The 72,089-nt window shown below is 41.1% G+C and overlaps 3 protein-coding genes and 1 long non-coding RNA gene across 5 annotated transcripts in view; 1 reads left to right on the top strand and 3 right to left on the bottom strand.

The window, feature by feature from the left end:
• LOC115129026 (splicing factor 3B subunit 4-like) overlaps positions 1–5,063 on the bottom strand; it is a 10,391-nt gene extending 5,328 nt beyond the window's left edge. Inside the window, exons 1-2 of one of the 2 annotated variants that reach the window (XM_029659170.2) lie at positions 4,955–5,063; positions 2,494–2,622 (exon numbers count right to left, since the gene is read on the bottom strand). In XM_029659170.2, the coding sequence (XP_029515030.1) occupies positions 2,494–2,622; positions 4,955–4,988 (163 nt within the window). In that variant the 5' untranslated portion in view covers positions 4,989–5,063. Of the gene's footprint in view, positions 1–568; positions 1,495–2,493; positions 2,623–4,954 lie in introns of those variants that run through there. The other variant, XM_065017777.1, reaches the window with a different exon arrangement.
• A 6,308-nt stretch (positions 5,064–11,371) lies between these two features.
• LOC115128507 (LIX1-like protein) lies at positions 11,372–28,240 on the bottom strand. Its single transcript, XM_029658400.2, has 7 exons — positions 27,717–28,240; positions 26,520–26,683; positions 21,719–21,859; positions 21,428–21,523; positions 20,451–20,528; positions 14,931–15,185; positions 11,372–14,369 (listed from the first exon to the last, which is right to left on the bottom strand). Exons 1-6 carry the CDS (start codon positions 28,036–28,038, stop codon positions 14,931–14,933), a joined length of 1,056 nt encoding a protein of 351 aa, XP_029514260.1. The 5' UTR covers positions 28,039–28,240; the 3' UTR covers positions 11,372–14,369.
• A 13,813-nt stretch (positions 28,241–42,053) lies between these two features.
• LOC115128506 (type-4 ice-structuring protein-like) lies at positions 42,054–45,498 on the top strand. The gene is made up of 4 exons (XM_029658399.2): positions 42,054–42,141; positions 43,599–43,665; positions 44,563–44,674; positions 44,938–45,498. Exons 2-4 carry the CDS (start codon positions 43,617–43,619, stop codon positions 45,137–45,139), a joined length of 363 nt encoding a protein of 120 aa, XP_029514259.1. The 5' UTR covers positions 42,054–42,141; positions 43,599–43,616; the 3' UTR covers positions 45,140–45,498.
• Positions 45,499–65,273: 19,775 nt separating this feature from the next.
• Positions 65,274–65,953, bottom strand: LOC135571308 (uncharacterized). Its single transcript, XR_010463718.1, has 2 exons — positions 65,734–65,953; positions 65,274–65,314 (listed from the first exon to the last, which is right to left on the bottom strand). It is a non-coding gene; the product is annotated as an uncharacterized LOC135571308 (long non-coding RNA).
• Between the last annotated feature and the right edge of the window lie 6,136 nt (positions 65,954–72,089).

The raw sequence follows: 72,089 nt of genomic DNA, 5'->3' as shown, positions 1-72,089 counted from the left end.
AGAAGGCCAACAAACCTGACTCAGTTACACCAGCTCTGTCAGGAGGAATGGGCCAAAATTCACCCAACTTATTGTGGGAAGCGAAACATTTGACCCAAGTTAAACAATTTAAAAAGGCAATGCTACCAAATACTAATTGAGTGTACGTAAACTTCTGACCCACTGGCAATGTGATGAAAGAAATAAAAGCTGAAATAAATACTATTATTCTGAAATTTCATATTCTTAAAATAATGTTGTGATCCTAACTGACCTAAGACAGCAAATTTTTACTAGGATTAAATGTTAGGAATTGTAAAAAACTGAGTTTAAATGTATTTGGCTAAGGTGTATGTACATATGAGATGAGTAATGTAGGATATGTAAACATTATTAAAGTGGCGTTATTTAAAGTGACTAGTGACACCTTTCTTAAATCCATTTAATAAAGTGGCCAGAGATTTGAGTCTGTATGTTGGCAGCAGCCTCTCTATGTTAGTGATGGCTGTTTTACAGTCTGATGGCCTTGAGATAAAAGCTGTTTTTCAGTCTCCTAGTCCCAGCTTTAATGCACCTGTACTGACCTCACCTTATGGATGATAGTGGGGTGAACAGGCAGTGGTTCGGGTGGTTGTTGTCCTTGATGATCTTTTTGGCCTTCCTGTGACATCGGGTTCTGTAGGTGTCCTGGAGAGTAGGTAATTTGCTCCCGGTGATGTGTTGTGCAGACCGCAGTACCCTCTGGAGAGCCTTGTGGTTGAGGGCAGTGCAGTTGTCGTACCAGGTGGCGATACAGCCTGACAGGATGCTCTCGATTGAGCATCTGTAAAAGTTTGCGAGTGTTTTAAGTGAAGTCAAATTTCTTCAGCCTCCTGAGGTTGAAGAGGCGCTGTTGCGCCTTCTTCACCACGCTGTCTGTGTGAGTGGACCATTTCAGTTTGTCCGTGATGTGTAGGAACTAAAAACTTTCCACCTTCTCCACTGCTGTCCCATCGATGTGGATGGGGTGCTCCCTCTGCTGTTTCCTGAAGTCCACGATCATCTCCTTTGTTTTGTTGACAATGAGTGAGAGATTATTCTACTGACATCACACTCCGAGGGACCTCACCTCCTCCCTGTAGGCCATCTCATCATTGTTGGTAATCAAGCCTACCACTGTAGTGTTGTCTGCAAACTTGATTGAGTTGGAGACGTGCATGGCCACACAGTCAGGGTGAACAGGGAGTACAGGAGAGGGCTGAGAACGCACCCTTGTGGGGCCCCAGTATTGAGGATCAGCGTGGTGGAGATGTTTCCTACTTTAACCATCTGGGGGGACCCGTCAGAAAGTTCAGGACCCAGTTGAACAAAGCGGAGTCGAGACCTAGGGTCTCGAGCTTACTGACGGGTTTGGAGGGAACTATGGTGTTAAATGCTAAGCTGTAATCAATGAACAGCATTCCTACATAGGTATTCCTCTTGTCCAGATGGGATAGGGCAGTGTGCAGTGTGATGGCGATTGCGTCGTCTGTGGACCTATTGGGGCAGTAAGCAAATTGGAGTGGGTCTGGGGTATCAGGTAGGGTGGAGGTGAAATGATCCTTGACTAGTCTCTCAAAGCACTTCATGATGACAGAAGTGAGTGCTACGGGGTGATAGTCACTTAGTTCAGTTACCTTAGCTTCTGCATATGTGTGTTCCCAGTCATGAAATCCATTGATTAGGGCCTAATGAATTTATTTAAAATAGTCTGATTTCCTTATATGAACTGTAACTCAGTAAAATCTTTGAAATGGTTGCATGTTGTGTTTATATTTTTGTTCAGTGTAATTAAGCAGAATTCTGCGTTTTTCACAAAAGATAAAACATAACAAATATTGTGCTGTGTATTGTAAACGCAGACCACAAAATGTTCCTATTGTCATTTCTGCTCGGCATCAGACATATTTTGTGCTTCAGTTGCACTTCTCTAATTGGATGAGAATTCACCAAAGGGCATCTCTGATAAAATGCAAGATTAACTTCAAGCAAAACATTAGGAAATGTAGCTGGGATGCAATCTTTTGATGATTAACATAAATAGGACGGCCATGCATCGTTTAAGCAAAAAAATACCTTGCTTTTTCATTGTAAACTCATTTACTTGTGTGGCTGCTAGCCAAACAGTGTTGCACTTCTGTTGTCATATGATGAACATTAAGCCATTTTCTACCAAATGTGTTGCACTAATGTGTTATCTGAAATACAACTTTTAATATAAAACGCAGGTGAAAAGGTTTAATATGCAGATTTTTGTATGGTCTGCGTATTGAAAATGTAGATCTCTGAATTCTAACACAAGCCCTGAATACTACCAGGAGCAATTTCTGTCAGTGTTTATAATCTACAATGATCTGTCTTTTTTGTATAGGCTATTTCAACACAGTTCCTATTTGCAAACATGAGTGTGCCACCTCACCACATTTTATTGGTCTTACCGATGGTAGAATGTGTCAGTTTTGTTTCAAATGTGTGGTTCATGAGTGTGTTACTTACCTTGGTGTTGTCCTGTGACTCTGTCTTTGGGCATGTGTGTGTTGACCACAGGCCCAGCCTGTAGGAAGAGCTCCCACAGCAGTGGCTCTGCCACTTTCTCATCCAGACCCCCCACATAAACGGTGGCATCTAAAGTGATCGAGAGCAAAACCACAGTTTTATTTATTTAACTAGGTAAGTTAGTTAAGAACAAATTATTATTTACAATGATGGCCTACCAAAAGGCCTCCTGCGGGGACAGGGGCCTGGGATTAAACATTCAAAAAAAATACAATATAAATATAGAACAAAACACACATCACAACACTACATAAAGACAGACCTAAAGACAACAACATTGCAAGGCAACAACACATGACAACACAGCATGGTAGCAATAACATAACAACATGGTTGTTAAGTGGATGTGTATAAACCCAAACAGAAGACCTTGCCATACGAGATATTTCAAGTTGCTTTGAAATGACTAATGTTACCTGTTATTAGCAACACCTTCCCCATGTACATAATCGGTTCCTATTACATTACCGAGCAATGCACAAGAAAGCTGTAAATCTACTATTTTTACATTCCGTCTGTGGTGGTTCACTAGCACAAACCTGCAAAATGGGCAGTATTGCCAAAGACAGGGAATAGAAGTGGCAGTGTTAAGAGTGTTGGGCCAGTACCCGAAAGTTCGCTGATTCTAATCCCAAAGCCGACTAGGTGAAAAATCTGTCAATATGCCCTTGAACAAGGCACTTGACCCTAATTGCTCCAGGGGCACTTTACTGCTATGGCTTACTCTGTAAATCAACACCGTTTTACATATAATTTCCTGAAATTCTACAGATTTTGCCATAGGGTGGAGAGAAATGTTTTTTAATATGATATCTGAGTGAGACTGACTAACAAAGTCAATGGGGGCCCCCCAGGCTCTGATTCGACCTTGATTACTAACGTAAACTCGTACATCGCCTCGGTCCGTAGAATCCAGATCAACTGTAATGTCAATACCATTGTAAAGCACAATTTCTCCCCTTCCCAACAGAATCAATTACATGACCTAAACGCTGCCCGTTTCTGCATAATTCAAGCAGGCATTGAGTCTTGAATTAGTCGGGAGTCGGGTCTTTAAAAAATAGGTGGGTGGGGAAGCGAAACTAATGCATGATAGCGAGAAGGAGAGATGTTGTGTGGGAAAATTGCTTTTTTTTCACTCGATCTGTCCAACTTATCGCCTCTAAAATGTAAATAAAACACTATAGAGTTTATATAATGTGTCATTGCATACCTATCTGAAGGTTTGTGTCGAATTTGAGTTGGGTTTTTAGGGCGGTGCTAAAGTGATCTTAGAAGTAAACAGCGGCTTTGAGAATGATGATCGCATGCAATGATGACGAAAAAATGACTAGTTACCCCCCCCTTACCCCCCGTCACTGTCCATTTCTTGTTTTTAAAGAATGATAGAAGTGCTACACCTGGTGGAGAGAGATTGTAAAGACAGAAATAGTTGCTTTATGCGTGCTGTACGTTACGACATGCCACATCAAGATGTGACGGAGGGTCCGTTTTTTCAACTTTTCTCCAATACTATAGAGCCATTACCATGTCGATCAACGCATGAATAGAAACCTAGTTCACACCCCCGATTTTGAAGTCAACACAGTCCCATTAGTTTTCTTTGTAGCCTCGTTTGAATGTTGTGGTTGCGCACATTTGTTACGGAATGGGGTGAGTTTATGTTACAGCTTTAGATAGGTAACTTCGTTTAGCATCCAGCTATCTAAAAGAAAATCTATACTGACATAGTCACTCAATTAGCCTATCAGTGATTTACATAAGAGAAACTGTTGATGCACAACCACATTTCAAATTTTCTTCTTGCGTATTCGACTTATATTTCTTGTGGAAGTTGATAAATGACACCTTTGGACATGGCAAAATAAATGTCCTACAGCCACAGACAAAGCGTTTAAAATGCATAGAATTCTCTTTCAGGATCCATATTTTTTTGTATTTTTAAGGTAAAGGACACCTGGACTTATAGTTAATGCCTTTCGGAATACACATTTAACACTAAATATGAACCAAAAATTCATGGGGACCTAAAATGAACCGTATACTAGGAATGGCCCAGATAGCTACCCATTCATAGCCCGGCAGACACCTAGACAAATCTGACGAGTCCGACATAAAAATACATGGCTAGCGATATTTCCATGTAATGTCCTGTATCTGTATTTTCATGTCATGTCTATGTATCTAAATAGCTAGCTTGTTAGATATGGCAAACGTTGGCTAGTAAACGAGAATGAAGCTAGCTAGCTTCGTTTGGCAATGGAATGCAGTCACACACGCAAAGGGATATGGTTAACTACTTAATTTAGCTAGTGTTCAAGCCATGCGTTCAAATGTGATTGAAACTACCCGTATGGCTACATTTGATGAAATTCATTGTATGTTATAAAGATTTATCTACCTTGGTTTCGTTCCGAAATTGGTCCCGCCGCCATGTTAAATCCGGCGTGAGGGCAGCGTTATTGTTCATCTGCTGGGCAAGGTACTTAGCCGACAAAACCAAAGAACGCGATTAGATAAAGTCGCCCTCTGGTGGCGGGCTGTCTGTAACGGTGAGCTCTCGTTCAAGATGCAGCTGATATCATGGATATCATCGATTTGCAAACCTGGATTGTGCAATATTTGCCCATTATTCTTTACAAAAATTATTTCAAGTTGGTTGTTGATCATTGCTAAACAGCCATTTTCAAGTCTTGCCATAGACTTTCAAGATGATTTTAGTCAAATCTGTCACTAGTCCACTCAGGAACATTCAATGTCGTCTTGGCAAGTAACTCGTGTACATTTGGCCTTGTGTTTTAGGTTATTGTCCTGCTGAAAGGTGGATTTTCTCCCAGTGTCTGTTGGAAAGCAGACTGAACCAGGTTTTCCTCTAGGATTTTGCCTATGCTTAGCTCCATTACTTTTCTTCTTATCATAAAAGAACTCCATAGGCCTTACCAATTACAAGTATACCCATAACATGATGCAGCTGGTACTCAGTGACGTGTTGTGTTGGATTTTCCCCAAACATAATGCTTTGTATTCAGGACAAAAAGTTTATTTAATTTCTTTGCCACTTTTGTTTTGCAGCATTACTTAAGTAGATTATTGCAAACAGGATGCATGTTTTGGAACATTTGTATTCTGTACAGGCTTTCTTCTTCTTTGGTAAGTATTGTGGAGTGACTACAATGATGATCCATCCTCAGTTTTCTTAACCATTTAACATTTCATTCAAAAATCATGTTAAGAACCATTATTGCACACAGAGTTAGTCCATGCAACGTATCTGACAAGTTAAGCAAATCTTTGATCATGAAGTTATTTAGGCTTGCTATAATAAAGGGGTTGAATACTTATTGACTCAAGACATTCCAGCTATTCATTTTTTAATTTATAAACATTTCTAAAACATAATTCAGCTTTGACATGAGATATTTTATATTCAGGCTGTAAAACAGAATGTGTAAAAGGTCAAGGGGTGTGAATATTTTCTGAAGGCCCTGCATCTACAGTCTAGGAATCTAGGATTTAGGCCTATATTTATTTTTGACAAATTGAGCTCAACTGTTTTACCCTATCATAATTCCAAATAATGTTTTATTATATTACTATATTGTTTACAAATAATAATAACGTGCCTAAACAGATAAAAGGGTCAAAACTGTTGTAATGAATACTCATTGAGAAAAAAGTGTAGATTCACACGCAGAGCGCGGCAGGTGTTTATTTCACCTTTGCAGAAGGCAAGAAACGTGGTCACAGGCAGACAATGGTCATACACAGGTAGGTAAACAGGCAGGCAATGGTCATACACAGGTAGGAAAACAGGCAGGCAATGGTCATACACAGGTAGGTAAACAGGCAGGCAATGGTCATACACAGGTAGGTAAACAGGCAGGCAATGGTCATACACAGGTAGGTAAACAGGCAGGCAATGGTCATACACAGATGGGTAAACAGGCAGGCAATGGTCATACACAGGTAGGTAAACAGGCAGGCAATGGTCACACACAGGTAGGTAAACAGGCAGTCTATGGTCATACACTGGTAGGTAAACAGGCAGGCAATGGTCATACACTGGTAGGTAAACAGGCAGGTGAATAGGACTGAAGGCTATAAATGGTTCTCACAAACAAGCTAAGAAAAGGATTAGTAGAGTCAAAATGAACAATACCTCACAAAGGCACAAACAAAATGAACTGAACTAAATAAGGAGCTGATGAGACCAGGTGAGTAACTAACACAGGTGAAAACAATGAACAAAAATGAAAGACAGGGCTACGTTCAAGAACACAAAGAAACAGGGATACGTTCAAGAATACAACGAAACAGAACACAAGGTTGACTAAGAACATAAATACAGAGCCTTACAACTGTCATGTGGATGAGGATGTTCTTGAATCTATAGCACAGTGTATGAATTTGAGAGGGGTCACATGTATATGCAAATCTTGGCTTTAAATATAACATTCAATAAATACCAAATGGTCCGGATAAAAAAAGGAAACTACATTGGAACATTTTTCATAGGCCTATACTTTTGTCTCTGCCTATTTTGACAAAATGTATTATAATTGTATCTCTTATTATGTCTGACTTTTCTGGGTTCACGCTATGCACTTCTGTGTAACTGTTGTTCAATAGCGGTCGAGCAGTGACTGCATTTTAATGGAAACACCTGCAACAGTAAAACTTGCTCCTCAAGTTTACCTCTTACTTGAACGTGACATCCTGGATAAGATAAAGTGGCCACATATCTTGCTGTTCTGGTTTCAGAACAAGATTGTTCACTTAACTGGAACCTTAACTAGTTGTTTCAAGTCAATGTTACAGGAATAATTAACAACTTGAGTTAAATGTACATTGGATGTAAGCACATGTGGCTTGGTGTCGTCCTATTGCCCTGCTTATTGGTTCAGTGAAAAACATGGACAACAAACAAGACAATGACTTTACCTCCAGAAAAAAGAGAGTTTAACATTTCTTCTGAGAAATTAATGTTAACACATTGGACATCAATTTGCCTCTACTTTGGGCAAAAACAACTGCTCAAGGGTGAGTGGTTGCCACTTTGCGAAATACACAGTTGAAGTTGGAAGTTTACATACACCTTAACCAAATACATTTAAACTCAGTTTTTCACAATTCCTCACATTTAATCACGAGTAAAACTTCCCTGTCTTAGATCAGATAGTCACTACTTTATTTTAAGAATGTGAAATATCAGAATAATAGTAGAGAGAATTATTCATTTCAGCGTTTATTTCTTTCATCACATTCCCAGTGGATCAGAAGTTTACATACAATCAATTAGTATTTGGTAGCATTGGCTTTAAAATGTTTAACTTGGGTAAAACGTTTCGAGTAGCCTTCCACAAGCTTCCCACAATAAGTTAGGTGAATTTTGGCCCATTCCTCCTGACAGAGCTGGTGTAACTGAGTCAGGTTTGTAGGCCTCCTTGCTCGTAAATGCTTTTTCAGTTCTGCCCACAAATTATTTACAGAATTGAGGTCAGGGCTTTGTGATGGCCACTCCAATACCTTGACTTTGTTGTCCTTAACCCATTTTGCCACAACTTTGGAAGTATGTTTGAGGTCATTGTCCATTTGGAAGACCCATTTGCAACCAAACTCCAAAATATACACATAATTGTCCTTCCTCGTTTTTTAAAAATTTTTTATTTAACCTTTATTTTACTAGGCAAGTCAGTTAAGAACAAATTCTTATTTTCAATGACGGCCTAGGAACAGTGGGTTAACTGCCTGTTCAGGGGCAGAACGACAGATTTGTACCTTGTCAGCTCGGGGATTTGAACTTGCAACCTTTCGGTTACTAGTCCAACGCTCTAACCACTAGGCTACTCTGCCGCCCCTCGTGATGCCATCTATTTTGTGAATTGCACCAGTCCCTCCTGCAGCAAAGCACCCCCACAACATGATGCTGCCACCCCAGTGCTTCACGGTTGTGATGGTGTTCTTCGGCTGGCAAGCGTCCCTCTTTGTACTCCAAACATAACGATTGTCATTATGGCCAAACAGTTCTATTTTTGTTTCATCAGACCAGAGGACATTTCTCCAAAAAGTATGATCTTTGACCCCATGAGTAGCTGCAAACCGTAGTCTGGCTATTTTATGGCAGTTTTGGAGCAGTGGCTTCTTCCTTGCTGAGCGGCCTTTCAGGTTATGTTGATATAGGACTCGTTTTACTGTGGATATAGATACCTTTGTGTCCATTCCCTCCAGCATCTTCACAAGGTCCTTTGCTGTTGTTTTGGGATTGATTTGCACTTTTCACACCAAAGTACGTTCATCTCCAGGAGACAAAAGGTGTCTCCTTTCTGAGCGGTATGACAGCTGCGTGGTCCCATGGTGTTTATACTTGCGTACTATTGTTTGTACAGATGAACGTGGTACCTTCAGGCATTTGGAAATTGCTCCTTGAAATACATCCACAGGTACACCAACACTTGATTCAAATTATGTTAATTAGCCTATCAGAAGCTTCTAAACCCTTGACATCATTTTCTGGAATTTTCCAAGCTGTTTAAAGGCACAGTCAACTTAGTGTATGTAAACTTCTGATCAAATAATCGGTCTGTAAACAATTGTTGGAAAAATTACTTGTGTCATGCACAAAGTAGATGTCCTAACTGACTTGCCAAAACTATAGTTTGAAATTTGTGGAGTGGTTGAAAAACTAGTTTTAATGACTCCAACCTAAGTGTATGTAAACTTCCGACTGCAACTGTATAATGCTCAGACAAGAGAGTTGTAGTAAAAAGTACATGGAAGTTATACTCCTCTATATTCTAATGGTTAACTTTCCTTTGGGTTATCATAACTTTAACTGACTAAAATCCTTAAACAAGCATTGAGTTATAGCTGGTGACACACAACCAAAACTAACTGAATGTATGGACCCTGGGTTAAAATGTAGTGCTTTAGAATGGAGGTGACCTGACCATCTTCTTTTTCTAACTCACTCAGACACTTTGTTGAACTAGAGTTGTCAAATTTTAAAGTGCTTTCATTTCTAAAACGGGAAAATAGTTAAATATGAAAATATCCTGGAAGTAAAAGGTGACATTTTGTACTGTCGCATCATATAAAACATTTGATCTCACTTCCAAAATGCTGGAGTATAGAGCCAAATTAAAAGTTGAAGCTTCACTGTCAAAATAAATACGTAGGTGAGTGTATAGTGTGTACTATAAGACTGAAATGAATGGCAGTTTATTAGATTTTATTTCGCTGTACACTTTAAGAGGTAATGGACATTTGTTTCCTTCATCCTCCTGAAACAGCTTGCCAGCGGAGAAGACAGTGGTACATGTTGCCAGGAAGGAGATTAGCCCACAGACCTGTAGACTTTCCCTGAGCCTCGACCCACCGCACCGCATCTCCTCTGAGACGCAGCTGGTCTGCGGAGGAGGCAGTGATACATGTTGCCAGGAAGGAGATTAGTCCACAGACCTGTAGGCTTTCCCTGAGCCTCGACCCACCGCACTGCATCTCCTCTGAGACGCAGCTGGTCTGCGGAGGAGACAGTGGTACATGTTGCCAGGAAGGAGATTAGCCCACAGACCTGTAGACTTTCCCTGAGCCTCGACCCACCGCACTGCATCTCCGAGACGCAGCTGGTCTGCGGAGGAGACAGTGATACATGTTGCCAGGAAGGAGATTAGCCCACAGACCTGTAGACTTTCCCTGAGCCTCGACCCTGCATCTCCGAGACGCAGCTGGTCTGCGGAGGAGACAGTGATACATGTTGCCAGGAAGGAGATTAGCCCACAGACCTGTAGACTTTCCCTGAGCCTCGACCCACCGCACTGCATCTCCTCTGAGACGCAGCTGGTCTGCGGAGGAGACAGTGATACATGTTGCCAGGAAGGAAGGAGACGCAGCTGGTCTGCGGAGGAGACAGTGATACATGTTTAGACCCACCGCACTGCATCTCAGACCTGGTCTAGGCATGTTTTAGCCCACAGACCTGTAGACTTTCCCTGAGCCTCGACCCACCGCACTGCATCTCCTCTGAGACGCAGCTGGTCTGCGGAGGAGACAGTGATACATGTTGCCAGGAAGGAGATTAGCCCACAGACCTGTAGGCTTTCCCTGAGCCTCGACCCACCGCACTGCATCTCCGAGACGCAGCTGGTCTGCGGAGGAGACAGTGATACATGTTGCCAGGAAGGAGATTAGCCCACAGACCTGTAGACTTTCCCTGAGCCTCGACCCACCGCACTGCATCTCCTCTGAGACGCAGCTGGTCTGCGGAGGAGACAGTGGTACATGTTGCCAGGAAGGAGATTAGCCCACAGACCTGTAGGCTTTCCCTGAGCCTCGACCCACCGCACTGCATCTCCTCTGAGACGCAGCTGGTCTGCGGAGGAGGCAGTGATACATGTTGCCAGGAAGGAGATTAGTCCACAGACCTGTAGGCTTTCCCTGAGCCTCGACCCACCGCACTGCATCTCCTCTGAGACGCAGCTGGTCTCTGTGACCAGTGCAGGGGGACGCATTGTTAACCAGGCTTTCAAGGACATCGAGAGCCTCTCGAGCTACCCCTGTCCTACAGTATGTGCAACTTTATCTGTAGGTTAGGAGGCACAGTGCCTGAACCACGGATCTGCAGTAATAGCCCTCCCACTGTGTCTGTGGACTTCAACGACCCCCTCCTCTGGGACTTGACGTAGGACAGGAGAAAGGCACTTCGGAGTCTGTTTTAGTGGAATAACAGACTTAATCTGAGATTGTTTTTCTTTAGCAGAGCTGACTTTGTCATGAGGAAGTGTGTTCCAGCAAACTACATTTTCATTCATTCATAATGGAAGGCATTGGAAGCAGTGAGTTGTTTTTGACTGCTTTATTGCATTTTATGTATATAAATCGAAATACAAACCTACACGGAGTAAAAAAAAGTAACAATTTAAAATGGGTCATATAAAATACACAAGAACAGTATGAAACAAATAAAAGTTTATATAGATAACATTTTGTTATAATGGATTTATGAATCATGCACATCTTGATAAGCTAGAAGGCAGGGTAATAACAAAAAGATTGCCGCCTGTGTTAAGGAATTACACTCAAACGTTAGTCCCACGTGCATTAGAGTGTCTGCTAAATGTCAAACAAATATATGTAATTACACAGACAGGTTCAGTGTAGGTACACATTTGATCAATCTGGATACAATGTATGTGTAAAAATGTTGCGACAAACTGAAATTGATTGGGTTAAAACAGGCAGGAGTACTTTTACAACAATGTGAACAATGTACCTGCCAATGTAATTACAACCAGGTAAGATTGGTAGTTTTAGTTATACTTTATATAAAAGTGGGAACCAAACATTAAACTTAATTCCTTAAGTACAACGTTTTTTTTGACAATGTATTTGTTAATGGTAGCCAGACAATTGCCATAACAACCATGGGTAACTCACCATACATTTATTTTTTTGTCCTTTTTATTTATCTATGGAAGTGTATTACTGCCAAAATGCCTCAATATTTTATTTATTTTTTTACCTTGAGAGTAACTTGAAGTTCGGGGGAAAGTGCAATCCATATATTCCTACAAACACTTACATTTGTGCACTGTGTATGCTAGGTTTTTGTTTTGCACACAATTCTCACATTACAGAGTTAACGCCAATGCACTGGTCAATCCGCATATCAGTATCGTCTAAATTACTTTAAGTGTTAGCCAAATAATAGAGTTTAAAATGAATGATAACGCTGAACGATTAGTCATTAAGCTGCATTAAGAGCAGTTTTTCCAACACTGCTGGATAACTGACATTCTTGTGAATGATCCATTCTAACAAGCAAAGCAAGGCAAATCAGTTTGAATCGGTGAAGCGGTTCTTTCTTTGCAAATAAGGCTGGTTATCACTTAAGATACTCTACAGATATAGGATCTTAATTTGACCTGTATTTTCACAGCAAAACAATCCTGCAGCAACAAGATATGAACATTTTGTTCATAATATTCTTGATCAGTGGTTTGGCTATTATCTGGCCAAAAGTATGAAAAGTGCAATGCTATTAATATAACCGTGTGTTAGTTTGAATTTAAGTAAATCACAAAGCTCATCTGCATTTACTGCAGTGCAGGAAAATTCTTAGCAACAAAAGAGTGATCAAATTAAGATCCAAAATCTGTATATAAGATCAGTAATGTAATAGCTATTCATACACACACACACATACATATATATATATACAGTTGAAGTCGGAAGTTTACAAACACTTCGTTTGGAGTCATTAAAACTAATTTTTCAACCACTCCACAAATTTCTTGTTAACATACTATAGTTTTGGTAAGTCAATTAGGACTTTGTGCACGACATAAGTAATTTTTCCAACAATTCTTTACAGACAGACGATGTCACATATAATTCACTGTATTACAATTCCAGTTGGTCAGATGTTTACATACACTAAGTTGACTGTGCCTTTAAACAGCTTGGAAAATTCCAGAAAATGATTTCAAGGGTTTAGAAGCTTCTGATAGGCTAATTGACATTTGAGTCAATTGGAGGTGTACCTGTGGATGTATTTCAAGGCCTACCTTCAAACACAGTGCTTTGGTGAGGAAAGTGCAAATCAATCCCAGAACAACAGCAAAGGACCTTGTGAAGATGCTGGAGGAAACGGACACAAAAGTATCTATATCCACAGTAAAACGAGTCCTATATCGACATAACCTGAAAGGCCGCTCAGCAAGGAAGAAGCCACTTCTCCAAAACTGCCATTAAAAAAGCCAGACTACAGTTTGCAATTGCACATGGGGACAAAGATCGTACTTTTTGGAGAAATGTCCTCTGATGTCTGATGAAACAAAAATAGAACTGTTTGGCCATAATGACCATCATTATGTTTGGAGGAAAAAGGGGGAGGCTTGCAAGCCGAAGAACACCATCCCAACCGTGAAGCACGGGGGTGGCAGCATCATGTTGTGGGGGTGCTTTGCTGCAGAAGGAACTGGTGCAATTCACAAAATAGATGGCATCATGAGGATGGACAAATATGTGGATATAATGGAGCAACATCTCAAGACATCAGCCAGGAAGTTAAAGCTTGATCGCAAATGGGTCTTCCGAATCAACAATGACCCCACGCATACTTCAAAAGTTGTGACAAAATGGCTTAAGGACAACAAAGTCAAGGTATTGGAGTGGCCATCACAAAGCCCTGACCTCAATCCTATAGAACATCTGTGGACAGAACTGAAAAATTGTGTGCGAGCAAGGAGGCCTACAAACCGGACTCGGTTACACCAGCTCTGTCAGGAGGAATGGGCCAACATTCACCTATATTATTGTGGGTAGCTTGTGGAAGGCTACCTGAAATGTTTGACCCAAGTTAAACAATTAAAGGCAATGCTACCAAATACTAATTGAGTGTATGTAAACTTCTGACCCACTGGGAATGTGAAGAAAGAACTAAAAGCTGAAATAAAAAATTCTCTACTATTTTTTTGACATTTCACATTCTTAAAATAAAGTGGTGATTCTAACTGACCTAAGACAGGGCATTTTTACTAGGATTAAAATGTGAGGAATTGTGAAAAACTGAGTTGAAATGCATTTGGCAAAGGTGTATGTAAACTTCCGACTTCAACTGTATGTGCGTAAATTATGTAATATTCAAATAACTTTCAATATCCTTCATGCAGAAAATCTAGTGAGAGATTTAAGAGACAGACATTGGTCTATTTTGGTGTGTAAGATCTTTCTGTGACAATATCCTTGAGATGATGTCATGTACAATCATTAGCAAAGGCAGGTCCTGGGATTTAATTCCACCCATGTGGTAGAGTTGTCTACAAGTATAGAAAAGGAATGAGAAGAATGGTAACAGTTCATTATTCCATGTGAATTTCACAAACTCAACAATTTGGCAGCACAAAATGACCTCAATTACTTAAACTTTTATGTAACAATTCTTCAGTCGTGGTCCCGAAGACCCATAGCATGTGCAAGACTTTGTTCTAAACCAGCGCTAACATATCTGATTCAACTAAATCAACTTATTGTCAAGACTTTCATTAGCTGAATCAGGTGTGTTAGCACTGGCTGGAACAACACTAACTGTTTATAATTCAAAGCTCCTAAATGGCTGCCTTGTTAGCCTCTATCAAATCAATGGTATTGGCTACTGTTCCATCTCTAAGGCCAGATTCCAAACCAACTTCCTTCCATCTGTCCTTGACTCCGAACGGGCAGATCTGTCGGACTGAATAGGTAAAAGCCATATAGTGGAAGCTATGCAGAGTTACTAGAACTTTTTCCACACCTATGGAGACTTTTGAGAATCACGAGGTGGAAGTCAATGTGGGAAGATAGAAATTAATCTAGTTATGGGGTTGTAATCCAGCATATACCTAGCAGGTTGAAGGCAGGGTGGCATTGTTGGCTGCACCCAGTTGGCCAACAGCCAGCATCAGGATGTCCTTCTTTTCCTTGTGGAAGCGCAGCTCCTGACCGGCCAGCCTGGCCTCCTCAAGTTCTTGATCTGTTGCCGCCACCTCCTGGGCGATGGTGCTAGCCAAGCCTTGCTCCCGGTTCACCCAATCAGCAGCCATTTGGGTACGCATGTCATCATCCAGCGCCCGATGGGAGTAGTGAGCCAGCACTTCCTGTTAGGGTAAAGCAAAATCAAACATTTGTTTGGCCGAAATGGACCTTATTCACACCACGGCCTAGATCATTAGAAATTCAGGCTAGCTGGGTAGGAAGTGGAAGTGCTCCATTAAATCATTATATTTTTCAACAGTACTGGTTTCCTAGCAGTGCAGGTTTGATTTAGTTCCAGATGATGTTAAATGATCCAGAAATGCCTGGACATGAAATGAAATTTTGTGCACAATAAGCAAGCTGCATGGCCAGCAATAACATCAATTCACATGAGGAATGTGAGATATCTGGAAGCACTAATTACTCCAGTGGCTCAGCTCCTCTCCTTAACCACTGAGATGAAAGGCATAAGACCAGACCAAAGAGAATACCTAATCAGTCAAGGGACACACAAGGCGAGAGCACTCTGTAACCCTAGAAAAACACAAATACAACTGAGTCGTATCTATCCAAATCATGGAGTTGCTGGCTGCTCTTCCTCCTCTTAGACTTCAGATCTGAATGGAGTAGATTGGCAAAAGCCAGGGTTGAGGCACAAATTTGATTATTTAGGTGAATTAATACTAGAGGTCGACCGATTATGATTTTTCAACGCCAATACCGATACCGATTATGGGAGGACCAAAAAAGCCGATACCGATTTATCAGACAATTTTTATTTTTTATTTGTAATAATGACAATTACAACAATACTGAATGAACACATATTTGAAATTAATATAATACATCAAAATCAATTTAACCTCATAAATAATGAAACATGTTCAATTTGGTTTAAATAATGCAAAAACAAAGTGTTGGAGAAGAAAGTAAAAGTGCAATATGTGCCATGTAAGAAAGCTAACATTTAAGTTCCTTGCTCAGAACATAACATATGAAAGCTGGTGGTTCCTTTTAACATGAGTCTTCAATATTCCCAGGTAAGAGGTTTTAGATTGTAGTTATTATAGGAATTATAGGACTGTTTCCCTCTATACCATTTGTATGTCATTAACCTTTGACTATTGGATGTTCTTATAGGCACTTTTGTATTGCCAGTGTAGCAGTATAGCTTCCATCCCTCTCCTCGCTCCTCCCTGGGCTCGAACCAGAAACACAATGACAACTGCCACCCTCGAAGCAACGTTACCCATGCAGAGCAAGGGGAACAACTACTCCAAGACTCAGAGCGAGTGATGTTTGAAATGCTATTAGCGTGCACCCCACTAACTAGCTAGCCATTTCACATCGGTTACACCAGCCTCATCTCGGGAGTTGATAGGCTTGAAGTCATAAACAGCTCAATGCTTGACACACAACGAAGAGCTGCTGGCAAAACGCACGAAAGTGCTGTTTGAATGAACACTTACGAGCCTGCTGCTGCCTACCACCGCTCAGTCAGATACTTGTATGCAACGCAGGACACGCTAGATAAACTAGTAATATCATCAACCATGTGTAGTTAACTAATGATTATGATTGATTGTTTTTTTACAAGATAAGTTTAATGCTAGCTAGCAACTTACCTTACTGCATTTGCGTAACAGGCAGTCTCCTCGTGGAATGCAATGAGAGGCAGGTGGTTAGAGCGTTGGACTAGTTAACTGTAAGGTTGCAAGATTGGATCCCCCGAGCTGACAAGGTGAAGATCTGTCGTTCTGCCCCTGAACGAGGCAGTTAACCCACCGTTCCTAGGCTGTCATTGAAAAGAAGAATGTGTTCTTAACGGACTTGTCTAGTTAAATAACGATTAAATAAAGGTGTAAAATATATATATATATATATATATATATATATATATGTGTGTGTCCAAAAATACAGATTTCCGATTGTTATCCAAACTTGAAATCGGCCCTAATTAAACGGCAATTCCGATTAATCGGTGGACCTCTAATTAATATATTGGAAGTTGCCTGAATTGACCCTCATACTGCAATAACGATGTCAGAAAGCTGCCATTTTTATATTAGCAAACATGAAGGGTGAGGGATTATTAATTATTGTCTGTAAATAAGAATTTGCTCTTAACTGACTTGCCTAGTTAAATAAAGGTTAAATAAATAAAAAGTTAGTTTTGTGAATATTTTTTATTTTTGAGATCAGAAAGAAAAATGCTAACTTTTGTCAAACTGATCAAGGCTCATACTGTAGTTGACACCTTAAAAGTTGTTTCTGTATGTTCAGTAAGATGCATGAGATAATGAGGTCTGCACACAAACGTTGAGGTCACACGACTCTGCCTGGAACGGAATACCTCCATAGGCATTTATTCAGCCCACACAATGTGGTTTAGAGATCCTTCAGCATGACATTCCATCCTACCTCAAGCCAGAGTGTAAATCAGACCATGTTACTCATTATCTTTAGTGAGTTTCACCCCCATTCTGTACTTTCTGTATGTTGAACTGAGATCCAGTGTTGGCTGTACCATTTGAGTTATGATTAAACACTATCACTGGCAGTGTGTAAGGATAAGTGCTATGATTTCTTCTCTAAAACTGCAGAGGGATTTAATGGAAACTGTCAATCAAATTACTGTTTTTGCTCTCCAATAAATGTTTAGTTTGATCAGTTATTCTGTTGCTGAAACTCAGAGGAATTTAAGTTATGATTGAGTTATATTTTCCATCTTTTACACCAGGTGTGTGTCACCACAATGGCAGTTTACTTACCTTCTCCCTTTAGGCTGACACGTCATTGTTGGTTACAGGCCTACAACCGTTGTGTCGTCAGCAAACTTGATGATGGAGTTGGTTAAGTACAAAGCCATGCAGTTGTAGGTGAATAGGAGTACAGCAGAGGACGGACGATACAGTCCTGGGTGGCCACTGTGTTAAGAGTCAGTGTGGAGGAGATGTTGTTGCCAATCCTCACAGCCTGTGGCCTGCCCGTCAGGAAGTCCACGATCCAGCTGCAGAGGTTGTGTCCAGATCCAGGGCGCTGAGCTTGGTGTCAAGCTTGGAGGGAACAATAGTGTTGAATGTTGAAATGTAGTCGATGAGCAACATTCTCACATACAGTAGGTGTTCCTCTTGTCAAGATGTGTTAAGGCCATGTGAATAGCAATGGAAATGGATCTGTTGGAGCGATAGGCAAATTGGAGTGGGTCCAGTGTGCCTTGTGGGCCATGACCAGATTCTTGAAGCACTTTATAATGCCCGAGGTGAGCGGTACATGGCGTTTCTCATTTGGGCATGTCACCTTGGGTACTGGGACGGTGGTGGTCTCCTTGGGTACTGGGACGGTGGTGGTGGACTACAGCCTGGGACAGAGTGAGGTTAAAGATGTCTGAGAAGATGCCCGGCAACTGGTCAGCACACACTCTGAGAATGCGGCCAGGGAAGCTATCTGGTCCGGCGAATTTGTGAGTATTCACTCAAGAGTTTTCCTCACATCAGCCTTGGAGAGCGAAAGCTGCTCCAGACGACCATGTGCGAGAGTCTTCCTGGATGGCTCAGTATTGTCTGCCTCGAAGTGAGCATAGAATGTGCTAAGCTTGTCTGGGATGGAGGCTTCGATGGGCACTACAGCTGGATTTTCCCTTGTAGTCTGTGATATTCTGTAGTCCTTGCCACATCTCTACTGTCTTTTATCGTCCCTAATGGATTTGCGGAGCTCGTACCTGCTTGCCTTGTACATGTTACACATCACCAAGTCATTGTGGTTCATTCTGCGGACATTGAATGCTGCAGTACGGGCTGTTAGCACTTAACGGATATCTCTGTTCATCCAGGGTTTTTGGTTGTGGTATGTCCGGATTGTTATTGTGGGTACATCCTCATCAACACATTTCTTAATGAAGTCTGTGACTGATGATGTACAGTCAGTGGCGAGTTTACTAGGTACACCACCCCTTTCACCAAAATTGTTAGCTTCTACAGACAGTGAGTCACGTGGCTGTGGCTTGCTATATAAAACAGGCAGACAGTATCTCTGAAACGTCCGGCCTCCTGGGCTTTTCACGCACGACAGTGTCTAGGTTTTACCGAGAATTTTGCGACAAACAAAAACATCCAGTCAGCGGCAGTCCTGTGGGTGAAAACAGCTCGTTGATCAGAGGTCGAAGGAGGATGGCAAGAATAGTGCAAGGTAACAGGTAGGCCACACACAGGAAAATAACGGCACATTAGAACAGCGGTGTGCAGAACGGCATCTCAGAACGCACAACTCGTTGGTCCTTGTCACAGATGGTCTACTGCAGCAGACAACCACACCATGTTCCACTCCTATCAGCTAAAAACAAAAAGAAGCAGCTCCAGTGAGCACACGATCACCAACACTGAGGAGTGGAAAAACATAGCTTGGTCCGATGAATCTCAGTTCCTGTTGCGTAAATGCGAATGGCAGAGTCAGGATTTGGCGTAAGCAGTCTATGGACCCATCCTGCCTGGTGTCAACAGTGCAGGCTGGTGGCGGTGGTGTAACGGTGTGGGGAATGTTTTCCTGGCACATGTTAGATCTCTTAATACCAATTGAGCAACGTTTCCATGCTCTGAAGAATTCAGGCTGTTTTGGAGTCAAAGGGGGGTCTGAGATGCGTTCCGAGATGACCACCTTTGTACTGCGCCGTTATTTGCCTGTTCGATTCTTGCCATTCTCTTAGAACTCTCATCAGTGATATGTTTTCGCCCACAGGACTGCCGCTGACTGGACATTTTTTGGTTAACCCTAAACACTGTCATGTGTGAAAAGTCCAAGAGGCAGGACGTTTCTGAGATAGTGGAACTTTCGCGCCTGGCACCGATGATTATACTACGCTCAAAGCCTGTCTGGCTGCTTTATATAGCAAGCTATGGCCACGTGTCTCACTGTCTGTAGGAGCAAACCATTTTTGTGAACGGGGTGGTGTACCTAATAAAACGGACCACAGTGTGGAAATATACACTATGAGGAATACTGTAAAAATGTGATAATGAGGATAATGCACTTTAAGTGTAAGAGCTGTTTGAAAAGACTGCATGACATTTCAGCCTGTTTTGGTGGGAGGGAATTGTGGCCTTCCATGGTAACATCACCATGCAGTAAATTAGTTAATACAAATAAGAATGTTCCAAACCTAATTTTCAGTTTTCCCCTCCCCACTCAGACCACTCCCAGACAGTCCTAGCTAAATTCTTGATTGAGAAATTACCCTTTGCTAAGAAGCTATTTTTGCTTTAAATGAAAATGGCCGAAAAGAAACAATCACAGTAAGGTACTTAATTGTTACCCAGAAATGATTTGATACTGAGATAAAAACAACTGCATTGGACCTTTTAATAAGTACTCTTATCCAAATGAGTTCTTACTTGACGGGAGCATTGTCTCTCTCTCATGGCCTTCAGGCTTCCATTCCAGTGCAGCAGCTGAAAGACTGTCATCAATTCCTGAAAGGAAAACACAGTTCAGCATCGACAAGAAGCATTTTTGTGTGCTTGTGCTGACGGAGAGCACAATTTCAAGTTTGATAATGTTAAAGTCACAAGATTTGTTGATGTTTTTAGGGGAAGCTAACAGGGAGAAAGGTCTATAGCTAACATTCATTTGTTTGCATGTATAGAAACCTAAATCATGAGCTGTGGTTTAGCAAAGACCAATCCATGCATTAGATCAGTGGATATGGATGACAAACAATGAAAGAGTAGAGGCCAGCAATACAGTTCAGATTTGTTTGGCGGACCCACAAGCTCTCATACGCAATTCCTAGAATCACAGAGAATACATGGTTTCTGCTACTATTCTCTTCTTCGCGCATGATGGTCCCATCATCCCTCACATTCATGTAGCGGGTCTAATATTCTAGTCCTTGAAATCTACAGTTGATTCCTGATATGTGCACTTTGGAGTACAAACTCTTTAAGTGAGCTGCAGTTCTCAAGTCCCAGTTCAATGGCTGTACATTGTTTTATTTGCTCCTGAAACTGGCTCTGCTTTAGTTCATGTGGTCATGAGTCTTATACTATTGCATTTATCAAGTTCTACTGTATAGTTTTTTCATTCAACCTGGGAAACCAGATTAATAGGTCATGAAGCAGAGGTGATTAAGCCAAACAACTTTGATAAACACTCAGAAATAACTTGTAGTTTTCTTTATGAACTGGAAATTCAAAGCTAAATGAGAATATAGTTATCGGTCTGCTTTGTGTAATTACCCATAGTTAGTGGCAGCAACATTCCTAAACTAGCCTCATATACAGTCCAACCTATTCATTTTCTTAAGTATCATTGCAGTAACATCCACTGTATCATTACAAGTAATCCAACTTTGCGTTCATTCTCTATTTACCTGAAACTCCAGCATTGACTTTCCTTTGTTGGACTCCAGCATGAAGCGAAACGCCCCGATACCTGTACTGGGGTTGTCTGCCTCTTCTCGGTTTCCCTGTAATAGACAAGTAGAGTCCAATCATCCAGTCTTTTTCTCCTTAAGAGCCCAATCAGATTAAAATCTTACCCTCATAAGGACGTGACCTTTTAATGAATAAGAGCTACAGTAAAGACTATATTAAATACCAGAGCTCAATGCTACTGTTAATGTCAGTCATTTTATCTGAAAAACACATTCAATGACACTCACATTAAAGGAGGCCAGCGCCTCACATACACTCTTCTCAATGAAGTCATCTGTGATGCGGCGGGAAGGATGCTCGTTGAAAACCGAGTTCATCAGAGCGATTTTGGCAGCACTACGTCTTGCCTCTGCCTTGGTTGGACAAAACTGACGAAAGTAAAGCATATTTAGTACTTTTCTGAATGGTCCCCCAAAAATATATGTAGCCTATGGCACAAAGCATTATGACCCTGTGAGACATAGATACATGCAATATCATATCTGGAAGAAGGTTAGGTCAAATTATTGTATGGATCTTCTGGAAGTCATTTAGAAGTGCATTTTAATAGTGCATTTTTTGTTGTTGAAAGATTATGCATTTGAAAATGTTAATATTTTCTTATTTATATTTCATAATTACATTGAAGTAATATCGATGCTTCCACTTCATTGCTATTATCTCAAAGAAAGAAAGAGAGTTAGGAAGGATAGGGGCAAGAGAGGCTCTGTGCAAAAGGGACGAGTGGGAGAATGTGGGGAGGGGTTTCACAGCTCCTTCTAAGATCAATGTTTGGCTCTAATAACAACCAGATGAGCCACCCACCAGATGAGTTTCCCATCCCAGTATGCATTGCAGCCAGGCAATTCGAAGAGAGGAAGAAATGGCAAAACATGTCATTCTCCCATGGAACATTCTGTTAGGCACAATGCTCAAATTGTCTAATATTTACTGTATGATTTAGAATTTAAAATGACATTTGAAAAAAATAAGAATGTACATTAAAGGAGTCTTTACTATTTCAATAATATTGTGGATTATTTAGCAAAGATAGGAATATGGCTTATACTGTATGTAATTATGTATACAAGTTCATAGATAGATAATGAACTTGTCAACAGCCAAATGTGGTTTCCTACATCATGAATTCAGTTAAACTTGAATTTCCTTATATTTTCCTAAAGTTTTTTTTAATGCTAAGCCTGAAGACAAGCAGGGTCCTACACCAGGGATCATCAACTAGACTCAGCCGTGGGCCGGTTTCTTCTTGAGCGGATGGTTGGGGGGCCGAAACATAATTACAAATCATTTGTAGACTGCAAATTGACCGCAAGAAGCCTAATTATATAATAATGTTTGACTAAAACAACCATTTCAAACCTTGTGACCGTATGCAAATGTAAACGTCTCTCTATTACGTGTGGGAATACTTGGGAACAGATTTCTTACATTAAAATAACTTGGAGTTGATTTCCTGGTGTTTTTACAGTCTTTTATGTCCACCAATGAAAATCAGTTGGAGAAAGCTGTCCTACACCTTGCTAACATGTTTTTGATGGACCCAATTGCCTAGAGTTATTCATGTGGCAGTGTGTTTTACCTCAGCAAAGGTTCAGACCCAGAGATTATTATTTGAGATTTGCCAATGGTTAGCTATTGAATTTAATCTTGGTTTGTAATCCTGATGGGAGGCAGCAAACTGCTTTAATCTGGGATTCACAGTATACATACTATACCATTAACCAAGAGCAGCCTGAAGCTGGAGACTTATCACTCTCCATTTCTTTACTCTTCAGCTAACAGTTCTCTTTTTTTCTGTATACTGCAATTCAGCCATTAGCTGTGAGTGTGTTCAAGCCCCCCAACCAATAATAATAAAAACTTGATATATACAGTACCAGTCAAAAGTTTGGACGCACCTACTCATTCAAGGGTTTTTCTTTATTTTTACTATTTTCTACATTGTAGAATAATAGTGAAAACATCATCTATGAAATAACACATATGGAATCATGTTGTAATCAACAGACTGTTGGAAAAGCATTCCAGGTGAAGCTGGTTTAGAGAATGTCCAGCGTGTACAAAGCTGTCATCAAGGCAGAATTGATGTCATCAATGAAGAATCTCAAATATAAAATATATTTTGATTTGTTTAACACTTTTTTTGTTACTACTTGATTCCATACGTGATATTTCATAATGTTGATGTCTTCACTATTATTCTACAATGTAGAAAATAGTAAAAAATAAAGAAACTTTTCAATGAGTAGGTGTGTCCAAACTTTTGACTGGTACTGTATATACACACATACACACACTTCAACTGTTCTGCTCAAGTTATAAACTACAGTGGGGAGAACAAGTATTTGATTTAGCAGGTTTTCCTACTTACAAAGCATGTAGAGGGCTGTAATTTTTATCATAGGGACACTTCAACTGTGAGAGGTGGAATCTAAAACAAACATCCAGAAAATCACATTGTATGATTTTTAAGTTAATTCATTTGCATGTTATGACGTAAGTATTTGATCACCTACCAACCAGTAAGAATTCCGGCTCTCACAGACCTGTTCATTTTTCTTTAAGAATCCCTCCTGTTCTCCACTCATTACCTGTATTAAGTACCCCTTGGGGAACCTGTACCGTCAACAGGTTAACTGCACCCGTTTGAACTCGCTACCTGTATAAAAGACACCTGTTCACACAATCAAACAGACTCCAACCTCTCCACAATGGCCAAGACCAGAGAGCTGTGTAAGGACATCAGGGATAAATTGTAGACCTGCACAAGGCTGGGATGGGTTACAGGACAATAGGCAAGCAGCTTGGTGAGAAGGCAACAACTGTTGGCGCAATTATTAGAAAATGGAAGAAGTTCAAGATGACGGTTAATCACCCTCGGTCTGGGGCTCCATGCAAGATCTCACCTCGTTGGGCATCAATGATCATGAGGAAGGTAAGGGATCAGCCCAGAGCTACACGGCAGGACCTGGTCAATGACCTGAAGAGAGCTGGGACCACAGTCTCAAAGAAAACCATTAGTAACACTACGCCGTCATGGATGAAAATCCTGCAGCACACGCAAGGTCCCCTTGCTCAAGCCAGCACATGTCCAGGCCTGTCTGAAGTTTGCCAATGACCATCTGGATGATCCAGAGGAGGAATGGGAGAAGGTCATGTGGTCTGATGAGACAAAAATATAGCTTTTTGGTCTAAACTCCACTCGCTGTGTTTGGAAGAAGAAGAAGGATGTACAACCCCAAGAACACCATCCCAACTGTGAAGAATGGAGGTGGAAACATTCTTTGGGGATGCTTTTCTGCAAAGGGGACAGGACGACTGCACCGTATTGAGGGGAGGATGGATGGGGCCATGTATCGCGAGATCTTGGCCAACAACCTCCTTCCCTCAGTAAGAGCATTGAAGATGGGTAGTGGCTGGGTCTTCCAGCATGCCAACGACCCGAAACACACAGCCAGGGCAACTATGGAGTGGCTCCGTAAGAAGCATCTCAAGGTCTTGGAGTGATTTTGGTTACTGATTACTGTATTGATCATTACGATCAACTAATCTAGGAACTTGATGGTATAGTAAAATTGCCCTTATCATCACCAACACACAGACCTATCACAGATTATTGTTCAGTATAAAGATTCAAAACACAAAACACGTACATTATACACAAAGAATAATGTTGATCTCGACATTTGGCATTAAATTGAATGAACTGAATGAAGCTGTCCGAAGAAAAGCAAATTATTTCAATTTATGCTAAGCAAGTGGCTACACCAACTGATCTATTTTGTAAACAAAGCATGAGTTTTGAAATATGGTCTGAGAAGAACAAGCCAGTCTCCAGACCTGAACCCAATAGAACATCTTTGGAGGGAGCTGAAAGTCCGTATTGTCCAGCGACAGCCCCGAAACCTGAAGTTATCTGGAGAAGGTCTGTATGGAGGAGTGGGCCAAAATCCCTGCTGCAGTGTGTGAAAACCTGGTCAAGAACTACAGGAAACATATGATCTCTAATTGCAAACAAAGGTTTCTGTACCAAATATTAAGTTCTGCTTTTCTGATGTATCAAATATTTTTGTCATGCAATAAAATGCAAATTAATTACTTAAAATCATATAATGTGATTTTCTGGATTTTTGTTTTTAGATTCCGTCTCACAGTTGAAGTGTACCTATGATAAAAATTAGACCTCTACATGCTTTGCAAGTAGGAAAACCTGCTAAATCGGCAGTGTATCAAATACTTGTTCTCCCCACTGTAAGTAAAACATGCAACGATGCCTTTTAACTTGATTAGTTACTTAGGCCAGATTTATCAAGAGTGTGAGCCGTAAGTCCCGGCAACATCCGGGTCATGTTCATAAGGCACCAAACGGACTGAAACTCGGAGGGACTACATGGACTTCTCTAATAAGAAACGCACATTTTCGTGATTCAGAGGACTCGCATACAAAAAATGTATGCACCTACTGTACAGTAAGTCCCTTTGGATAAAAGTGTCTGCTGCTGTAAGTGTCATATGCTTCCAGCAGAATATGGGTGCACATTTAGAAGTTTGCAAACAAAGACACTACATAAACATTGTTTTCAATTGCACAACGTTTTGCTTCAGTGTGCCCCAATAAACATGACCCAGGCCGAATTTTTCATCTTGCTCTCACTTGACATTTCTCATGACAGTCCAGAAGAGGCTCCCAGTGATTGACATTTGATCTGAAAATCCGGGGCAATGTACTAAAGGAAATGAGGTCAGATTGGCAGAATTGATTTGGGTGGGAGCTTTAGTGCATGAGTAGAGTTGTATGGCCGGATAAATCACTAATGTCATGTCCATATAAGGAAGTTAGGCTAATTTATGCAGCTACACCAACGCAATGTCAAACCATTATATTGTACTGTTGTGGTGAAAATAAAGACAATTTTCAAGCACTTTCTCTAACTCAGTGATACTATACAGCCTTCCACCTGAGGCGCAAACCAACGTTTTAGTGCCAACAACTATATTGAGAACACCTACGGCCACAGGTTAGCTCACCTGGAAACTCCCAAAGCAGCTTCCCCCTGGAAGACTGACGTAACAAACGTAGGGTGGGTTGTTTGATGGGACCATCTCGTACACCACCAGCGCCCCATTCCTGAGGTCTGCCCCTCTTGACTGCTTCATCTGCCAGAACTCTTGCAAGGCTTCCACCACATTCACTGGAGGAGACATAAAATGACACAGCTTAACTTTCACTGGAGGAGACATGCAATTATAGTTTAACGTTCCTCTGCATGGTGTCTTAAAGGCTGACTCAGCGATATGACAGATGCAGAACGTAAACGGCATAGTGGGCTAATTTCCGCAACAGCTAAGACGGTTGAAGTGCGAGGCTCAACTTCTCCACTGTTTTGGTCCTGTGGCTACCACGCTGTGACGGCGTGAAGTGAACCCATGCACATGCCGTGTGTGACTGGTAGAGCGAAGTCTTGCATCTCACTCATGTCAATATCTCGAGTTCTAATTGCTGAGTTTACCTTTAAATATGGTCTGGTGTTCTTATTTGGCATGCAGGTTTGGATTTAAGAAAGGATAAAAGTGGCACAGTGGGTTATTACATACGAGTGAGCATTAACACTACTTTTGTACATATATGGATATAGCCAAAAACATCCTGTTTATTTTATAAGTAAACAACAAGGAACAACCCACTGACAGACACTGAACTGAATGAAGCTGACCGAATTGTGTTGACTTTCAACAGAGTTATAATAGTCCACATAAACAAAAAATGAAGAGTATGTAACATCATACTACTTCTGTAAATGAAAATTTAACAGGTCTATCTACTCACATTTAATTGATTGGGTTTTTGGATGATAGTATGACATGTTGGCTAGGCCTAGTTTAAAGCATTGTGGGTGACTTGAAGTGTCAAATATCGGATGGAGTGCCCAAATGCTATGTAAATTGAGCACACAACTGTATCCTGTAGTCATTAGGCTAGACATGACAAAAATATAGGCTATAATAAACTCGGTATGTTCATGTAGCCTACTGTTATAAAATGAATGGTCAGTTTTGGTGACACAATCTGCATGTTGCACATGCACTACTAGGCTATTGTAATCTAATTTCTTATCATAATCACAGTTACAGTGGGTTACATTTTAACCACGACTAGTTGCATTTGAATCACGACCAGGGAAAGTCGGAGGACATACATTCTGCGACTAATTTTTTCCAGGTTACCTCTGCCATAGCCCTGCGTATGCTTAGCAAAACTCCGAACAACAGCCTCCACCGCCTCCTTCAAGACCGCCGGGTTCCCTGGATTACATAGACCGAATCCAGCCATCCCTGTTCCGAGCCCCGCACTCCCAATAGTGCCGTGAAGACTGTGCAGTTGAAGCGGCGGAGGCGGCCCAGAGGAAGCACATAAAGAGGCCGGGGGAGGCAGTAGAGGTGCGGTTGGCATTGTAACCCCAGGCCGGAGAGAAGACCGTAGGGTCCCAGTCGATCCAGCTCCAAATCCTATCCCTGGTTGAAGTCGCTGAGGGCGGATAGATTCCATTGTTGAAGCGTAAACGTCAACAGTATGGGGTAATAGAGAAATTTCGTGATGAAAATACTGGTTTCCCCGCTGATATTGTAATAGAAAATGAAAACAACGCAACAAAAAAAGACAGTGATAAATAAAATCCCTCTTTTCCTCACGGAGAAAAATGTATCCTGCCAATCCCTTTAGTCTTTGTGAGGATTAGATTTAGGCTGTTTGGCTGTCAATCTCGGAGTAGGGGCGGAGACATCAGAGACGTGAAAATGGGGAGCTGTGAATGGGCCATTTACTGTAACCAAAACTGTAAAGGAATTCTGTGGCTAATGTGATTTAAATTGCTATACATTGGAAAAATAGTAGCTACACAAGTTTTTGGTAAATGACCGTGACAGCACGGTGGTAGATACCTTTAAATCATACTATTCTTTAACCATAAAAGCAACACACAATCTCGATCCATCCATTCATCCATCTTCCTAACTAGTCATCTTCACTATCTAGATCAACTGGGCATCTAAATATAACACAGTCCAGATCAAGCTGTGGGACTATTTTTTTATTGAGCGGATGGTTGGGGGCAATGTTCCCTCTAATATGTTTTGCCACTGACTGAATTTCAGGTCTGCTGATAGCAAACTTAAAAGTTGTGAAAACTTCCAGCACACATTTACTGTGAACACTGAGGCTGTACCCACTTTAAGTTACAGTTTTACCTGTGGCCAAGTAGTGCTCTTGTAGGAAGTAATCACTCCCCTACTGCTGACTACAAATTATCTATAACTGGGCTAATAGCTAACTAACTAGCAAAGGATATGAGCAAAATGTGCAGCTCCCACTTTGATTACAAAACAAGTGCATCTACTCATGACCACTCATACTGTAAACACTGTCCAGTTCATAGTAAATGGCACAGATCCATATATGGCAATGGTCTATTTGCATATAGGCCTACTGCAGCTCTGATTGTTCATGCCACACCGGTCTGTGTGGAGTATGGGCTGAGTCATGGGTGTTATTGCAATAGAATCCTACTCCAACGCATTCTGCCTACAACAAAATATATTGCATACTTAATTTTGTTTCGGTATGTTGCATTGAAAGTGGTTAATATTGCGTAGATAAGATCACAATTGCTACAGAAAAAAGGGAAACATGGTTGATAATGTTAACAGGGAAAACTCTAGAACAGTGGTCCCCAACCTTTTCTGAGTCAAGATCACTTTCTGAGTCAAAATTCAAGCCGAGATCTACCTCTCAGATTACATTTTTTACATAATTTCAAAACCTCTTAAGTATTCCCCCCTTTTTTTTATTTTTTTTGACTAAAATGACATACCCAAATCTAACTCCCTGTAGCTCAGGACCTGAAGCAAGGATATGCATATTCTTGGTACCATTTGAAAGGAAAGACTTTGAAGTTTGTGGAATTGTGAACGGAATGTAGGATAATATAACACAATAGATTTGGTAAAAGATAATACAAAGAAAAAAACAAGCATTCTTTTGTATTATTTTTGTACCATCATCTTTGAAATGCAAGAGAAAGGCCGTAATATATTATTCTGTCCCAGGTGCAATTTAGATTTTGACGACTAGATGGCAGCAGTGTATGTGCAATGTTTTAGACTCATCCAATGAATCATTGTATTTCTGTTCAAAACTTTCTATCAAGACTGCCCAAATGTGCCTAATTTATTTATTAATAACTTCTCATGTTCAAAATTGTGCACTCTCCTTAAACAATAGCAGAGTATTATTTCACTGTAATAGCTACTGTAAATTGGACAGTGTAGTTAGATAAACAAGAATTTATGCTTTCTGACAATATCAGATAGGTCTATGTCCTGGGAAGTTTTCTTGTTACTTACAACCTCATGCTAATCACATTAGCCTACGTTAGCTCAACTGTCCTGCGGAAGGGACACCGATCCCGAAGAAGTTTTAACCAACTAAAAACAGGAGCATAATTGCAAAGAACATTTTGACTGCAAACTGACTGCAAGAAGCCCAAACAGATATAATATTTGACTAAAACATAATCATTTCAAACCTTGCTTGCATTTGTATACGATCACGTCTCTCTATTATGCGTGGGAATACTTGGGAACAATAAATTACTTGGAGCTGATTTCCTTGCGTTTTTACAGTGCGGGGGGAGGGGCTCAGAAGTTGGGGTGCCAAATAAAGCCATCCGTGGTTGGGAACCCTGCCCTAGACCAACACAACATCTAACTTCCTACTGTAGATTTAGATCTACAGTACACCAACTAACCACTCCCTAAATTATAACGCTTGACCAGCGCTAGACAGACCTTCTACTAACAAGACGATAGACTTAGACTAACTCGATTTTAGATCTAAACCAGCTATACCAATTATACATCTAACTAGACCATAGATCAAAGATGACTAACGTAAGCTTACATTTTCTTAAGGGACATTCAAATTTTTCAGTTCTATTTGTAGGCTATCATGCTATAATTTAAAGCCGGAGTGAACAAGCATTTCCTTCTAAGCAGTTCAAATATTGGTGCTTGGAGAACATAATGATTTAATAAAGCCTGGTCTATAGCACAATAGGTTGAAACGGCCCTGCCAGAACCCATAATCTTTCCTCTGTGTTTTAATTATTTAATTATCTGTCACGAGATACTACCCACCTATCCACATTACAATGACTCTTACCTGCCCCATATGCTGTCCCACAACCAATCGAGAACAGAAGTGAGTGAGAAGTGAGAGAGGTGAACAAGTTTTTCAAGTTCTCTGTCAGCAACGTGGTCTCAGGGCAATTTGTATTATTCTGTACGTAAATATGTGACCTGGGTATGGTAGTAGGTGCCAGGCACACCGGATTGAGTGTGTCAAGTTGTTCATGCTTAACAGTTTCCCATATGTATCAAAAATGGTCCAATGTGACACAACTGTGGAAAGCATTGGAGTCAACATGGGCCAGCATCCCCGTGGAAAGTGTTTAACACCTTGTAGAGTCCATTCCCCAACGAATTGAGGCTGTTCTATGGCAAAAGGGGTACAATCAGTGCACGTTATGTGAGGTTACATTATGAATGGAATAGCTGTCATACAGTATCATACGAATTGGATGATGTACCTCAAATCGAAAAAAAGGTTATTGGTCGCATACACAAATCAAAATCAAATCAAATGTATTTATAAAGACCTTTTTACATCAGCAGATGTTAAAAAGTGCTTATACAAAACCCCAGCCTAAAACCCCAAACAGCAAGCAATGCAGATGTAGCAGCACAATAGAAAGGCAGGAACCTAGGAAGAAACCTAGAGAGGAACCAGGCTCTATTTAGACTCTATTTAGGAGATGTTATTGCCGGCAAAATGCTTTTTTCCCCTAGCTCCAATAGTTCAGTAATATCTAACAATTCACAAAAATACACACAAATCTATAGTAAAATAATGGAATTCAGAAATATACAAATATTAGGACAAGCAATGTCAGAGTCCGGAGTATAAATATACAGTACCAGTCAAAAGTCTGGACACACCTACTAATTTTCTACATTGTAGAGTAATAGTGAAGACATCAAAACTATGAAATAACGCACATGGAATCTTGTAGCAACCAAAAAAATGTTAAACAAAAAAACAAAATATAATTTATGTTTGAGATTCTTCAAAGTAGCCACCCTTTGCCTTGATGACAGCTTTGCACACTCTTTGCATTCTCTCAACCAGCTTCATGAAGAATGCTTTTCCAACAGTCTTGAAGAAGTTCTCACATATGCTGAGCACTTGTTGGATGCTTCAGGTGCATTTTCGCAAACTCCAAGTGGGCTGTCATGTGCCTTTTACTGAGGAGTGGGTTTCGTCTGGCCACTACCGTAAATGCCAGAATGGTGGAGTGCTGCAGAGATGGTTGTCCTTCTGTAAGGTTCTCCCATCTCCACAGAGGAGCTCTGGAGCTCTGTCAGAGTGACCATCGGTTTCTTGGTCACCTCCCTGACAAGGCCCTTCTCCCCCGATTGCTCAGTTTGGCCGGGGGCGGCCAGCTCCAACAAGAGACTTGGTGGTTCCAAACGTCTTCCATTTAAGAATGATGGAGACCACTGTGCTCTTGGGGATCTTCAATGCTGGCACCCTTCCTCAGATCTGTGCCTCGACACAATTCTGTCTACGGACAATTCCTTCGACGTCATGGCTTGGTTTTTGCTTTGACATGCACAGTCAACTGTAGGACCTTATATGGACAGATGTGTGACTTCCAAATCATGTCCAATCAATTGACTTTACCACGGGTGGACTCCAATCAAGTTGTAGAAACATCTCAAGGATACTCAATGGAAACAGGATGCACCTGAGCTCAATTTCGAGTCTCAGAGCAAAGGGTCTGAATACTTATTTTAAAAAGTATTTCTGTTTTTTTTTATGGGGTATTGTGTGTAGTTTGCTGAGGATTTTAATTTTTAAAATTAATTTTAGAATAAGTTAATACATTTTTGGAATAAAACCCTTTTTGCTTCTTAATTATTGGGTATTGTGTGTAGATTGATGTCACGACTTCCGTCGTCACCGGCTATCACGGCTGTTGAAAGAACTGGACCAAGGTGCAGCGTGGTAAGCATACATGTTCTATTTTATTTAAAATGACGCCAACAAAACAATAAACAATACAAAACAAACCGTGAAGCTTCAGGCTATGTGCCATCAAACAAAGTTAACTTCCCACAAACACTGGTGGGAAAAAGGGTACCTAAGTATGGTTCCCAATCAGAGACAACGATAGACAGCTGTCCCCAATTGAGAACCATTCCTGGCCAAAACACAGAAATAGAAAAGTATAGAAACACAAAACATAGAATGCCCACCCCAACTCATTCCCTGACCAAACAAAAATAGAGACATAAAAGGTCAGGGCGTGACACCGGCTTTCTAGCTGCCACCGATCCATGTTTCTGTTTTCCATTTGTTATGTCTTGAGTGTACACACCTGGTTCCCATTAAGTTGTTATTATTTCCCTATTTAACCCTCTGGTTCCCATTATGTTTTGTGCGTGATTATTCCTGGTTTGTGTTAGTCGTGTGTGTCAGGGTTGTTGTCCCTGCGTTGATTAAAGTACGCTATTTTACTTAGTTCTGTGTCCTGCGCTTGACTCTGTTCTCACCTCTGCACATCTGACATATGACAGAATCACGCACCATAATATGGCGTCAGCAGGTGCACCCAGTCCTCCGGTACCAGTTGAGGAACGTGTCAACTGCCATGGATCGCGTGCTGCTAAACATGGAGCGAAAAAGTGGGTTTGTCCACAACCCCATCAACTTCACTCCAACCGAACCCACACCGCTGCACTGTTTACACACGTCTTCCGGCACTACGGGATGCCTGATGATATAGGGTTCACAGTTCACATTAAGGGTCTGGAGCGCGTTCATGGAATGTCTGGGGGTCTCGGTCAGCCTGACCTCAGGGTTTCACCCCGAAAGCAATGGGCAGGTGGAGAGAGTTAACCAGGATGTGGGCAGGTTTCTGCGGTCTTACTGCCAGGACCGGCTGGGGGAGTGATCGACTTTCATCCCCTGGGCAGAGATGGCCCAAAACTCCCTCCGCCACTCAGTGTGTACTAGGTTATCAGCCGGTTCTGGCACCGTGGCATCAGAGCCAGATCGAGGCACCTGCGGTGGATGAATGGTTTCGGTGCTCTGAGGAAACCTGGGACGCTGCCCATGTACGCCTGCAACGGGCCAATAGGCGACAGAAGGCGAGCGCCGACCGCCAGCGCAGTGAGGCTCCGGTATATGCACCGGGAGACCGGGTCTGGCTCTCGACCACTTTGTGGGGCCATTTAACGTCCTGAGGAGACTGAACGAGGTATGTTATAGGTTACAGCTCCCCCTGATTATCGTATCGACCCCTCTTTCCATGTGTCTCTCCTCAGGCCGGTGGTGGCTGGTCCGCTCCAGCAGTGTGAGGTGCCTGAGGTTCCTCCGCCCCCTCAGGACTCCGAGGGGGCCCCGCGTATACTGTGCGAGCCATCATGGACTCAAGGCGTCGGGCGAGGGGCCTTCAGTACCTCGTGGAGTGGGAAGGGTACGGTCCGGAGGAGAGATGCTGGGTGCCGGTGGAGGACATCCTGGACCCTTCCTTACTGCAGGAATTTAATCGTCTCCACCCAGATTGCCCTGTGCCTCGTCCTCCGGGTCGTCCCCGAGGCCGGTGTCGGCAAGCTGCTGTTTGTGCGTGATTATTCCTGGTTTGTGTTAGTCGTGCGTGTTAGGGTTGTTTTCCCTGCGTGGATTATTTTGGCTGATTTATTTTCAGAGTAAAGTATATTATCTTACTCCATTCTGTGTCCTGCGCTTGACTCCGTCCTCACCTCTGCACAACTGACGTATGACAATGAATGAATATATATATTTTTGTATCCATTTTAGAATAAGACTGTAACGTAACAAAATGTGGAGAAAAGTCAAGGGTTCTGAATACTTTTCACTGTATATCTGACATCGTACATGTCTTCTTTTTGTTAAGCCCATAACCATGTGTGTGAGGTGTATACTTTTGTTTCAAAGTACATTTGTTTAAGACCGGCAAGAAACACTCCTGATTCGGCCCACTCCAGTATATGGTTTTACGTTTAGCATAAGGGTTATAGGGGAAGGGTTAGGTAAATTGCCACAGTTGTCCCCAATGCGATACGAACACGCAACTTTTAAATTATTAAACAGTCCCGTATTACGCCCACCAATCTTCCCTGACCAACCTCTCAAAAAACCTCTCTACTTTCGTTTATGTCTAAAGGAACTAGACCAGTAGTTGGTATATGTCTTGGATGTGCTCGAGAAATACGTAAAGTATGTTTCGTATGGCTCTCAGGCCAGGCTTTTGTCAGGCAGCCCTGCAATGCGTCAGTAGAGGGCACTGTGCAGCTACAGACTGTTCCCCCTGAATGTTCATCCCATGCTGCTGCCAGCAGAAGCTAACCAAAACCCCACTCAACTGCCCCCTGCCACATCCTCTCAGTCAGGGACTTTTCTAAGTCATTTGAACCTGTGCTTGTGATGTGGTTTATAAGCTTGTTATGTCACACCAAACTGGTGTCACTTTACATAAGCCTGCAACGTACACTCAATAAGGACACATGACACAGTTGACTTCATAAAAAAAACAAGACCCCTGTACCGTGTCAGATATAGAGTTGAAATGTTTCGCTATAACAACAAAGGAGAATTATGGGGAATATGACATTCACTAGTGTTCCTTGAGATATGTGACACAAAGCTTTATGAATTGCTTTGTAGCCTCTGAAGTAGCATGTTAAAGAAGAACTGTTATTGTGTAGCATGTGTTGACATAAGAGCACATGACAACAAAATTGCCTTTCATCTATAATGCCCATTATAAGTGCATTTATAATGTCTTACGGCAGTGTTCCAAATGTTTATGACTTCCTATGATGGCTGTTATAATGTAGTGGTTATGTAGCGGTTATAATATAGAGGTTATAATGGTTGTATGCTTGAATGCATACACAAGAGGGGCTACTGTAAAGTTTTACCAAATATCATTTTCAAAATCTTTCCCAGAATGCATTATACTCATCATTGCTGCCTATATCAATTGGCCCTACTCTCCTCACCTGATGTATTACCTAGTGGTGGCTTATGTTCTGATGAGATTAACATAATGGTTATAAAGTATGATAAGGCACTGGGGTTGTCACGTCCTGACCTTAGTTCCTTTTTTATGTCTCTGTTTTAGTTTTTTTTTTTCAAGTATGATGGTGGCTGCTTCATGGTATGGGTCTGCTTGACATTGACAAATAATGGGGAGTTTTTCAGGATAAAAAGAAACTGGATAGGGCTAAGCAAAGGCAGAATCCTAGAGCAAAACCTGTTTCCGTCTGCTTTACACCAGACACTGGGAGAGGAATTCACTTTTCAGCAGGACAATAACCTACATCACAAAGCCTAAGCTGTTGCTTACCAAGAAGACAGTGAATGTTCTTGAATTTTTGACAGTTTTGACTTAAATCTGCTTGAAAAATTATGGCAAGAGCTGACAATTGGTGTCGAGCCATGATCCCCAACAAAGGTGTTTCTAACATATTTCTGGTATTAGGGAGCTGAATACTTATGCAACGACTATATTTTATTTATTTATTTGTTCTGTATTAATCTTTGAAAAATGTTATAATTTTTCTACCACTTTGACATTAGAGTATTTTTTGTAGATTATTGACAGAAAAATTACAATTAAATCCATGTTAATCCCACTTTGTAACACAATCACATTTTCAGTAATCCAAGTGGTCTGAATACTTTTGCAAGGCACCGCATATCTATAACCTAGTAGATTAGGAAAAAGGCTGACCTTTGACCAAACACTTTGGCATAGCAAGAATCCTGTTCAGATCAAATGAGGTAATGATGTGACTCTCTTCTGGTGATGATACACTTGGCTAGTCCAAAGAGAGGCAATACACTCAGCGGTCCTGGTACACTCAGCGGTCCGGTTCTGTGAGCTTGTGGCCTACCACTTCACGGCTGAGCAGTTGTTACTCCTAGACATTTCCACTTCACAATCACAACATTTACTGTTGACAGGGGCAGCTGTAGAAGGGCAGACATTTGATGAACTGAATTGTTTTAGAAAGGTGGCATCCTATAATGGTGCCACGTTGAGAGTCACTATGCTCTTTAGTAAGGCAAATGTTTGTCTATGGAGAATGGTTTGGTGTGTGCTCGATTTTAGCAACAGGTGTAGCTGAAATATCCCAAACCACTCATTTGAAGGGATGTCCACATACCTGTGTATATATAGTGTATATTCTTCCAAAATCTATATCATATATTTAAAAGAAACAAAATCAATCCCAGACTGTATGTTTAACATATTTTGAAGCTGGACATTTTTGTTAACATCAATGTTATTTACAAACAATTGAGCAAAGCAACCTTACATTTTGGGTTATGACGGGGAAAGACGGTTATTTTCTTCAATAATCGGTGGGTATATGTCATTAATTGGAGTATCAAGAAAAATCTATGATTGTACCTTTAACGTTCCTGAAGATTCTGTACAATTTCAGAAGCAGATCATAGCATGTCTATTTAAAACACATGTGGAATACATGAGATATCTAGCATATCAGCCCATATCAGCTCCATGTTGGTGATGTAAAGGTAATTGCCAAAATAATGGAAACACTTGAGTAATTGATGGATACAAAGTTTAATGAAAGCAGGTTTCTGAGTTAATTAAGCAATTCCAATCCCATCATGCTTAGGGTCATGTATAAAAGTGCTGGGCAGGCCATTATTTTGTCTATTATTTTGCCTACCATGTCTTGTCTATCCCCAATAGAATAACAATGCCCCCATCCACAGGGCACGAGTGGTCTCAGTCACTAGGTCTCAACCAAATTGAATATTTATGGGAGATTCTGGAGTGGCGCCTGAGGCAGCGTTTTCCAACACAAATGATTGAATTTCTCATGGAAGAATGGTGTCGCATCCCTCCAATAGAGTTCCAGATACTTGTTGAATCTATGCCAAGGTGCATTGAAGCTGTTCTGGCTCGTGGTGGCCCAATGCCCTATTAACACGCTTTATGTTGGTGTTTCCTTTATTTTGGCAGTTACCTGTATCTATAACCTAATAGATTAGGAAGAAAGCTGACCTTTGACCAAACACGTTGTCTTAGCAAGAATCCTGCTCAGATCATATGAGGTTACATGACTCTTTTCTGGTGATGATACACTTAGGTAGTCCAAAGAGAGCTTTCATAGCATTGTCAGGGTGGGGTCCAAACAGTAAAATAATACTTTTTAGATTCATTCTACATTGCCCTTTCAAATACCTTTTTAGCTCCGTAGACAATTTCCATTTTGTTACTAGCTGCCACAGCAACCAAAATCTCTTAAGTATTTGACATAATATCACAACAGATCCCAAGAACGCAAGCTTTTACTACATTGTCACTACTTTCTCTGCATTTTCCCCTGTTTCTGTTTGTCATCCTGGACTTGCATCTTCACCAAATAACCAGTGGCGATTTTAGCATGTAAATCTTGGTGGGGCAAACACATTTTTTTAGATGCATGCAAAGCAAAGCCCCTACACAACACAACACTAACCAATACATGAATTACACTATAACGGTGACAAACAGTGCCTACAAACTGTTAGGGCCTACATAAAGCTGTCCCAACAGCAGAGCTTTCTTTTCAGCACCATGGAGTGAATCCTTACCACTGCTACACCTGGCGATCAGCAGAGCTTTGTCTGGCAGTGAAACAGTTCATTTAGCCTCATTTACTGCCTTTCAAAAAAACATAGCTGATATGGCTGACTTGCTTAAACAAATGTGGTTTCTACTGACAATTGACATGTACAAACTATGGCATAAGGGGACGATGAGCAGATAAGAGGCAATCTGTAATTTCAATTAAGACATTTATGACCAAGCGAGGAAGGACGTAGTCAATTTGTTCAGCACTTTTGAAATGTACAGTGACAGTATTCAGAACATGGGCCGTTCTTATAGTATTCTCCCTGTACACCAAGTTAGAACCGTCGGATAAATAAAGGGGGCGAATATGCAGACAATGAAAGCTCTTACAATATTCAATGATTATATTTCTCTAAAACAGGCTAAGTAGGCTAAGTTATGAGGGGGAAAGAGACCAACTTATTAGGGTGAGGGACATGGGCTACTAACAGCATACCACCCTGCATACCACTGCTGGCTTGCTTCTGAAGCTAAGTAGGGTTGGTCCTGGTCAGTTCCTGGATGGGAGACCAGATGCTGCTGGAAGTGGTGTTGGAGGGCCAGTAGGAGGCACTTTTTCCTCTGGTCTAAAAATCTCCCAGTAGGGTGCCGTATTTAGGATGGGGCGTTAAACGGGTGTCCTGACTCTTTGAGGTCATTAAAGATCCCATGGCACTTATCGTAAGAGTAGGGGTGTTAACCCCGGTGTCCTGGCTAAATTCCCAATCTCGCCCTCAAACCATCACGGTCACCTAATAATCCCCAGTTTACAATTGGCTCATTCATCCACTTCCTCTCCCCTGTAACTATTCCCCAGGTTGTTGCTGCAAATGAGAACGTGTTCTCAGTCAATTTACCTGGTAAAATAACGGATAAATAAAAAACAAAATAAAAAACAGCGTATTACATAACATACACTTAGTATTACTTTCTTAGCTTCAGTATACATATCTCCCTGGCATATTACATCATATATGCAGCAGCATACAATACATTTTTGGACTCAACTTGTTGTGCGGTGCTCACTTGAACAGGAAGCTGGTGCGGCGGTCCTTCATGTGGGCAAATTTTATCATCAAACATTGCCATCAAAGTCTGGCATTCCCTGGATTTAAGGTGCATTCAAGACAACTGCAAACTCAGAAAAAAAGCAAGGTTGAATCATGACATCAGTGATCTTCAGGTTGGAGCTCAAGAAAGAGGCCAGAGTTCCTGACTTGGAATTCCGAGTTAGATGACCGTTCTCTACGTATTTTCCCAATTGGAACTAGTTTTTTTCAGAGTTCCCAGTTTTCTTGAACTCACTGATGTCTGAGATTTCCCAGTACCAAGTTTCCAGTTGTTTTGAACGCCGCAGAAGTCATGTTGGATTGACTTCTGCGGATTGTCCAAACTTTTGACTGGTACTTACTTACTTACTTACTTACTTACTTACTTACTTACTTACTTACTTACTTACTTACTTACTTACTTACTTACTTACTTACTTACTTACTTACTTACTGTCTGTCTGTCTGTCTGTCTGTCTGTCTGTCTGTCTGTCTGTCTGTCTGTCTGTCTGTCTGTCTGTCTGTCTGTCTGTCTGTCTGTCTGTCTGTCTGTCTGTCTGTCTGTCTGTCTGTCTGTCTGTCTTCCTTCCTTCCTTCCTTCCTTCCTTCCATTTGGAAGACCCATTTGTGACCAAGCTTTATCTTCCTGACTGATTTCTTGAGATGTTGCTTCAATATATCCACATAATTGTCCTTCCTCATGATGCCATCTATATTGTGAAGTGCACAAGTCCGTCCTGCAGCAAAGCACCCCCACAACAGGATGCTGCCACCCCTGTGCTTCACGGTTGGGATGGTGTTCTTCGGCTTGCAAAGCTCCACCTTTTTCCTCCAAACATAATGATGGTCATTATGGCCAAACAGTTCTATTTTTGTTTCATCAGACCAGAGGACATTTCTCCAAAAAGTATGATCTTTGTCCCCATGTGCAGTTGCAAACTGTAGTCTGGCTTTTTTATGGTGGTTTTGGAGCAGTGGCTTCTTTCTTGCTGAGCGGCCTTTCAGGTTATGTCGATGTAGGACACGTTTTATTGTGGATATAGATACTTTTGTGTCTGTTTCCTCCAGCATCTTCACAAGGTCCTTTGCTGTTGTTCTGGGATAGATTTGCACTTTTCGCACCAAAGTACATTCATATCTAGGAGACAGAATGCATCTCCTTCCTGAGCAGTATGACGGCTGCGTGGTCCCATGGTGTTTATACTTGCATACTATTGTTTGTACAGATGGACATGGTACCTTTAAGCGTTTGGAAATCGCCGGATGAACCAGACTTGTGGAGATCTGCCATTTTTTCTGAGGTCTTGACTGATTTCTTTTGATTTTCCCATGATGTCAAGCAAAGAGGCACTGAGTTTGAAGTTAGGCCTTGAAATACATCCAAAGGTACACCTCCAATTGACTCAAATGATGTCAATTAGCCTACCAGAAGCTTCTAAACTCTTGACATCATTTTCTGGAATTTTCCAAGCTGTTTAAAGGCACAGTAAACTTAGTGTTTGTAAACTTCTGACCTACTGGAATTGTGATACAGTGAATTATAAGTGAAATTATCTGTCTGTAAAAAATTGTTGGAAAAATGACTTGTGTCGTGCACAAAGTAGATGTCCTAACCGACTTGCCAAAATTATAGTTTGTTAACAAGAAATTTGTGGAGTGGTTGAAAAACGAGTTTTAATGACTCTAACCTAAGTGTATGTAAACTTCCGACTTCAACTGTATATAGCATAAAACCTACATGTAGCTTTAGTTTGAAATTCCTGATTGTGTAATACTCAACATGTGTAACCAATTATAACACTCCTCTTAGTGTGTAAAATGAGACAAATATTGAGTATTAAATATTATGTATAAGTATAAATTCTACATTAGTATTGAACTCAAGGTCCTGGGCCTTTTCTTAATTAATGTTGCAGTTGGTATAAATGAGTCAGATTTTACCCTGCAAAGTCTCTATTTACCAAGGGAACAATTTCTACACACACAGCAACATTTGCAAATAACGTTTCCCCTAATCATCCCTAAATATCATCGTTCATATTCAATGGAACATAACAAACTTCCTATATCTCCTCTCATAAGTCACACAATTTTATGTCATGGAAACTGACTAACATATTCCATGGCTTGGAACTTCAAAGATAAGTCATTTTAGTAATTTTCTTTTACAGCATATTACTTTTATTGTAATTTTACTATTACCAATTTATCTTTATTACCAATATATTTAAATCGATTTACTTTTATCTATTCGATTTGGAAAAATTGGGAAAGTTAATCTGTGTATTCGTAGATGATCTGGTTTAAAGCAGTACACACACCTGAAATAGAACAGAAAACAGAAACAGCTAACATGGTATTCACACAGACAGTCAGAAACTGCTTAACTTAGTCATTTTCAGGCTGACCCATCTAGACTGTGTTGTGGCTGCCATGTTTCTATACCATCGCAATTATTGTTGTGTTTGAACAACTTGGTTGTCATTCTCTCCGTTTTGTGTTATTTCTCACGAGGAAATGTCCTGTGTACATTTTCTTTAACCAGATGCTTTCACAAGACGCCTACTGCGTTTGAGCAACCAGCACTCCTACGCAAGAGGGGGACTCTTGGACTTTAGAGTGGATCACACCAGTGGCAAGCTGAGCAGCAAGGGTCAGCCTGCAGTCACATGCTAGAACAAACATCCAATGATAGTCCAGTACTTCAGCCTACGCAGCCATGGGGCTTGATCTGGGGTGGCCCCAATCGTTCCTGAAGGACTATAAGACGTTTGGGAGGCTCAAGGAAAGATACCGTCCGGCCTAAACTGTCCTGCAATTCAGGTGAGTGGTCCTCTCTCTTTCTCTGCCAAGGAACTCTTATGTTTGATATGGTAAAATATTTGATTTTCTTGCAATATGTTGTTTAGTAGTAAAAACATAATAACTGATGTGCATTCAATTGAAGAGGGACATTTCTTCCCAACCAGATTGTAAGCTGCTCATTTAAACGGTGTTGTTATCAGCAGTAGTTGAGAAGATGATCTTTAAAGTGCTTGATATATGTTTTATTCCTGTGTTTTAAGAGGCAAACTGTCAATATGAATCAAGATGATTCTTCTCAGTGAATTCAGAAAGGCAAATAAAGATGTAAATGAAACAGAGTCCATGTTTAATTCCATTACAAATTTGCTCAGACAGGCAGAAGTTGCAATTTACTAGGGAGTTAGGGGTTGGGGTATTTTTCTTTTCTTTATTTGAACCTTTATTTAACGAGGTAAGTCAATTAAGAACAACTTCTTATTTACAATGACGGACTACCCCAGCCAAACACTAACAACGCTGGACAAATTGTGCTCTGCCATATGGGACTCCCAATCACAGCCGGTTGTAATACAGCTTAGAATCGAACCAGGGTCAGTAGTGACACCTCTAGTACTAAGATACTGTGCCTCAGACCACTGCGCCACTCAGGAGCCATTACTATTACTATTACTCCATTACTATTAAACCAATTAATTATGATTTGAAATCTTCCTGAATGAACTGAGTGGCAGGTTTGATCCAAAACCTGCCACTGAGTGCCCTTATTTGTTATACCAAGAGAAATTCCTTGAAACCACAAAATGCTTTAGGGATGGCAATCCTACCACCCGGGAGTGGTGGGAAAAGTACTCAATTGTCATACATGAGTAAAAATAAAGATACCTTAATATAAAATGACTCAAGTAAAAGTGAATGTCCCACAGTAAAATACTACTTGAGTAAATGTACTAACGTACAGTGGTGGAAAAAGTAATCAATTGTCATAATTGAGTAAAAATATAAAAAGTAAATACTATGTGTCTACATAAAATTCCTTATATTACACAAACCAGACAGCACGATGTTCTTGTGTTTTAAAAATACGGATAACCAGGGGCAAACTCCAACACTCAGACATCATTTACAAACGCAATATTTGTGTTTAGTGAGTCCACCAGGTCAGAGGCAGTCGTGATGACAATGCGTTGTGTGTGAATTGGACCATATTTCTCTCCAGCCTGAGCATTTGAAATGTAACAAGTACTTTTATGTGTCAGGGGAAATGTATGGGATTAAAAAGTACATATTTTCCTTAAGAATGTGGTGGAGTAAAAGTACAAGTTGTCAAAAAATATGAATAGTAAAGTAATGTAAACATAGTAGTAATTAAAATGATTTTTACTTAGTTACTTTACACCACAGCCATACGGTGATCAAACCATGCCTCCACAGACCTATGGGGTCAAGCTAATCCTAGCACTTTCTTCTCTCCTCAGGTGCCATACTCAGCAGCCATGAAGTTCTCCCTTGCCGCCCTAGTTGTCGTGCTCGCTCTGGCACACGGTAAGTGACAAATCTTCATAAGTTAAAGGAACACTCTGTCGTTAGCTTCTCCCCTGTGGTAGCACTCAGAATTAAATACACAATCATAGCTGAAACAAAAACACGTACACACATACACACACAGTCTCATAGATTGCATTCTGTATGGAGATTATGTGGTTCTATAACTATATTTCATATATGTGCACGATACACTGAGTGAACAAAACATTAAGAACACCCGCTCTTTCCCTCACATAGACTGACTAGGTGAATCCAGGCGAAAGCTATGATCCCTTATTGATGTCACTTGTTAAATCCACTTCAATCAGTGTAGATGAAGGGGAGGAGACAGGTTAAATAAGGATGTTTAAACCTTGAGACAATTAAGACATGGATTGTGTATGTGTGCTATTCAGAGGGTGAAAATATTTAAGTCCATTTGAACGGGATATGGTATAAGGTGCAAGGAGCACCGGTTTGTGTCAAGAACTGCAATGCTGCTGGGTTTTCACGCTCAACAGTTTCCCGTGTGTATCAAGAATGGTCTACCACCCAAAGAAAATCCTGCCAATTTGACACAACTGTGGGAAGCATTGGAGTCAACATGGGCCAGCATCCCTGTGGAATGCTTTCGACACTTTGTAGAGTCCATGCCCGATACATTTGGGCTGTTCTGAGGGCAAAAGGTGTTCCTAATGTTCGGTATACTCAAGTGTATAATATAACAATACTGAGAGATATGCAACATATAGGAATCTTATATTGCAGAGTTGGTGTATTTATTTATAAGTCATGTATTTTAGATTACTGTATGTAGAGAGAGTCTTGTATGTGCTGTCGTATGCTGTATATGCATAAATGGTTTGAGTACAATGTTGGTAAATGTTAATGAAGTTATCCTCTGGCTACCCATAGGAAGCCAAGCAACACAGTCCCCCGAGGTTGAGAAGCTGGCACAGTATTTCCAGGATCTGTCAGCTCAGCTGACCTCCACCACTCAGGAGCTAGTGCAGAAGATCCAGTCAGAGTGAGTGACATTTTTTTAAACAATTATCTGTGAAAAAAACCCACAACTCATCTTCATTAATTTGCATAATTTACAATAAACAGCAGTCAAAAATAATGCTAAAGAATGGATGCTTTGCAACAATCATATACATTAGATTAAAAATGCTAATGACCAGCAAAAGCTTTAACAGGCAATGTGTTTCGATCTTATTTTCAAATAATATTTATGGCACTCCCTCTGTCAATATTCAGACCACTAACCACCAGCTTCCTTCCAAACAGGACCTTCGTAGAGGATGGAAAGGCCCAGCTGCAGCAGATCCAGGCCCAGCTGGCACCCCTGGCCGATAATATGCAGGCCCAGCTGAAGCCCCTGGCTGAGAACATGCAGGCCCAGCTTAAGCCTCTGGTCGACAACTTCCAGGCTCAGATGGAAGACCTCTTCCGCAAGCTGATGGACCAGACCAAGTCCCTCGGCCAATAAAGCAGTTCTTTTTCAATAACCTTATCACCTCGGACCGAATCAACAGCTCCATGGGCTTACAATCAGTCAAAACCAATCCAACAAGAACCCGACAAGCTTTCAACCCTCTGCCAATCAATCAATCAATCAAATGTATTTATGAAGCCCTTCTAACATCAGCTGATGTCACAAAGTGCTGTACAGAAACCCAGCCTAAAACCCCAAACAGCAAGCAATGCATGTGTAGAAGCATGGTGGCTAGGAAAAACTCCCTAGAAAGTATTTTTGTGCCAAGAAGAATGTGCCAAGACAAATGTTGTTGACATGCAAAGACAGACAGTAGTAATCCAGAACATCATTAAAACTTGGAAACAAACTGATTCTGTGGTATCTATTGTAATTTGTAGTCTATTAATTTTCACTGAAATGAGTTTCCAGTCATACATCAATTCACATATTTGTTTGGTGTACAATTATTGAAAATCTGTTTAATTCCTCAATTTAGGAATTCTAGTTTCAATAACACATTTTACTCCATCACAGGTCATACACTACCAACCCATTCCCTCGATTAAAACATTAATACACTCCCCTCCGTATTTATTTGGACAGTGAAACAAAAATGTATACTTTTGGCTCTTCTCCAGCATTTTGTATTTTAGAGCAAATGTTTCATATGAGGTGTCAGTACAAAATGTCACCTTTCATCTGAGGGAATTTTCGTATATATCGTTTTTACCGTTTTGAAATAAAGCAGTGGAGAACCGGGTTGTCGCTACATGGTATACAGCTACATCAGGAATCAAGGTAAGACCCAGGTGCAGACTGTCGAGGTAACAATGTTTATTGTTGCAACAGGGGTGGGCAAAGACAGGTCAAGGCAGGAGGGGTCGAAAATCCAGGGTAAAGCAAAGGTACACGATGGCAGGCGGACTCAGGGTCAGGGACAGGCAGAGTTCAGTAATCCAAAGGTGGAGCAACGGTACAGAACGGCAGGCAGACTCAGGGACAGGCAGAGAGGTCAGGCGGGCAGTACAGGGTGAGGATAAGCAGAGGTCAAAAACCAGGAAGATGAGGAAAGAGAGGCTGGGAAACGATAGGCGCTGACAGGAAACCGCTGGTTAGCTTGAACGAACAAGACGAACTGGCAACAAACAGACAAAGAACACAGGTATAAATACACAGGGGATAATTGGAAAGAGGGGCGACACCTGGAGGGGGGTGGAGACAAGCACAAGGACAGGTGAAACAGATAAGTGTTTTTTAAATTTTATTTCACCTTTATTTAACCAGGTAGGCAAGTTGAGAACAAGTTCTCATTTACAATTGCGACCTGGCCAAGATAAAGCAAAGCAGTTCGACAGATACAACGACACAGAGTTAAACATGGAGTAAAACAAACATACAGTCAATAATACAGTATAAACAAGTCTTTATACAATGTGAGCAAATGAGGTGAGAAGGGAGGTAAAGGCAAAAAAGGCCATGGTGGCAAAGTAAATACAATATAGCAAGTAAAACACTGGAATGGTAGTTTTGCAATGGAAGAATGTGCAAAGTAGAAATAAAAATAATGGGGTGCAAAGGAGCAAAATAAATAAATTAATTAAATACAGTTGGGAAAGAGGTAGTTGTTTGGGCTAAATTATAGGTGGGCTATGTACAGGTGCAGTAATCTGTGAGCTGCTCTGACAGTTGGTGCTTAAAGCTAGTGAGGGAGATAAGTGTTTCCAGTTTCAGAGATTTTTGTAGTTCGTTCCAGTCATTGGCAGCAGAGAACTGGAAGGAGAGGCGGCCAAAGAAAGAATTGGTTTTGGGGGTGACTAGAGAGATATACCTGCTGGAGCGTGTGCTACAGGTGGGAGATGCTATGGTGACCAGTGAGCTGAGATAAGGGGGGACTTTACCTAGCAGGGTCTTGTAGATGACATGGAGCCAGTGGGTTTGGCGACGAGTATGAATCGAGGGCCAGCCAACGAGAGCGTACAGGTCGCAATGGTGGGTAGTATATGGGGCTTTGGTGACAAAACGGATTGCACTGTGATAGACTGCATCCAATTTGTTGAGTATGGTATTGGAGGCTATTTTGTAAATGACATCGGTACGATAGTCAGTTTTACGAGGGTATGTTTGGCAGTATGAGTGAAGGATGCTTTGCTGCGAAATAGGAAGTTGATTCTAGATTTAACTTTGGATTGGAGATGTTTGATATGGGTCTGGAAGGAGAGTTTACAGTCTAACCAGACACCTAAGTATTTGTAGTTGTCCACGTATTCTAAGTCAGAGCCGTCCAGAGTAGTGATGTTGGACAGGCGGGTAGGTGCAGGTAGCAATCGGTTGAAGAGCATGCATTTAGTTTTACTTGTATTTAAGAGCAATTGGAGGCCACGGAAGGAGAGTTGTATGGCATTGAAGCTTGCCTGGAGGGTTGTTAACACAGTGTCCAAAGTGTATGACACTACAGATGGAAGTGACACCAACATTGCATAAATCGTCTTTGTTTGTTGTTGTTTCGGGCAGAATATTTGCATTTTAATTAAGCATTAACCTAAGCAGTGTCCTAACCTTTACCTAATTATTTTAACCTGCTATGTTAATTATCATAACCTGCTGTGTAAGTTCTCCTAACCTATGAAAAGTAAATTCTGTTCATAGGGGTATACCATCTAGTCCTCACCGCAAAACCATGGCGAAAGTAACACGGTGCAGAAGTAACACGCCCATTTCCTCAAATAACACAGAAGCTAGAATAACGTAATGACACACGCATGTGCCTAACGAGGAAGACAACCTCCCAGCAAAAAACCTGTACGCTTGCAACAACATTTCAACCAGTTATATATAAAAGTTGTTTTGAGCGAGGGAAAGTCAAAAAAGAAAGACGTGTTTTTTGTAGAGTTGTGTTTATTTATTTTTTTACGGTTCCAGACATCAAATCACATTTTATTGGTCACATACACATGGTTAGCAGATGTTAATGTGAGTGTAGCGAAATGCTTGTGCTTCTAGTTCCAACAGTGCAGTAATATCTAACAAGTAATATCTAACGATTCCCAACAACTACCTAATACACACAAATCTAACAAGTAATCTAACAATTCCCAATCAGCTACCTAATACACACAAATCTAAAGTGGTGAATATATGGATGAGCGATGGCAAAGTGGCATAGTCAAGGTGCAATAGATGGTATAAAATACAGTATATACATGTGATATGAGTAAAGTAAGACATGTAAACATTATTAAAGTGGAATTATTTAAAGTGGCATTGTTTAAAGTGACTAGTGATGCATTTATTAAAGTGTCCAGTGATTGGGTCTCAGTGTAGGCAGCAGCCTCTCTGAGTTAGTGATGGCTTTGAGATAGAAGCTGTTTTTCAATCTCTCAGTCCCAGCTTTGATGCACCTGTACTGACCTCACCTTCTGGATGATAGCGGTGTAAACAGGCAGTGGCTCGGGTGGTTGTTGTCCTTGATGATATTTTTGGCCTGTGACATCAGGTGTTGTAGGTGCCATGGACGGCAGGTAGTTTGGACCCGGTGATGCATTGTGCAGACCGCACCACCCTCTGGAGAGCCTCGCAGTTGAGGTCGGTGCAGTTGCCGTACCAGGCTGTGATACAGCCCGACAGGATGCTCTCGATTGTGGATCTGTAAAAGTTAGTCAGGGATTTGGAAGACAGGCCAAATTTCTTCAGCCTCCTGAGGTTGAAGAGGCGCAACTTCACTACACTGTCTGTGTGGGTGAAACTTTTCAGTTTGTCTGTGATGTATACGCCCAGGAACTTAAAACTTTCCACTGTCCCTACTGCTGTCCCTTCGATGTGGATAGGGGGTGCTCCCTCTGCTGTTTCCTGAAGTCCACGATCAACTCCTTTGTTTTGTTGACGTTGAGCAAGACTTTGTTTTCCTGACACCACACCCCGAGTGCCCTCACCTCCTTCCAGTAGACTGTCTCGTTGTTGTTGGTTATCAAGCCTACTACTGTTGTGTCATCTGCAAACTTGATGATTGAGTTGATGATTGAGTTGGAGGCGTGCATGGCCACGCAGTCGTGGGTGAACAGGGAGGACAGGAGAGAACTGAGCACACACCGTTGTGGAGCCCTAGTGTTGAGAGTCAGCGAAGTGGAGACGTTGTTTCCTACCTTCACCACCTGGGGGCGGCCTGTCTGAAATTCCAGGACCCAGTTGCACAGAGAGGGGTTGAGACCCAGGTCCTCCAGCTTGATGATGAGCTTGGAGGGTACTATGGTGTTGAATACTGAGCTGTAGTCAATGAACAGCATTCTTACATATAGTGGGGAGAACAAGTATTTGATACACTGCCGATTTTGCAGTTCTTCCTACTTACAAAGCATGTAGAGGTCTGTAATTTTTTTATCATAGGTACACTTCAACTGTGAGTGACGGAATCTAAAACAAAAATCCAGAAAATCACATTGTATGATTTTTAAGTCATTAATTTAATTATTTAATTATTATAAGTAATTAAACAAATTATTCAGTACTACAGAAATTGGTTTAATTATTCATTTACTAGCTAATTAAATGGGAACACAGGATAAACATACACACTTTGCAACGGTTATTGATTGGATACTTAATATGCTGAAAACAGATCCCTAGCGGAATGACAAAAACATGGCTGCTTGTAAAGCTCTGATTGTCCGAAATGGTTCCAACAAGTCTTCTACTGTTGTCCTTCTTTGTAGTTGTCCGGTATCCTGTGACTTGCCGTGTAGTCCTGAAAAGAACTACAGAGTTGACTTTCCTTACATTCACTCTTGTTGGATAATAATAATGTTACACAACTCTATTCTGGAGAAATTGGTTTTCAAACAGCTAAATTATTGATGTTCCAGTAGGTCCTTCAGGTCCTTTGGCACTGGCCTTTTAACTATCCCAAAGCCTAGGACCAAGAAGCAGGGAGAAGTATTAAATGAACAACAATCCTCAGAAATCTACACACTACCCATAATGATAAAGCGAAAATACGTTTTTAGAAATGACTGTAAATGTATTCAAAATGAAAAACAGAAATTCCTTATTTACATAAGTATTCAGACCTTTTGCTATGAGACTCGAAATTAAGCTCAGGTGCATCCTATTTCCACTGATCATCCTTGAGATGTTTCTACAACTTGGAGTCGACCTCTGGTAAATTCAAATGTCTACTGATTGGACATGATTTGGAAAGGCACACACCTATCTATATAAGGTCCCACAGTTGACAGTACATGTCAGAGCAAAAACCAAGCAATGAGGTCGAAGGAATTGTGCGTAGAGCTCCGATACAGGAATGTATCGAGACACAGATCTGGGGAAGGGTAGCAAAACACTTCTGCAGCATTGAAGGTCCCCAAGAACACAGTGGCCTCCATCATTCTTAAATGGATGAAGTGTAAAGTGTTGGTCCCATGTTTCATTAGCTGAAATAAAATATCCCAGAAATGTTCCATACCCACAAAAAGGATATTTTGCTCAAAGTTTGTGCACAAATTTGTTTACATCCCTGTTAGTAAGCATTTCTCCTTTGCCAAGATAATTCATCCACCTGACAGGTGTGGCATATCAAGAAGCTGATTAAACGGCATGATCATTACACAGGTGCACCTTGTGCTGGGGAAAATAAAATGCCACACAACACAATGCCACAGATGTCTCAAGTTTTGAAGGAGCATGCAATTGGCATGCTGACCGCAGGAATGTCCACCAGAGCTGTTGGCAGAAAATGTCATCTTCATTTCTCTACCATAAACTGTCTCAAAAGTAATTTTAGAGAATTTGGCAGTATGTCAAACCGGCCTCACAACCGCAGACCATGTGTAACCACACCAGCCCAGGACCTCCACATTCGGCTTTTTCACCTGCAGGATTGTCTAAAACCAATCACCCAGACAGCTGATGAAACTGTGGGTTTGCACAACCAAAGAATTTCTGCACAAACTGTCAGAAATCAGGAAAATAATCTGTGTGCTAGTCGTCCTCATCAGGGTCTTGACTTGACTGCAGTTCAGCACCGTAAACCGACTTCAGTGGGAAAATTCTCACCTTCGATGGCTACTGGCATGCTGGAGAAGTATGCTCTTGACAGATAAATCCCAGTTTCAACTGTACCGGGAAGATGGAAAGCAGCATGTATGGTGTTGTGTGGGCGAGCGGTGTATTGATGTCAGTGTTGTGAACAAAGTGCCCCATGGTGGCAGTGGGGTTATGGTACGGGAGGACATAAGCTAGGACAATGAACACAATTCCATTTTATCAATGGCAATTTGAATGCACAGAAATACCGTGACGAGATCCTGAGGCCCATTGTTGTGCCATTCATCCTCCGCCATCACCTCATGTTTCAGCATGATAACGCACGACTCCATGTCGCAAGGATCTGTACATAATTTCTGGGAGCTGACAATGTCCTTGTTCTTCCATGGCCTGCATACTCAGACATATCTCCCATTGAGCATGTTCACATACTGACTGGTTTACTGATCCGCGCCCCTACCTTTTTTTTAATGTGTCTGTGGCCAACAGATGCATATCTGTCATCAAAAAGAAAGGAGGACCAAGACACTATTCATACAAGTAATTTAAATGCCTTTATTTGTATGGCATGTTCAATGGAAACAAAGTTTAAAAACTGACGCGTTTCGGCTGCATGGCCTTTGTCAAGGAGTACAAAGAAATTATAATACAATGTTCTCTTTTGAACAGCTTTTTCCAATCAGTCCTGATTTGAAGAGGGAGTGGTTACAACATTCATTGGACAACACCTATTAATCAATACTATAAACATTAAAAAGTGTAATACTGTAAATATGTTATCAAAAATGCAAATCCAAGCTAGAAGCATCAGAACCCATAGAAAGGTAGTTCCAACCTTGAATATGACTGGACAAAGTGCCAAGAATAGGAGAGCCATCTATTCCATAGTACCCTAAAACACAGTAAACATGGACAACAACAGTCTAAACATAGCTGAGGGCAATAGAGCAAAAATGTCCACTAGATGACAGCAAATAGACCTATCACAACCCCACAGAAAATGTGAGAAATCTTCATTTAAACCAGGGTACTTAATGGCCTGTAGTTTGTACATCTTAAAACGTTCCCTTTGTTTTAGCTGTTTAAGACGGTCCCCTTTTCTAATAGAGGCTGGAATATGATCAATACCCATAGCTTGTAGGGAGGCAGGGTTACCATGGTGTAAGGACTTGTAGTGCCTTGCCATGGGGTAGTCTTCATTGCCTACCCGTATGGGGTACTTGTGTTCCTCTAAGCGGTCTTGAACACGTCTCTTTGTCCAGCCAATGTAGAATACCTTGCACTGTGGACATTCCGATCTGTAGATGACATGAGTGGTTTTGCGGTTAATGACTTGATACTCCATTTTAGAAGCTGTGTCAACAAAAATATTTTTCTGTACAAAATATCTGCAATGGTTGCATTTAAAAAAGCCCTTGGGTTTGTGTGCTAGCCAAGTTTTTCGACTGTCACCAGGAAGATAGCTGTGAACTAATTTGTCATTAAGGTAGGACATCTCTTAAAGCTTATGACTGGTGCCTCTGGGAAGAATTAGCGTGGTAGCGTATCACTTTGGATGATCCCACCAATTATTTTTTAATGTTCTCTGCTTCAGTATTGTATTCTGCAACAAAGTACTCTCTCTCTGATGCGTCACGATGCCCAAGAAGTTCTCTCTGTCAAGTCGTCTGGCCCTTATACCTGCATCTTTCCGTCTGGCCCTTATACCTGCATCTTTCCGGACCTGAGCGCTGTATCCCTGATTGAAGAAGCGATTCTCCAATTAGGCAGATTAGACACTGTAGTCTGTTGCCTGATCGCAAATGCTGCGGACTCTTTGGAATTGGCCATATGGAATGTTCTCTTTTAGCCTTTTGGGGTGAAAACTGTCTGCAGTCAGAATGGTATTCCCATCTGTAGGCTTCCTAAAGATCAATGTGTACAAACAACCTTCGTCATTTTTACTGATGTTAAGGTCCAACAAAATGCATGTTATTCTTGCTGTACTCCATAGCTAGTTTGATGTTAGGATTAATGCTGTTAAGGTATTGTTTGAAGGAAATAAGTTCATCTTCTGAGCCAGACCAGAACAGGCAAACATCATCATCAAAATAGCATCCCGCCATATAATCCAGTCAAATAACTGTTTTTTTTAAGGATCCAAAATGAAGTAATTTTCCCATTTACCTAAGTACAAACCAGGGCTGTAGCAAGCTCCCATGGCACATCCTTTCACTTGTTTAAAAATACGGTCCTGAAAGACAAAGATGTCATTAAGAGTCCATTCAGTCAGTGAGACAATGAATTCTGTAGGAGGCATCTCAGTCACAGGCCGGGTACTCAATAAATGGTGCATAGCTGCCAATCCTTGTTCATTCAAGTCCAATAGTGGTGTATAGAGACTCCACATCCATGGTGACCAAAAAGGAACCTATATTGTTAAATTCCTTAATTTTGTTCAACACATCTGTGGTATCTTGAGATAGGTGGGCAGTGACAGCAGAAAAGGCATAATTAAAGTAATCAATGTGCTTGGAGATGGGTTCTGTCAGACTTTCAATTCGTATTATACATTACCAGTTAAAAGTTTGGACACACCTACTCATTCAAGTTTTTTTATTTTTACGTTGTAGAATAATAGTGAAGACATCAAAACTACAGATGAAGTCGGAAGATTACATACACCTTAGCCAAATACATTTAAACTCAGTTGTTCACAATTCCTGACATTTAATCCTAGTAAAAATTCCCCATTTTAGGTCAGTTAGGATTACCACTTTTCTTAAGGATCGGCGTTCCGTCAACGGGACAGTTGTAAATTGTAACAGTTGTAAATCATGCAGCGCGTTATATCAAGATCTCAGGTTTTCAGGTTTTAGAGTAACAACAAATGTCGGTACATAGAACAGTGTCTTACAGTGTATATTCATATTTTAGGGGGTAGATCAGCTTTAATATTGAAGGTAGATTGTGGCTTCCATCAATGTAATTGTCTGCATCATTTCCAATCCCCCATATTTTTTCTCAATCTACACACAATATGTTATGCAGGTGAGTGAGGACCCAAAAGCGGTTTAACAGAAACAGAGTCTTTTAATGTCCAAACACAGGGAAGACATAAATCCTCTTCAGATGTATCGGTTGACAAAATAGACAACCCGCAGAGAGGGCGACAAATAAATCATAAAGTCCTCTGATCTTTACAGGAGAGTCCCCTTCTAGCAGCAGAGGAGAATAGCAGGGTTAGCGGCAACAGACTGCTGGTCTCTCCGGGTAGGCGCGGGTTGTAGAGGACAGAGGTACCTGATCACACGTAGCATCTGATGAAGAGGCAGATTACGACAGGACGGGACAAGGGTGAAGCAAACGAGAATCTGACAAAGACAGAAGCAGAAACAGAGAGAGAAATAGAGACCTAATCAGAGGGAAAAAAAGGAACAGGTGGGAGAGAGTAAACGAGGTAGTTAGAGGAGATGAGGAACAGCTGGGGGAAGGAAAGGGAGAGAAGGTAACCTAATACGACCAGCAGGGGGAAACGAAGTGAAGAGAAAGAACAGGAACAAGACATAACATGACAATACATGACACAATACCCCACACTGACAAAGCAAAAGTTTTTTAGTTTCTTTTGCAAATGTATATAAAAAAAACAGAAATATCACATTTATATAAGCATTTAGACCCTTTACTCAGTACTTTTTTGAAGCGCTTTTGGCAGAAATTACAGCCTTGAGTCTTCTTGGGTATGAAGCTACAAGCTTTGCACAACTGTATTTGCGGAGTTTCTCCCATTCTTCTCTGCAGATCCTCTCAAACTTTGTCAGGTTGTATAGTGAGCATTACTGCCCAGCTATTTTCAGGTATCTCCAGAGATGTTCGATTGGGTTGAGCCACTCAAGGACATTCAGAGACTTGTCCCGAAGCCACTCCTGCGTTGGCTTGGCTGTGTGCTTAGGGTCATTGTCCTGTTGTATGGTGAACCTTCGCCCTAGTATGAGGTCCTGTTTGCTCTGGAGCAGGTTTTCATCAAGGATCTCTCCTCGATCATGACTAGTCTCCTAGTCCCTGCCACTGAAAAACATCCTGCCACCATAATGCTGCCACCACCATGCTTCACCGTAGGGATTGTGCCAGGTTTCCTAATGACGTGACGCTTGGCATTCAGGCCAAAGAGTTCAATCTTAGTTTCATCAGACCAGAGAACCCTGTTTTTCATGGTCTGAGAGTCCTTTAGGTGCCTTTCAGCAAACTCCAAGTCAGCTGTTATGTGCCTTTTACTGAAGAGTGGCTTCCGTCTAGACACTCTACCATAAAGACCTGATTAGTGGAGAGCTGTAGAAGTGGTTATCCTTCTGGAAGGTTCTCCCATCTCCACAGAGGAACTATAGAGCATGGCCAGAGTGACCATTGGGTTCTTGGTAACTTCCCTGATCAAGGCCCTTCTCCCCTGATTGCTCAGTTTAGCAGGGCGGCCAGCTCTAGGAACACCATCCGGTTATGATTTCTATTTGCCATATATTTTTCAACTGTGCTGTGCTGTTTCACAAAACCTCTGAACCTATATACATTTTACAGACACAATATATGTAACATTAGTTATCTTGTTTTTTTCAGTACCATCCTTCAGCTCCACTCAACCCCTCCCATCTATCTCTGAACACCATCCAGTTTCTATTTTCCATTGATACGTCCTTCGTTAGAAGGAGACCAAGGTGCAGGACAGTAGGCGTACATTTGACTTTATTTTCAACTGACACCAAAAAAGAACAAAACACGAATGTAAAGCTCTGTAGCGCTAAACAGCAAATATACAAAGACAAGATCCCACAAACTAGGGTGGAAAACAGGCTGCCTAAGTATGATTCCCAATCAGAGACAGCTGCCTCTGATTGGGAACCATACCCGGCCAACAAAGAAATAGAAAACTAGAATGTCCACCCAAAGCACACCCTGACCGAACCAAATAGAGAAATAAGAAGGCTCTCTAAGGTCAGGGCGTGATTGCCATATATGTTTCAACTGTGCTGTGTTGTTTCACAAAAGCTCTGAACATTTCTATTCTCATCGTTTCCACAGATAGTAAACTAAAGATACACATTTTTGATAAGAGTATTATTATATTATTGATCGATTGACTATGACTTTTTAAAATCACCCATCAGTGCTATTTGTAGAATTAGCTCTATGTAAATGTTGCAATTCTTCAGCCATTCCTAAACCTGTGACCAAAAACAAGCTACATACGGTCAGTAACAAACAAATGATCTAATTGATTCTGTCTCTTCGCAGCAAAATCTGCAGAGCTGGGATGGTTGTATCCCTCGTATATATAAAAATTTATATTAATTTCAAGAATTTTGTATAGTCATTTAAATGGAAAAACGTCAATGTTTTGAATCCAAATCAAAACAAATTTTATTTGTCACATGCGCCAAATACAACCTTATGGTGAAATGCTTACTTAACAGCCCTTAACCAACAATGCAGTTAATTAATAAAAATATGTTTTAAGTGAAAAATAGAAAATAAAAGTAACAAATAAGTAAACAGCAGCAGTAGCGAGGCTATATACAGGGGGTACTGGTACAGTGTCAATGTGCGGGGGCACCGGATAGTCCAGGTAATTGAGGTACTATGTACATGTAAGTAGAGTTAAAGTGACTATGCATAGATAATAAACAGAGAGTAGCAGCAGCAGCGTAAAAGAGGGGCCTAGGTTGCCCTTTGATTAGCTGTTCAGGAGTCTTATGGCTTGGGGGTAGAAGCTGTTAAGCCTTTTGGACCTAGACTTGGCGCTCCAGTACCGCTTGCCGTGCGGTAGTAGAGAGAACAGTCTATAACTAGGGTGGCTGGAGTCTTTGACCATTTTTAGGGCCTTCCTCTGACACCACCTGGTATAGAGGTCCTGGATTGCAGAAAACTTGGCCCCAGTGATGTACTGGGCCCTACGCACTACCCTCTGTAGTGCCTTGAGGTCGGAGGCCGAGCACTTGCCATACCAGGCAGTGAAGCAACCATGCTCTCGATGTTGCAGCTGTAGAACATTTTGAGGATCTCAGGACCCATGCCAAATCTTTTCAGTCTCCTTAGGGGGAATAGGCTTTGTCGTGCCCTCTTCATGACTGTCTTACTGTGTTTGGATCATGATAGTTTGTTGGTGATGTGGACATCAAGGAACTTGAAGCTCTCAACCTGCTCCACTACAGCCCCATCGATGAGAATGGGGGCATGCTCGGTCCTCCTTTTCCTGTAGTCCACATTCATCTCCTTTGTCTTGATCACGTTGAGGGAGAGGTTGTTGTCCTGGCACCGCACGGCCATGTTTTTGACCTCCTCCCTATAGGCTGTATCATTGTTGTCGGTGATCAAGCTTACCACTGTGTTTCATCGGCTAACTTGACAATGGTGTTGGAGTCGTGCCTGGCCATGCAGTCATGAGTGAACAGCGAGTACAGGAGGGGACTGAGCACGCACCCCTAAGGGGCCCCCGTGTTGAGGATCAGCGTGTCAGATGTGTTGTTACCTACCCTTACCACCTAGGGCGGCCCGTCAAGAAGTCCAGGATCCAGTTGCAGAGGGAGGTGTTTAGTCCAAGGGTCCTTAGCTTAGTGATGAGCTTTGAGGGCACTATGGTGTTGAAAGCTGAGCTGTAGTCAATTAATATAATTCTCACATAGGTGTTCCTTTTGTCCATGTGGAAAATGGCAGTGTTGAGTGCAATAGAGATTGCATCATCTGTGGATCTGTTGGGGCGGTATGCAAATTGGAGTGGGTCTAGGGTTTCTGGGAAAATGGTGTTGATGTGAGCCATGAGCAGCCTTTCAAAGCACTTCATGGCTACAGACATGAGTGCTACGTGTAACGCAGGTCATGTTGAATACTTATCGTTTCTAGTGAGTTTCCAGTAGCCAGTCATATTATATTGTGATATGTTTAAGTTGACAGCTATTACAAATCAGCTGTCAGAAGCTGCATGATGAGCAGTTTATTTTGAGCCAATCAAAACTCAATATTTTCTTAGTCCCTCTCCTAACCTCACGTTATACACCAGTTGGCGCCAACATGCTAAAAAAGAGCTAGAACGGAACGTGAAGAGCTACCGCCATTCCATGGAAGGAAAAACTAAGTTTCAAATCATTGAGAAGTTGTATAAAACTAAACTAAAAAAAGAGAACTGGATACACTCACCTATCTACACAAAGGTGCTGTGAAGGGATTGAGGGAAAGATTGACGCCAGGATTTGGTGAGTTTTTGTATGGAGAACAAGCTGCTTGCGATTAGGCTAGCTAAGCTATTGCTAGCATTTTGTGCATGTTCATACTGAACGAAGCATACGCACAAGCCGTTAACATTTAGGCTAGCTCAGCTATCGATCAATTGAAATAGCAAACGTTAGTGATCATGCTAATCATGCATGACAAACTATTTTAGTTTTCATACTTTTATACAATGTGATTAGCCAGTATCATAATCCATTTTGGTACACTGTTATGTTTAAGATGACTTTCTAAGAAATGACGGTGTAAGCACTAGTACTTTTCATTTGCACGGGCTAGTCTATTCAGTCCAGGTGAGCCTGGTGCTGTAGTTGTGTAAAGTCCTTTGCATTGCCCAGGCTAGTTATTATTGTTCAGACCACGTGAGATTAGTGCTGTAGGTAAAGCATTTTGACTAAGTTTTATTTTCTTATTTCTTTAATTAAGCTAAGCACTATATTAATGTTTATATGAAATGGTATTCATGGTATATATAGTGTGTGATCCTCTTTGTAAAACAGGTCAGGTGTTTTTAAGTATGGATTCAGTTACACCAAGGATGACGAGCCGCCCGAACCCAGGATATTGATAACTAGATTTGCATGCAAAGATTTATTTTCCCTGGAGAACACTGAATTTGCACTGCCATTCTACGGTGTGGTAGGATTTTTCTTGCAAGACATCATTGCATCATACATTGTAGTGGGTTTGTTATAAGCACATGCTACACTTAAACCCTTTACAGTGTTTATTGATTGGCACAGTCACTCACATTTGATTCCATCTCATAGTGGTTTATAAGTCAGTTGGTTTGTGTTTTTCTCTGGATTCAATACATCCAGCGTTGTTTTGTGTATCAGTTCATAAACCATGTGCCATGGAATCGGTATATATGCACAGCTGTCAATGTGTTGGTCCTTAAATGAAACTGGTATTGTAAGGGTTGTGGAACTGGTTGCAGTGAAGTCAGACGCAGGAGAGCAGAAATAGGAAATAGCCGGAGCAGATTAATTTCAAAACCAACGGCAATAAAAAAAAGAAGCTACATGGGTACAAAAACCCGACGCGCACCAGTAACATAGTGCACAAGCACTTACAAACAAACAATTCCACACAAGGACATGGGGGGAACAGAGGGTTAAATACACAACACTTAATGAGGGAAATGGAAACCAGGTGTGTAGGAAAACAAGACAAAACAAATGGAAAATTAAAAGTGGATCGACGATGGCTAGAAGACCGGTGACGCCAACCGCCGAACACCGCCCGAACAAGGAGAGGAAACGACTTCGGTGGAAGTCATGACAGGTATACCTTTTTATTTATCACAATTTTCTTTAACAAATTTTGGTGTTTAATAATTCCCCTTCCACTTGCCTCTTCCATTTTTGCAGTAATGCTGCAATTAGTTGGTTGTCATTTTGAGTAGAGCAGACATTTGCATATATTTTTGTTAGCTGCATGTGTGCCATAACTCCACCAGTCCTATTTATGAAGCAATTTACAAAGAATATACTGTTTTATACCATTTTTTTGCTGTTGATCAATTACTATATTTGAGTGTAACAATAATATTGGTCGTGATAATTGTTCTGTCTTTTCTGGTGGATTAAACTGAAATTGAAAACAACTTTTTATGACTATTATTTCATTTTCAAATAACAGAAAGTGAGAGGTTGTAATCTGAATAATGGGAGAAAGGCCATTCTTGAACATGGGTGAGACATTCTTACTAATCTGCTAGAGAACCAATTCGGATTTAAGTATAACTTTTGTATGACTGAAGCATTTAGTGAGAGGTCTAATGCTTTTATATTTAATCATTTCTCCCCTCCGAATTCATATTCATTATGTTAATGAATATGCTAAATTTGCTCAATTAATAAAATGTTAAAAAAACAAGTCGCTAGGTGTAGGCAAAGTCATAAGCAAATAGGTAAACAGCTATGACTAAAGAGTTAATCAGGGGAATTTTTCCACAAATAGGCAGGTATTTTCCTTTCCATTGTAACAAGATCTTATCTATTTTGTTAACTTTCTTTAAATAAGTATTGTAGAGAGATCTTTTTTTCCTTTCTGGATATGAATACCGTGTATGTCCACTTCCCCATCAGACCATTTTATTAGTAAACTACACGGTAATGCAAAAGTTATACTTTTTAGCGATCCAATACTTAATATAGTACATTTATCATCATTTGGTTGTAATCCAGAGAGGTTCGAAAAAGTATCTAGCTCCTCTGAGGCTGTGCATGGATCCAAATTGTGAATTTAAAGGAACATGAATCAGCGTACAATTACACCTTTATTTTTAAGCAATGTATTTCCAGCCCCTTGATATTATTGTTGGATCTGATTTTAATATCTAACAATTCGAGGGCCATAATAAATAGATATGCCAATAGTGGACAACCTTGTTTTACTCCTCTTGACAGTTTAATACTTTCTGATAAGTATTTCCTATTTTTCACCTAGGGTTACTACACATAACATTAACCCATTGTGTAAGAGATTCTCCAAAATTGAAAGGGAAATGATTATCTAAAAGGGTTAAGGTTAGGGTTAGGGGAATGGTTAGCTAACATGCTAAGTAGTTGCAAAGTAGCTAGAAAAGTAGTAAGTAGCTGAAGTTGCCAATGATTAGGTTCAAATTCACAACCTTTGGGTTGATAGGCATTCACGTTATATGCCCAAGCTACCACCCTACCATTGTTTTTGCCTTAATTGTTATGGCTGCAATCCCCCTATCGGGATAAGTGCAATCAACAAACGCTGAATAGCATAGCGCTACATTCAATAAATATTACTACAAATATTTATATTCATGAAATCACAAGTGCAATATAGGAAAACACAGCTTAGCCTTTTGTTAATCCACCTAGCATAGCATAGCATTATGTACACTTAGCATCAGGAAGCTTGGTCACGAAAATCAGAAAAGCAATCAAATTAATCGTTTACCTTTGATGATCTTCGGATGTTTTCACTCACGAGACTCCCAGTTACACAACAAATGTTCCTTTTGTTCCATAAAGATTATTTCATATCCAAAATACCTCCGTCTGTTTGTCGCGTTATGTTCAGAAATTAACTCTTTGCAAACTGGAAACCATTTATCCGGAGGCTGCATTCATTGTAGCTGGGGATTTTAACAAAGCTAATCTGAAAACAAGACTCCCTAAATTTTACCAGCATATCGATTGCGCAACCAGGGGTGGTAAAACCTTGGATCATTGTTACTCTAACTTCCGCGACGCATATAAGGCCCTGCCCCGCCCCCCTTTCGGAAAAGCTGACCACGACTCCATTTTGCTGATCCCTGCCTACAGGCAGAAACTAAAACAAGAGGCTCCCACGCTGAGGTCTGTCCAACGCTGGTCAGACCAAGCTGACTCCACACTCCAAGACTGCTTCCATCACGTGGACTGGGACATGTTTCGTATTGCGTCAGATGGAAATATTGACGAATACGCTGATTCGGTGTGCGAGTTCATTAGAACGTGCGTCGAAGATGTCGTTCCCATAGCAACGATAAAAACATTCCCAAACCAGAAACCGTGGATTGATGGCAGCATTCGCGTGAAACTGAAAGCGCGAACCACTGCTTTTAATCAGGGCAAGGTGTCTGGTAATATGTCCGAATATAAACAATGCAGCTATTCCCTCCGCAAGGCTATTAAACAAGCTAAGCGTCAGTACAGAGACAAAGTGGAATCTCAATTCAATGGCTCAGACACAAGAGGCATGTGGCAGGGTCTACAGTCAATCACGGACTACAAGAAGAAACCCAGCCCAGTCACGGACCAGGATGTCTTGCTCCCAGGCAGACTAAATAACTTTTTTGCCCGCTTTGAGGACAATACAGTGCCACTGACACGGCCTGCAACGAAAACATGCGGTCTCTCCTTCACTGCAGCCGAGGTGAGTAAGACATTTAAACGTGTTAACCCTCGCAAGGCTGCAGGCCCAGACGGCATCCCCAGCCGCGCCCTCAGAGCATGCGCAGACCAGCTGGCCGGTGTGTTTACGGACATATTCAATCAATCCCTATACCAGTCTGCTGTTCCCACATGCTTCAAGAGGGCCACCATTGTTCCTGTTCCCAAGAAAGCTAAGGTAACTGAGCTAAACGACTACCGCCCCGTAGCACTCACTTCCGTCATCATGAAGTGCTTTGAGAGACTAGTCAAGGACCATATCACCTCCACCCTACCTGACACCCTAGACCCACTCCAATTTGCTTACCGCCCAAATAGGTCCACAGACGATGCAATCTCAACCACACTGCACACTGCCCTAACCCACCTGGACAAGAGGAATACCTATGTGAGAATGCTGTTCATCGACTACAGCTCGGCATTCAACACCATAGTACCCTCCAAGCTCGTCATCAAGCTCGAGACCCTGGGTCTCGACCCCGCCCTGTGCAACTGGGTACTGGACTTCCTGACGGGCCGCCCCAGGTGGTGAGGGTAGGCAACAACATCTCCTCCCCGCTGATCCTCAACACGGGGGCCCCACAAGGGTGCGTTCTGAGCCCTCCCCTGTACTCCCTGTTCACCCACGACTGCGTGGCCATGCACGCCTCCAACTCAATCATCAAGTTTGCGGATGACACAACAGTGGTAGGCTTGATTACCAACAACGACGAGACGGCCTACAGGGAGGAGGTGAGGGCCCTCGGAGTGTGGTGTCAGGAAAATAACCTCACACTCAACGTCAACAAAACTAAGGAGATGATTGTGGACTTCAGGAAACAGCAGAGGGAACACCCCTATCCACATCGATGGATCAGTAGTGGAGAGGGTAGCAAGTTTTAAGTTCCTCGGCATACACATCACAGACAAACTGAATTGGTCCACTCACACTGACAGCGTCGTGAAGAAGGCACAGCAGCGCCTCTTCAACCTCAGGAGGCTGAAGAAATTCGGCTTGTCACCAAAAGCACTCACAAACTTTTACAGATGCACAATCGAGAGCATCCTGGCGGGCTGTATCACCGCCTGGTACGGCAACTGCTCCGCCCTCAACCGTAAGGCTCTCCAGAGGGTAGTGAGGTCTGCACAACGCATCACCGGGGCAAACTACCTGCCCTCCAGGACACCTACACCACCCGATGTTACAGGAAGGCCATAAAGATCATCAAGGACATCAACCACCCGAACCACTGCCTGTTCACCCCGCTATCATCCAGAAGGCGAGGTCAGTACAGGTGCATCAAAGCTGGGACCGAGAGACTGAAAAACAGCTTCTATCTCAAGGCCATCAGACTGTTAAACAGCCACCACTAACATTGAGTGGCTGCTGCCAACACACTGTCATTGACACTGACCCAACTCCAGCCACTTTAATAATGGGAATTGATGGGAAATGATGTAAATATATCACTAGCCACTTTAAACAATGCTACCTTATATAATGTTACTTACCCTACATTATTCATCTCATATGCATATGTATATACTGTACTCTAGATCATCGACTGCATCCTTATGTCACTAGCCACTTTAACTATGCCACTTTGTTTACTTTGTCTACATACTCATCTCATATGTATATACTGTACTCGATACCATCTACTGTATGCTGCTCTGTACCATCACTCATTCATATATCCTTATGTACATATTCCTTATCCCCTTACACTGTGTATAAGACAGTAGTTTTGGAATTGTTAGTTAGATTACTTGTTGGTTATCACTGCATTGTCGGAACTAGAAGCACAAGCATTTCGCTACACTCGCATTAACATCTGCTAACCATGTGTATGTGACAAATAAAATTTGATTTGATTTGAATCCACAGGAAAGAGCGGTCACGACAACGCAGACGGAAATTCCAAATAGTTTCCACAGAAACATGTCAAACGTATTTTTTAATAATCAATCCTCAGGTTGTTTTTAAAATATATAATCGATAATATATCAACCGCAAATGTCTTTCACAGTAGGAGAGGGAAAAGCAATACCGATCCAAACTCTGTTGCACGAGCAAAACTCATGTGACCACTTGACGCGATGTTATCGTTCTGGCTAATTTTTCAAAATAAAAGCCTGAAACTATGTCTGAAGACTGTTGACACCTTGAGGAAGCGATAGGAAAAGGAATCTGGTTCATATCCCTTTAAATCCAGCAAAGGGAGGCTATGGAACATGGAGTTTTCAAAATAGAAGCCACTTCCTCTTTTGATTTTCCTCAGGGTTTCGCCTGCAATATCAGTTCAGTTATACCCACAGACAATATTTTGACAGTTTTGGAAACTTTAGAGTGTTTTCTATCCAATACTACTAATAATATGCATATATTAGCAACATGAGACTGAGGAGCTGGCCGTTAAAAATGGGCACCTTTTCATCCAAGCTACTCAAATTAGTATGATATGTTATGTTTGGTATTGTTACATAAGACATATGGTTACACCTAAGGCAAAAACTAAAGTAGAGTGGTTGATCATAGCCTGCCAGAGACCTGAGGGGGGCCAAAACTGTGGACATTTTTTAAAGACATCTTAAAACCGTTTTAGCTTTTCCCTAGGGTGCTCTTAGGCTTTTAGTCATTCAGTTCTTTTAGCTCATCTTTTATATTTTGCTTATTCTTTTATTACATTTCAGCTCTTACCATGGATTAGCTACTACATTCCTCACTCGTTCTATGCTATTACTGTTTGAACTCCCATGGCTGTTATCTATATGTATTTTTATCCTCCTATACTCTTCTTGTGGTATTTTTATTGTTTTTATTCATTTTGCTGTAAAGCGCATTGCGTTCCCTCCGGGTCTAAAAATGTGCTTATTCTGCCCTTGAGTTGCGTTCCCATGCAAAACTAGACAGAAAGCTAACAACTAAGTCTTCAATAAAACTCCCAAGGCGTGACTTTTCTTGAATGAATATATTGAAAACGTTTATGTTGTGAAACTGCAAAATACAGAAAAGAATATACTTTAGTGTTCAATTCACACCGACATACTGTAGCTGTACATTAAACATTTGAAGTTGCATAAATACAAAGCACGCGCTAAGGTACCATGCATCTGGCATGATGCCAAACCATATAGCTAATTGTTAACCATATGGTAATTGGCTCCTTTCATTACTCTAATAATGTATAACCATCTATGTAGAATAACAAAGCATATTACACTAGAAACAGTAACAAAACTACAGTATTGTATATCTTACAATTCGTTTGCATGACGCATGAGCAAAGTAATATAGCTAACGACATACATTAAAGGCATTGCAATTTGTGAGTAAATGCAACCAACATTGATATGTAAGCAACTCTATCAATAACAATATTATCATCATTAGCTAAATGCTTGAATCGAACTTACAAACAAATATTTTTCCAAGGCTGAAGCGTGACAAGAAATAACTACATTGAAAGACCTGCAACGTAGCGTTGTTTGTAGCTGCTCTATGCGTGCAAAACAAATTCTGTACTTCCTGTTTGCGCCGTCTTTCTAAGTACCAGAAAGCGCCACTAGGGGGCAAATAACACCATTGAACACAATGAAAATCCAATTTAACCATTGTAATAAAATAATCTGTTACCTTCTAACAGGATGGCAGCACAGTGCTATTTAAATAAAGTTTGATTTGATAACAATAAATCATTTCTGAACACTACATTAATGTGGAAGCTATCATGATCAAGGATTATCATAAATTAATCACGAAGAATGATGATCATACCCCCAACATCATGAATAAAATGCTAACTAAATGCATTTTTTTTTCATTGCGATCCTCTTTACAGAAACATAGTGTTCCTCTCCACGGAAATAAAAGGTTATTTTATTTGGCTCTTCATAAGTCGCTACAAGATTCAATGTTCAATCAAGTTAAGTCAAAACAGGGTAATCAAAATGAATAAATCCTTACTTAAAAAATTAACAATTAAATAAATAAGTCATCCAATCAAAGAAAAATAGGTAGATCAAAACATGGCGAAGTGGTTGACAGTGAAATCTTAAAATAAAAATGTACAGGGCAATATCAATCCATGTAATATGGTTAGCCACATATAGAAGAATAAACATCAGTGGAATGCTAGGTAGAATAAATCAGAATGGAACTTCAATATTAATAGAATGCATACCTGAAGAATAGAATGACAAGAAAATTTGTGGAGGGGGTTGTTAGCAATTGGATATGTAGATGGGTGAGCCGGTCAAGGATCGATTCAGACTAAGTGGTAAATTTTATGACAAGTAAACAGTTTATTCAGAGTGAAAATATCTGGTACACGTAAATACGGCTCTTCCGTTAGTTCGTGTTGGAACAGCAGGCAGAGAGCGTAAACAGTCAGCACAGCTCTTATATACGTCACAGAAAGTAGGTTGACCCTAGGAAGATCGGATCTCCGGATTGGTTCAGCTGGTTGTAGTCTGTAGTCTTCCGCCATTGGCTCAGTTGTCTGTCCATCATCGTAGGATCTTCTTCGGGCACACAGTGTTCGGTTAAAATTAAAAGGAGATTGTGTGTAATGTGGGAGCTATCCTGTAGGGGACCAACAGGCTTTACTGTGAGTTGTAGCCATGTAATTAGCAGTAAGTTAGTCACCTGCATACGAAATAGCAATTCCTTTTTTTCTTCACGTCTCACCAGAGACGTGACACAAACTAACTGGATCCAGACACAAAGAGAAACTTCTCCCATAAGGACTATGAAATAAGGCACGGTATTAAACAGAAATAGATATTTATGTATTACCATCATGTTCTCCATTCAATCCCACTATGTACTAAGTTGGCTACCAGCCACCTAGGAACTTACAACCCTCATTTAACAGAGCGGAGAACAGCTCAAAATAAAAGTAAAATGATTGTCCACATTAGCCCACTTTTTCCAGCAGGAAAAAGTTTCTGATACTTTTCTCTTCACATCTCCTAAGAGATGTGATATAGTCCAGATACATTACTCCAAGCAAAAACGAAGACATAATCCAAAAAGGAAAAATATCCTAAACTAGGTATGTCTATCCGGAAATGGCCCACAAAGAAAAATAATTTCCCCTCTTCCCATCCCAGAAAATACAATGGAGAAGCTAATCAATAAAAGCAACTGATCCCCCTTTTACTCCTGCTAGGGTGTCACTCAATTATCCTTTATTTCAGCAGTCATAGCATTTCATGAAAATAATAAACAGTTTATTACTAATTACAAGTTATATAAGGGTGTCACTTATCAAAAACAGGATAAAACTTTATTGTTATTGACATGTAAGATGTAGATAAAACTTTGGTCATGGAAAACAGAGTAAAGAATTATTAGAAACCATCTGGTCCTCTCAGCTACTTCTATCCTGTACCAGGTGGTACCAGTCCCATCCTCCCCTGAAAGCATGCGTCCGTATCAGCATCGCCAACTGGAGCATCAAGCAAAGGCATCATGCCTGAAGCCCTCACCACATCTGTAACAGACTTGTCAAAACACAGTATGATGCAAGCAGCACATCACATCAATAACAAATAATACAAGAATTAGGGTCAGAAATCCAGTAACCATCCTACCAGTGCACTTACCAAACCAGGCCAAGAGAACAGACTCCTCCACCCCCCGTGGACCTCATCTTAGCAGATAGTGCATCAACCCCGCCTTAGATTGTGAAGTTTAAAACTATCATCTGGACTGGTATTAGGAATATACGTGCAACATTGTTTACCGAACATCTTGCAGACGTCCCCCTGACTGGCAAGAAGCATATCCAAGGCAAGTCTATTCTGTCTGGAAACCCCAAATGTGGCCTCAAGCTGTTCAGACATACTAGTGAGTGCATCACGGGAGTAATTCACAAAACGCTGTTGGTCATAGTAGATATAATTAATCCATGCAGTCTGTCCAGCATCCACCATGGCTGGACCCATAGTAGGTAGTAAGTGCCAGAGTCCATCATTCCTACCCAAGGCCTGAAACTCATGAGGAATCCCCACTGGCACTCCCAACAGGTTAATGTCAACTACATCCTCTGTCCATGGAGCACTACTACATTTGTCTCCCATGGGATGGAATGTTTTCAGGTCCCCTGGTTACAGAACTCAGCAGCTGTTCAGCAACAACATCAACAATGGTCAGTGGAATTATCAAACTGGTCAGACCACAACCTTGCCATTCTCCTCTAAGAATGGGTCTCAGCCCTCTTTTGGCTTCACTCATCCACCATACATCAGCCAGACCACTAGTTTGGTTTAGGCCTGTAACTGGCCAAGTGGAATTAATGGTTTATGTTACTCCTGCAATCAGCTTCAGGCAATCTCCCATAATCAATGCCATTACCTGTACCCGTGATGCACTCGTAATTGCCCCCATATGCCTCAACACCCCAAGAGGCCCGATGAGGAGGTACTGCAGGAAACACAAGGCTCAAAGAGGAACAGAGGGTTGAATTGGGCTTAACCTGGTAAAAACTTCTCAGAATACACAACCACCCCTCTCCTTCTCCTACAGCAAATGGGTGTAGCCAGAACAGGTCTAGCATAACTTCAAATAATACAGTCCTTTCCTCTCAGGGTTTTAGCTGTGTACCTCATATAAGACAGCCACAAATTGTCCCTACTATCAAAACCAGTCTCAGTTTCTAATTGATCAATAGCCGAATAGTCTCTAACATTAATTACCTGAATGGTATTTTTAACACAGTGGTGGTAGAGGAGTGTGTCCGCTTACCTCTGGTCTTGGAGGGTGTGAGTGCCTGCATCAGAGAGCTTAATAGTTTTGATGGTTAGTAGGATTTCATCACCTTTACAAAGTTCAACATTGCTCCCAGGTTTCCCCATATCATGGAAAACCTATCCACCCTTGTGGGATCCTCCATGCTATAAGGATACCCTCTTCTCCAATCCTAGAACTGTCCGAAGTCGGTTATCATGTAATCTCTACTCTAACTTCTTGTCTACCCAGATCTAGGGATTCTTATGCTTATTTTGGAACAAAATACACATCACTTAGCCAGAGCCAGACACATAACAAAAAGGGGTTCCTCACTTCTATGAACAAAAACAGGTGATAGGACAGGTAGGGTTACTTCATTCAGTTGGCTTTAACCCCGGAATTCTGTTAATTCCAGTTCTTCTCCCGAACTCTGTTTAGACAGTGAAAAAATGTCTTACCCTTCCTAAGCTCCTAACTGTTTCACTTTTATCCAAAATCATGTCTATGAGTGTCAATGAATCTGGGTAGCTCTTTCAGTCAATGGTCCCCAAGCCTCTGGGACTGATTGAGTGACTTCACCTGTAGTTCACCTGTAATGCATAAAATCCTGACATACAGGCTTGGTTAACAAACAATTTCTCATTGTTTTATCTGATTATATCTTTAACTTCTATTCCCAATTGTTAGCTTACATTTTTTTAGTTTCCTATCCAATAAGCCCCATCCTATCCTAGACCACAATTTACCTATCCCCCTTTGATACCTGATGCCCAGGTATCAACCTTACCTACTCTAAATAATGACTTAGGTAAGATTGTATATTATCCTTAGCTAATCTTATAAAAACATTTGTGGACATTCTCCTTGGGCTCTTACACTCAACTGGGAACCAATCCAGTACCAATTCCCTGTCAAGTTTGTTATCTACTTAAGAACTATCTGCTAACCCACTTATATATTTTCTTAAATATATATTTACCAATTTAAACCTTTTCTCTCATATTTCTCAAATACCACTAAGCTCCTAACTGTTTCACTTTATCCAAAATCATGTCTGTTCATCTATCATTTAACTATAACCACACCTCCACAAGACCTATTCGATAGTACACAACGTATCAATAGGACCATGCAGATTCGGTTCATCTATCACCACATTCATTCGTATGAAATTCTCATTGAATTTATTCATAATCGTGTGTAGTTAAAACACATCTGCTTTCCCTCACCTCTATACACAACCCAATATATATATATAATTAGGACAGTTTTCTATGCAGATTTCAGAACAAACAGGGTGAAGGAATTTAACATATTGGTCAATCACAATTCACTCATTCCTATTAAAATAACTCAGTATAGGCCAATTAATAAAATTCTATAAAAACTGTCAGAACACAGAAGTCATAGGTACATATTAACAGTTACAAATAGACAAAACATACAAATACTGGTTATATCTCTGACCTCTTATTAAACGACCCCTATCAGACCGGACAAAGCGGATTTACTGGATAGAATTCAACTTCTAGAATCATTCTATCCCCTACTGATCCCTATCGCATTAACAATATCAGAATTAATACACGTTATCTCTCTGACCCCTGAAAGCCGACCCCTATCGGCGAATCTCTCTATTCCCGATCCCTATCGCACTAACCCCTATCAGCATTGATGCGCATGTCCAACCCCTATCGGAACTGAATGTATATATGTCCGATCCCTATTGAACTTTTAGGCCTTTAATTGATCTCTCATCATTGAAAGCTATCAGACTGTGACTGATATCTCATCAGTGATTCAGATCACACCAATCGCTGGCTTGTTACTACATATCTTCACTACACTGTTCTTTTCGACTCGTCAGCAAATTATAAATTTACACAATCGGAAATACTGATCAAAATTTAGGCAGACTATACGACAATATGCAAAGTTTGATTTAACAGGTTTTGCTTACCTTATTTATGGTGCACCTTTAGATCAGTTTCGAGTTGAGTAGAATTGTTGTCCACCCCGAGAATCAAATCATCGAATCTCCCTCTCCACGCGCTCACCCCTTTCTCACATCCAATCTGCCCGCTTCGACTGGACCGTTAGTTAACCATCCTCTGCGTACCATTTCTGTTAGCAATTGGATATGTAGATGGGTGAGCCGGTCAAGGATCGATTCAGACTAAGTGGTAAATTTTATGACAAGTAAACAGTTTATTCAGAGTGAAAATATCTGGTACACGTAAATACGGCTCTTCCGTTAGTTCGTGTTGGAACAGCAGGCAGAGAGCGTAAACAGTCAGCACAGCTCTTATATACGTCACAGAAAGTAGGTTGACCCTAGGAAGATCGGATCTCCGGATTGGTTCAGCTGGTTGTAGTCTGTAGTCTTCCGCCATTGGCTCAGTTGTCTGTCCATCATCGTAGGATCTTCTTCGGGCACACAGTGTTCGGTTAAAATTAAAAGGAGATTGTGTGTAATGTGGGAGCTATCCTGTAGGGGACCCCACAGGCTTTACTGTGAGTTGTAGCCATGTAATTAGCAGTAAGTTAGTCACCTGCATACGAAATAGCAATTCCTTACAGGGTGAGAGCTCATTTCGCCCTGATGATGTCTTTGTCTGTTGGAAGTGGCGGGTTGAGGCTACGCTGTTCCATACTGTTGTGCTATGATCAGTGGTCAATTAAACGTCTATTCCACGTTTGTTCAACGTAATTTGATTGAACCCGTGTGTAGTGAGGAGATGGTGACTGTGTCTCTGTCTGTGACGACACGGATAATATAAAGCTGGCTGCCTTCTCCGGGTTTCGTCAGGACAGAGCAGCTACGTCTGGTAAGACGAGGGGCGGGGGTGTGTCTATTTGTCAATAACTGCTGGTGCGCGATGCCTAATATTAAAGAAGTATTGAGCTATTGCTCGCCTGAGGTAGAATGCCTCATGATAAGCTGTAGACCAGACTATCTACCAAGAGAGTTCTCATCTATATTATTTGTAGCCATCTATTTACCACCACAAACCAATGCTGGCACTAAGACCGCACT

This window comes from Oncorhynchus nerka, linkage group LG4 (genome assembly GCF_034236695.1).
Source record: "Oncorhynchus nerka isolate Pitt River linkage group LG4, Oner_Uvic_2.0, whole genome shotgun sequence".
NCBI lineage: Eukaryota > Metazoa > Chordata > Actinopteri > Salmoniformes > Salmonidae > Oncorhynchus > Oncorhynchus nerka.
This window is presented reverse-complemented; position numbering and strand designations above follow the sequence as displayed.

Bases quoted from the DNA above. Each gene is read 5' to 3' on its own strand.
- LOC115128507 (XM_029658400.2), bottom strand. From the start codon at position 28,038: ATGGAATCTATCCGCCCTCAGCGACTTCAACCAGGGATAGGATTTGGA. The intron at 21,860-26,519 runs GTGAGCTAACCT...TACTTTCGTCAG, and splicing joins GCTGCTTTGGGAGTTTCCAG to TTTTGTCCAACCAAGGCAGA. The intron at 21,524-21,718 runs GTGAGTGTCATT...TGTCTATTACAG, and splicing joins AGGCGCTGGCCTCCTTTAAT to GGAAACCGAGAAGAGGCAGA.
- LOC115128506 (XM_029658399.2), top strand. From the start codon at position 43,617: ATGAAGTTCTCCCTTGCCGCCCTAGTTGTCGTGCTCGCTCTGGCACAC. The intron at 43,666-44,562 runs GTAAGTGACAAA...GGCTACCCATAG, and splicing joins CGTGCTCGCTCTGGCACACG to GAAGCCAAGCAACACAGTCC. The intron at 44,675-44,937 runs GTGAGTGACATT...CCTTCCAAACAG, and splicing joins GTGCAGAAGATCCAGTCAGA to GACCTTCGTAGAGGATGGAA.